The sequence below is a fragment of the Hypomesus nipponensis genome, chromosome 21, assembly GCF_054491055.1.
Source record: "Hypomesus nipponensis isolate SF chromosome 21, ASM5449105v1, whole genome shotgun sequence".
NCBI lineage: Eukaryota > Metazoa > Chordata > Actinopteri > Osmeriformes > Osmeridae > Hypomesus > Hypomesus nipponensis.
Genome location: NC_140381.1, coordinates 14,957,493 through 15,029,581, shown reverse-complemented (window position 1 = coordinate 15,029,581; position 72,089 = coordinate 14,957,493). Strand labels below are relative to the sequence as shown.

Genomic DNA, 72,089 nt, shown 5'->3' with positions numbered 1-72,089 from the left:
TCTCTGACTCCCGGTCCATCAGCACCGGATTTCCTCAGGGCTGCGTCCTTTCTCCTCAGCTCTTCTCCCTGTACACCAACAGCTGCACCTCGAGTCATCCGTCTGTCAAACTCTTGAAGTTTGCGGACGACACCATCCTTATTGGGCTCATTTCTGACGGGGACGAGTCTGATTACAGGTGGGAAGCTGACAACCTGGTGACCTGGTGTAGCCAGAACAACTTAAAGCTCAATGGGCCTCATTCACCAATATCTTCCTAAGTTAATTCTTAAATTTGTTCTCAAGAAAGTTCATAAGAAAAATCTACGTGTGATTCATGAAGTGTTCCTACAGTTTTTTTCAATCGCTAAGAAGCACTTACCCATACTTCGGATACTTTTTCTAAACTCTTAACACAGACTGACACCTACAAAACACAATTGGCCAAATGGATAATTTTCTTCTCAAAAACACATTTTGTTGAATATATACTAACTCTCCATTTCAAGACAGAACACATGTTTCTCTGCACACACTGACTTTACCAAGACACTGGAAATCTGACTAAAAATGAAATTATTCTGTCAAAGAATAATACTTGGTTTTACTTCACAAGGTACATGCAGTCAATCAAAATACACCAGGTTTCAAAATACTGGCTATTGTTGACATTATAAAAAATGCATAGACTTGTGTTTCAAGTATTTGCATGTAAAACATGCAATCCACCTTTTACACGAAATGTCTTGGTTGGGAACTGTATGTCCACATGTACAATAATGTTCACATTCAAACACATTTCAGTAAAAAGCAGTTTTTTTTTCTTACTGTTTACTAAAGGAAGTACAGTAGAAACACAGTATACAGTAATAGAACAGAAAAAGTTTTACAGTAATGCTTACAGTGAACAAAATATTGGTTTGTTGAAAGATGCATACAATGGAGGCAACTGTTGACCACCTCAACTTGGGTTGCACTCTTTCACCAGCCTCTCTTAGTGAAAGGCCATGGTTGATTACACGGTCAATGATATTGGTACAAAGTTCATCACTGACTACTATTCTTGCAGCCCTTAGAATGCCACCACCACGCATTCTTACACCTCTACCTTGCCCTCTCCTTGGGCCTGCTCTTATCCCCAGCCCTGCTCCTCTCACTACACCTGCACCTCCTTCTGCATCTCTCACTGCTTCTGCCCCTCTCCCTCCATCTCTCACTGGGCCTGCTCGAATCTCCCTAAGCCCCTTGCTCTTCCTCGTCCAAACATTACAGTGTTTGTAATTTTCTGTTTCTGTTTCCAAAAACATCACTCCTCAAAGTCATTCTTTTATAGTAATTGAAGGAAATAACCCCTGCCACTGAGTCTAAGCCAGACTGGAATCAGCTGTGGTCGGCCCACTTTCCCTTACAAAAAAGAAGTATATTAAAGTATACTATAAGTATACTAAAATATGGATAGTACACTTTTAGTTCACTTTTGATATACTTTTAAGAAGTATGCTTAGAAAATAGTTCACTTTTAATATACTTTTTAGAAGTATACTTAGAACATAGTTTACTTTTAATATACTTTTAAGAAGTATACTTAGAAAATAGTTTACTTTTAATATACTTTTAAGTATGCATTGAAACTAGTTCACTTTTGAATACTGCAAAGTAGTCTGTGTAGTGCACTTTCAGTTCATCAAGTATACTTCCTCAAGTACTTCAAAGTATACTTTGGAATACTCTAAAGTAGCCTGTGTATTGCACTTTCAGTTCATCAAGTATACTTCCTCAAGTACTTCAAGGTATACTTTGGAATACTCTAAAGTAACCTGTGTAGTGCACTTTGAGTTCATCAAGTATACTTCCTAAAGAACCTCAAAGTATACTTTGCAATACTTTCAAGTGCACTTTCATTTAATGTAGGTACGTCAACAAGTAAACTTCTAAATGTAATTTTACTATTATTTACAAATGTATTAAAATGTTTATGGGCCCCTCAAACGCCTCAGATCTTGAGTCACTTGGCGAGAACGGGGCCGTCATAATAGTTTACTGCAGATTCGTAGCTCTTCACTATGTACAGTATAACGCATTTTTAAGAAGTATGCTTAGAAACAGAAAATTGTATAATTTTTTTCTGGAGTAGGATGTATGTTTTCTATTATTATACAGAAAAAATAGTCAAAATAATTTTAAAGTACATTACAGGTTACATTTTTTAGATCCATCTCATTCTGATTATTCATGTCTATGAAAATCTAATTCATTGCACATTGAATCTGTTTTTGTTACTGAAGCTGTAACCTTAATTACTGCTAAAACAGCAGTAATGACTGACACCCTATACTCTTATACTAATAATCATCAATTGGAGTATTAATGGAAAAAAAAACGAAAAAGCTACTTGAGAATTTGAAGGTTATACTGTCAAACTGACTGAAGAACAAAATAACGACAAATAATGAAGATAGTGTGGCTCATTGGCTAGTCAATTCCCATGATGCAAGGCAGCAAATAGTGTTAAAATTTGCTGATAAGATTGCCGTTTTTTTGAAATACAAATTGTAACTTCATGAATTTCGTTTTTTAAATGTGTCTGCTTAGAATGTAGAGTTTTGTTGCGTGGTAATTTTCATTGTTGTGCTGGTTTACCATTGTAACCATGAGTTAAATGACTGTTACATTTGATAAGAACAGCTGGATTCTTGAGACGTGATTGAATATGCAGTGAAAAGCTACAAATCTGCAGTGAACAACTATGAGAGCCCTGTTCTCTCCAAGTGACTCAAGATCTGAGGCATTTGAGGGGCCTATGAACATTTTAATACGTTTGTAAATAATAGTAAAATTACATTTAGCAGTTTACTTGATGACGCACTTACATTAAATGAAAGTGCACTTAAAAGTATTGCAAAGTATACTTTGAAGTACTTTAGGAAGTATACTTGATGAACTGAAAGTGCACTACACAGGCTACTTTAGAGTATTCCAAAGTAAACCTTGAAATACACTACAAGTGTACTTTAAAGTGTACTAAATGACCTAAAAAGTGGGACAATTCAGTTTACTTAGTACAAAAAAAGTATATAAATAAGTACACTGATAGTATACTTTAAGTAACATGATAATAGTATACTTTTTATACTAAGTATTCTTTCAAAAATAACTTGAAGTATACTTCTTTTTTGTAAGGGTTACCCAACATAAATCAGCTGTGTGTCCATTATTCAATTGTCTTTTTCTTTCTTTCAGCTGAGAAATGTTGTTTTTGAACTAATATCATTGCAGAAGCAGATGTTTTTATACTGTATCTAAGGTTTACATAATTGTTTTTAATATTGTGGGATGTTGTGTGTTAACCCTTACAAAAAAGAAGTATATTAAAGTATACTATAAGTATACTAAAATATGGATAGTACACTTTTAGTTCACTTTTGATATACTTTTAAGAAGTATGCTTAGAAAATAGTTCACTTTTAATATACTTTTAAGAAGTATACTTAGAACTTAGTTTACTTTTAATGTACTTTTAAGTATGCTTTTAAAATTGTTCACTTTTGAATACTGCAAAGTAGCCTGTGTAGTGCACTTTCAGTTCATCAAGTATACATCCTCAAGTACTTCAAAGTATACTTTGGAATACTCTAAAGTAGCCTGTGTAGTGCACTTTCAGTTCATCAAGTATACTTCCTCAAGTACTTCAAAGTATACTTTGGAATACTCTAAAGTAACCTGTGTAGTGCACTTTGAGTTCATCAAGTAAACTTCCTAAAGAACCTCAAAGTATACTTTGCAATACTTTCAAGTGCACTTTCATTTAATGTAAGTACGTCAACAAGTAAACTTCTAAATGTAATTTTACTATTATTTACTAATGTATTAAAATGTTTATGGGCCCCTCAAACGCCTGAGATTTAGAGTCACTTGGCGAGAACGGGGCCCTCATAATAGTTTTCTGCAGATTCGTAGCTCTTCACTACGTACTCAATAACGTACTTTTAAGAAGTATGCTTAGAAAGAGAAAATGGTATACATTTTTTCTGGCATAGGATGTATGTTTTCTATTATTATACAGCAAAAACAGTCAAAATAATTAATTAATAATTAATTAATAAGTACATTACAGGTTACATTTTTTAGATCCATCTCATTCTAATTATTCATGTCTATGAAAATCTAATGCATTGCACATTGAATCTTTTTTTGTTACTGAAGCTGTAACCTTAATTACTGCTAAAACATTCTGAAACCCTATACTCTTATACTAATAATTATCAATTGGAGTATTAATGGAAAAAACGAAAAAGCTACTTGAGAATTTGAAGGTTATACTGTCAAACTGACTGAAGAACGAAATAACGACGTGAAATAATGCAGATAGTGTGGCTCATTGGCTAGTCAATTCCCATGATGCAAGGCGGTAAATAATGTTAAAATTTGCTGATAAGTTTGCAGTTTGTTCGAAATACAAATGTAACTACATGAATTTCGTTGTTTAAATGTGTCTGCTTAGAATGTAGAGTTTTGTTGCGTGGTAATTGTCATTGTTGTGCTGGTTTACCATTGTAACCATGAGTTAATGACTGTTACATTTCATAACAACAGCTGGATTATAGAAACGTTAATGAATATGTAGTGAAGACCTACGAATTTGCTGTAAATTGTTACGAGGGCCCCGTTCTCGCCAAGTGACTGAAGATCTGAGGCGTTTGAGGGGCCCATAAACATTTTAACATTAGTAAATAATAGTAAAATTACATTTAGAAGTTTACTTGTCGACGTACATACATTAAATGAAAGTGCACTTGAAAGTATTGCAAAGTATACTTTGAGGTTCTTTAGGAAGTATACTTGATGAACTGAAAGTGCACTACACAGGCTACTTTAGAGTATTCGAAAGTATACTTTGAAGTACTTTAGTAAGTATACTTGATGAACTGAAAGTGCACTACACAGGCTACTTTGCAGTATTCAAAAGTAAACCTTGAAATACACTACAAGTGTACTTTAAAGTGTACTAAATGACCTAAAAAGTGGGACAATTCAGTTTACTTAGGACAAAAATAGTATATAAATAAGTACACTGCTAGTATACTTTAAGTAACATGATAATAGTATACTTTTTATACTAAGTATACTTACAAAATAAACTTGAAGTATACTTTTTTTTTGTAAGGGAACATTCGTAAATACTACACAAACAATCCATTATTTTGTTGGGAGGTATAGCTTGTCTGTTAAGAAAATGTAAGCGTTGTGGAAATGTGTTCACTGACTGCATATTGTGTGAAAAAGACATGAAATATGTGAATTGCATGGCCAAAAAATACTGATGCTGTGCTAATTGTGTTTAGAGTTTTGAAAATGTGACAATTGTTTGGACAAATGCTTGTTACCGACTTAAAAAAAACTGTAAACAGCAGAATTGTTCGCAGGTGTGTTCTTAGAATGATGAATCCCAAAACTTCGTAAGTTGAAAGCTTGTGCCCCGTTGCTCCTATTTAGCATAGGTAAACGCCCCGTTAATTCCCATAAAAGGGTATGATATGGCCGGGCTGTGTGCACACTCAGAGAACTGTCAATACGACGTGGTAAAGACGGTGGAGGCCTCGACATAAGACAAAGAAACGTAATAATAATTCTGAAGTGGAGGTACAGCTGCAAGAAGCGACAAACGACATCATATTTAATAGCGTTGGCTGTGGATACAAATCAGTAAATACAACCGATACATTGGAATGCAATTACTCATGCAGTGATATCCATGAGGACTGCTCTTGGTAGCCTAAAGCGTTCCAACAGGTAGCCTACTTGTCGCTCTCTGCAAATAAATCGGTATGGTCAAGGAAGATGTGTATACAATAAATACGCCATTGTGTGGGTCCTAGTGTGCGGAATAAGCCTACTATGGGTGTATAAATACAGTGATAAGTCACTTATTATTTGATGGCACAGTTCCCTGTTAACATTATTGATTTGAATTGAAGGCAAAGCAAGGCTAGTTTACAGTTTTTGGAATGACCCATCTTAGAGTAGCTTTATAGAATGTACGGTTACTGTATTGAAAAAAAGAAGACATAACATAATTGCTGCAGTAAAGGCTTCATTTGCAACAGGACAAGAAATATGCAATATAGCTTCCATTTACAGCATTACCCTAGCTCTGGCCCTTCTCTGAGCGCCACCACACTTTCTAACTCCTCTCCCTTGTCCCACTCCTCTCCCTTGGCCTGGTACTTGTCTTCCTCTCCCTTGTCCTGGTACTTGTCTTCCTCTCCCTTGTGCAGGCATTACTGTATTCTTACTTTCTTTTGTTGCTCTATATTGCTCTTTTTCCACACCAGATCAGCCCAAAGAGGTTTTCTTTACTGTCTATACCATATGGTCATGCAATTGAAAGAACCTCAACACCTGAGTGTTTCCTAGTTGAGAATCAGCTGTGATGTACAGTATTTGCATGACTTCAGCTGTTTCTCAGTAGCAATGGAATAAAATACAGGGTATATATTTCTGTTTCAATTCACAATATAAACAGCTGTTCACTTTGACTTTAGCCAATAATTTAGGTATTGAACATGATGTTATCTGTTTTTCTGACAGTGTGAAAGCATTGGTAAATTGGGCAGTAAAAACCGATTGTTTTGGTCTTGGTTGAGCTTGTGTGTAAAAGAAGTTCAAGCATTTAAAATTGTATTTACTCTATGCATTTTTTGTCAAAGCAACAAGAAATGTGTTAATTGTATAGCCTACACAGACGGATGTTGTGCTCACTGTGTTAAGAGTTTAGGAAACTTGTTAAAGGTATTAAAAAACTGTCATAGCGATTGTAAAATAATGTATTTATATAGGCCTAGCACAATTCATACACAATGGAAATTCCAAATTCTTTACAAATGGGCAGAAGTGTAAGTGTAGTGTGTATTTATTAAAACAAACCAAACAAATGTGTCAAATTATGAAAATGATTAGTTGGAAAATTATAAAGGAGAGAAATATTCAATTTGAAATGAGAACGGAAGAAAAAGGTATAACTACTTATTTTGCGCAAACATGTCAGCTCTCAATTGTGCGTAAGAATGCTCTTGGGTGTGCGTAAATTCTGTTCTTACCTAAGAACAAATAAGAAAACATTGGTATGCCAGAATCTTCGCGAAAACTGCGTAAGTGAGGTTTGAGAACAAATTTGTTCGTAAGAACATTTGGTGAATGAGGCCCAATGCTCTTAAGACAGTGGAGATGGTTGTGGACTTCAGGAAGAACACAGCCCCACTCACCCCCATCACCCTGCGTGACTCCCCAGTCAGCGTTGTGGAGTCCTTCCGCTTCCTGTGCACCATCCTCTCCCAGGACCTGAAGTGGGAACTGAACATCAGCTCTGCCAAAGACAATGACGGTGCACTTCTACACAGCAATCATTGAGTCCATCCTCACTTCTTCTATCACCATCTGGTACACTGCTGCCACTGCCAATGACAAGAGCAGACTGCAGCGTATCATCCGCACTGCTGAGAAGGTGATCGGCTGCAATCTGCCTTCCCTCGAGGATCTGCACACCTCGAGGTCCCTGAGGCGAGCAAGGAAGATTGTGGCCGACCCCTCCCTCCCTGGACACTCCCTGTTTCAGCTACCCCCCTCCGGTAGAAGGCTTCGGTCCATCAAGACCAAAACCTCACGCCACAAGAACAGTTTCCCATCTGCTGTTGGCCACTTTAACAAGGCCAAGGACTCACACTGACTTTAAATCACAATCTGCACAATGACACCCTGCACATTGCAATTTGCACTATTGTATCATTCTCTTTGCACTATCAGTTTTTTTTAGGTTAGATTGTAAATTATGGCTTCTCATATCTTATAGTTTATTTTGTATTCCCCTTAGTATTAGCTTGACCCCCTTAGTATTAGCTAGACTTCGCTCCTTTTGTATAGTTAGTCCACATATTTAAGTTTCAATATTCCTATATGTTTAATGTATGCACCTCCCTTCCAAAGTAAATTCCTTGTTTGTGCAAACATTCATGGCAAATAAAATCCCTTCTGATTCTAAATGAGTTGTTTTTTATTCCAACAACTTCAAAAAATTATCCAAGGTACGGCCAGGGATGTAGAGTTGGCTGGTCTTCCTGGCTACCAGTCTCTCTCACCGCTTTGCTAAACCTGTTCTTAAGACAAGTGAAGTAGATTAAACTTAAACTTTATTGTCATTACACAAGTACAGGTACAAGGCAACAAAATTTTGTTTAGGTCTAACCAGAAGTGCAATAGCAGTAAGTGCAGGATATACAGTGTAGTGCGACAAAGTATGGACAGAAGCTATTCTAGAAAAGTGTAAAAGTGCAGTGGAAAGTGATTGCATATTACAGTTAGAAGTACGGTGCAAAATGCAAGTGTAAACAGTTTGTACTGTAAATAACAGCCGGCAGTGCAAATGAGCATAATCCAGTTAAGGTAATGTAGTGCAAGATTCATAAGTAAACAGTTGTTACTGTAACTAGAGAGCATACAATTTCTGGGGAAATTGTGAGGGTGTGCTTTTGGCTGCCCCAGCTGCCTATAGTCTCCTGGTGTTTCTGTATTTCAAAAAGCATTAAAGTGTATGACTACAGTTCTGACCATTATGTTCCCTTGATAATAATTTTGTAAAAATTACATGTATCACTCAGATGAAGGAGTGGTGTTACTAGTTGGTTGGCAGAGAAGGAGGCCAAATGTAGCTAATGAAGATGCAGCGCCATAGGAAACGTAGAAAGTAAATTGTAATCAGATATAAACAACTTGTTGGTTGCCCAACAAGAGGAAAACACAGCATCTGCTTCTTCAAGTCCTTAATCCTCTCGAGGCACTTGTTGCACCTGGTTGTGAGGTTGTAGGCTATGGGATGTCTAATATTGCATTTGTCTAGTTATGTGTAGGACTGTATTTCTCAAGTGGTAGGACATATTGATTCATAAAAGCATCTAAATGTATCAACGTCAATATATTAATTAGGGTTCCTCTGTAAGGAGGAAACCTATTTTTTTTTTTTCGTTTTATTATTATTATTATTATTCCTCTTCTCCTTGCGCCACAAAACTCAGCATGGTTTTGGTAACTAATTTTCTAATTTGGCACAGTGATACTACATCTGAGTGGGTACCCCCACGCCAGCTATGGGCCACATCAGGCCATAGGGGGCGCCACAGGAAACGCCCAAAAGTCTGATTTTCAAAGTGATAGCATTTCCACCCCATTGGTCAAATTCTTCTGAAACTTGGTGTGAATGCCTTATTTCTCATGGCGAACAAAAAAGCCTCAAGGACCCATAAGGTCCGCCTGATCTATTTTCCTGTACAGTGATAATTTGGGAAAACCGTCAAAATACCTCTTCTCTTGAACCAAAGGTCTAATTAACTTGAGATTTTGTACAGATATGTATCACTGACGTATTTAACAACTTTATGTATAGCAATTGAATAAAATACAAAATGGCTGAAAGGGGTGTATTTTAGTGCTGTCAAACGATTAAAATATTCAATCGCGATTAATTGCATTAATGTCATAGTTAACTCGCGATTAATCACAATTAATCGCACATTTGTATCTATTCTAAATGTCCCTGATTTCTTTTTGTCCCAATCTTTTTTTCAAATTGTAATGCTCTTATCAACATAGAAAAGTGGTTCGGATTGCTTTGTGCAAATATTTTTTTTATTGAAAACAACATTGCAATCGCCTGGCTTTGACGAGGGGGCAGAGAATTTGCATCAGCTGTGTGCTTGGCCATCAAGTGGTATTTCAGACTGGACGTGCTTCGATGATAGCTCAGTTTACAACGACAAAACACACAGATCACTGGTCTTGTCAATAGAACCATTTGGCAACTTTTTAAAAGCAAACTTTCCATTCAGAATCTTATTGGCATCCATTTCGGCATCTCGCGCTCGTCATCCACTCAAAACGTAACGTTAGCCTACTACCAGAGAATGTCTAATATCCGTAAACGGGCTCTGCTACTACTCTTTAGCCAGCTCGCAAGCCAAACGAGTGTTTGGCGTGCCTGTTGTTTTGTTTCCGGTCTAGCTAGATCCGGTGTGGTGTTGTAGTTTTTCTAACGTTGGTAGTTGTTGCAACAGCATGTGAAAAAAACTACAAAGTTTGCTAGGCCAAAAAGAGCGTTAATCGCGCGATAAAATAATTGACGCCGTTAATTTGGGTTTGCGTTAACGCCGTTAATAACGCGTTAAACTGACAGCACTAGTGTATTTATATAAATGTCCACATTGCCTCAATATGTTTGTGTCACTAAATCAGATGTCATTTTGAATGATGGGTTTTCAAACCTAATAGACTTTAAGGTGACACGCTCCTGAAGTACCATCACAATTTCACCTTGATATGTCAAAATATGACTGAATTACAGCTGTTTGAACTTGGACCAAATCTGACAATGCTCACCATTGGAGAAACAGCTATTTTTTGTACAGTAACTGAACATGCCAATACTCAACATTGAGAATAGCTCAATGAGCTGTAATGGTGACCTGCAAAGTATAAGGTCGTAGGTTCGAATCCAGCCACATTGAGTCTTAAATTTGAATATATGTTTAGTTAAACAGGATGACATCGTTCTGAAGTACCATGCGCAATTTCACCTTGATATGTCAAAAGATCATTGATTTACAGCTGTTTAAGCTTTGGCCGAATCGAACAAGCCATGCTACAGGATATACAGCTTTTTTCTGTTGACACTGACCAGAATTTCTCAGCCTTGCGGGTAGCTCAATGGGTTGAAGCGTTGTACTGCAAAGCATAAGGCCACAGGTTCGAATCCAGACAGTCTTTTGGCCTGTCATAATTTTGATTACTTGTTTAGTTAAACAGGCAGACATCATTCTGAAATACCATGCACAATTTCATGCAATTTAACCTTGAAGTGTCAACCGTTTCTTAACCTTTGTCCCAAAGCTGACAAAAAACTAATACTCATATCACGCAGTCGGAGCACTGCTAGATAATCAGCGTCAGCACCCTTGGGTACCCAGCATGCAGTGCGGCATGTCCAAAAACGCAAAGACTGGAAAATAGTTTGGTTACAAAAGCCGTGCGAGGGATTTCAGTTGTGTTCATTCACTTAGATGTTTGTAATGTTATTGTTGGTTAGTTAATATTATCTTTTTGGTCACCCTGATTGTGTATGTTGTGTAGTTTAATCGGACCAGAGAGTCGGCTGCTATACCCTCATAGGTTATTCTAGCAAGGAGCTGAATATAAGCTCTGCCCTAGTCTGGTTGCCCACATGACTATTGTTAGTTGTGCATTGACTGAGAGTCTGGAAATAAATCAATTCAAGAAGAGTTTCAATATCCTATGAAAAGTTAATACTCAGCCTTTATTAATTATAACCAACTGCAGAGTTATAACTCTGTAGTTGGTGTGTCGCAGAGAGGCTAGAGAGACTGACTTGTTACCTAATGCTCGTGAGTTCAAATCTCAATTCAGCCTATTGTTGTTGGAGTTGTTCTGCCTTCTTGTTGTCCAAGTCTCGATCTTCTACAGTGTACATGTTTATAATATTTTGCCAATTTGCAGAGGAACCCGCATCGCTGCTTGCAGCTATATTTATTATTATTATTATTATTCTTTTGCCCCATCAAAACGTATAAAAATATATTTAAAAATATCTGGACTACATGGACAACCTAGGTGTCAAACGTTTTGTCTTGGTAGCGATTGAGTTGCTTGTATTGGGATTTACGTTCCGTTGCACGGTTTAAGTACAAATGAAGTTTTTGTGGCGAAAAGTGAAGCTGACGGTGGCTAACTTGCTAGCCACAGTTACTGACGCCACTAACGTCACGAAAACTCGCGTGCAAACTAGCACGTTAACTTCTGGAAGATAACTGCTTTACTGCAAGGCAGCTGCAGAAACGCCACAAGCAAAGAGGCCTGGGTGATAACTATTTGCTCATTTTACTTTGTAATAAGACACACAATTGTAATGTGTAATGTACAATATCACCTTATAGCCTATTAGGTTTGAAAACCCATCATTCAAAATGACATTTGATTTAGTGACACAAACATATTGAGGCAATGTGGACATTTACATAAATACACCCCTTTCAGCCATTTTGTATTTTATTCAATTGCTGTAAGTAACATTTTTAAATACGTCAATGATACATATCTGTACAAAATTCCAAGTTAATTAGACCTTTGATTTAAGAGAAGAGGAATTTTGAAGGTTTTCCCAAATTGTCACTGTACAGGAAACTCCATCAGGCAGACCTTATGGGTCCTTGAGGCTTTTTTGTTTGGCATGAGAAATGAGCAAGTGCATACCAAGTTTCAGAAGAATTTCAGCAATGGGGTGGAAATGCTATCACTTTGAAAATCGGACTTTTGGGCGTTTCCTGTGGCGCCCCCTATGGTCCGATGTGGCCCATAGTTGGTGTGGAGGAACCCACTCAGATGTAGTTTCACTGTGCCAAATTAGAAAATTAGTTACCAATACCATGTTGAGTTATTGTGGCGCAAGGAGAAGAGGAATAATAATAAATATAGCTGCAAGCAGCGATGCGGGTTCCTCCGTAAAATAGCAAAATATTTTAAACATGTACACTGCAGAAGATCGAGACTTTGGACAACAAGAGAGCAAAACGACTTCATGTTTGGCCACAAACAATTCCAGACTCTCAGTCAATGCACGACCAACTGAAATCATGTGGGCAATTAGGCTATTATAGCATTCAAATTTTGCTCATTGCAAGAAGAACCTATAACAGTTAAGCAGCCGACTCTCTGATCTGATTAAACTATACAACATACACAATCAGAGTGAACAACAAGATTATATTAACTAACCAACAATAACATTACAAACATCTAATTGAACAAACACAACAAGTTAAATCCCTCGCAAGGCTGTTGTAACCAAACTATTTTCCACAAGTCTTTGCATTTTTGGAAATGCCGCACTGCATGCTGGGTACCCAAGGGTGCTGACGCTGATTATCTGGCTGTGCTCCGACTGCGTGATGAGTATTAGTTTTTTGTCAGCTTTGGGACAAAGGTTAAGAAAAGTTTGACATTTCAAGGTTAAATTGCATGAAATTGCGCATGGAATTTCAGAATGATGTCTGCCTGTTTAACTAAACAAGTAATCAAAATTATGACAGGCCAAAAGACTGTCTGGATTCGAACCTGTGGCCTTATGCTTTGCAGTACAACGCTTCAACCCATTGAGCTACCCGCAAGGCTGAGAAATTCTGATTAGTTTCTGTCCCCCCCCAAAAAAAATGTATATCCTGTAGCATGGCTTGTTTGAATCGTCCAAATCTTAAACAGCTGTAACTCAATGATTTTTTGACATATCAAGGTGAAATGGTGCATGGTACTTCAGAACGATGTCATCCTGTTTAACTAAACATGTATTCAAATTTAAGACCGACTCAGTGTTGCTGGATTTGAACCTACGACCTTGTAATTTGCAGGTCACCGTTCCAGCTCGTTGAGCTACTCTCAGTGTTGAGTATTGGCATGTTCAGTTACTGTACAAAAAAAAAGCAGTTTCTCCAATGGCAAGCATTGTCAGATTTGGTCCAAGTTCAAACAGCTGTAATTCAGTCATATTTGGACATATCAAGGTGAAATTGTTTATGGTACTTCATGGGCGTGTCACCTTAAAGCCTATTAGGTTTGAAAACCCATCATTCAAAATGAACTTTGATTTAGTGACACAAACATATTGAGGCAATGTGGAAATTTACATAAATACACCCCTTTCAGCTATTTAGTATTTTATTCAATTGCTATAAGTAAAGTTTTTAAATACGTCAATGATACATATCTGTACAAAATCTCAAGTTAATAAGACCTTTGGTTCAAGAGAAATTTTGAAGGTTTTCCCAAATTATCACTGTACAGGAAAATCGATCAGGCAGACCTTATGGGTCCTTGAGGCTTTTTTGTTTGCCATGAGAAATAAGGCATGCACACCAAGTTTCAGAAGAATTTGAGCAATGGGGTGGAAATGCTATCACTTTGAAAATTGGACATTTGGGCGTCGCCTGTGGCGCCCCCTATGGACTGATGTGGGCCAGTCTGTGTTTAGGCTGTAGTTGTGGCATGTTGTATCAATATGCCAAATTTCAAAACGTTTTACCAATGTGTTCATGAGATAAATTAGTAGAATAATAATAATAATACCAACAAACACAACGGAGGAACCCTAAATATAGCTGCAAGCAGCGATGCGGGTTCCTCCGCAAAATGGCAAAATATTATAAAAATGTACATTGTAGAAGGTGAAGAGTTGGACAACAAGAGAGCAAAACTACTTCATGTAGGGCCAACTACAATAGGCTGAATGGGGATTTGAACTCATGAGCATAAGGTTACAAAACAGCCTCTCTACCCTCTATGCTACACACCAACTGTTGAGTATGTTTGAGTAGAAAGGGCAGAGTATAGCTTTGGTCAGCTTTGGGACAAAGGTTAAGAAGCGGTTCACATTTCAAAGTGGAATTGCATGAAATTGCGCATGGTATTTCATAATGATGTCATCCTTTTTAACTAAACAGATATTCAAATTTAAGAAAGGCTAAAAGACTGCGGCTGGATTCAAACAAAAAAAGTAAGCTGTTTCTTCTGTGGTAAGAGTTGTTAGATTCAGCCAAAGTTTAAACTACTCAAATTCAATCATATTTTGACATGCCAACGTGAAATTGTTGATGGTACTTCATGGTGATGTCATTTTGAACCCAATAAGGTATGTAAACCATCACTCAAAATGATATTTGATTTATTGACACAAAGATATTGAGGCAATGAGGACATTTACATAAATACACCCCTTTCAGACATTTCGTATTAAATTTCTCATTCCATTTCACCCTATATAAAAACACACCTGCCCGCACACTATCCCAATCCATGCCGTTTACCTCCCTCCCAGCGCAAGTCACGCCAAAGCAGAAATGCTGTTGCGGACGCATGAGGTTTAGATGACGACCAAAAATTGCCTCTCACAGTCAAAACACAGTGCTCTCAACACTGTTACCAGAGTTTCTCAAAGATGGTAGTGACGCGCTAAGGTCTCCTGAAAAGGAACGCGTCTTTCTGCCTTGAAGCTGCGTGCAGATCATCATCAAGACCCCATGTATATGGCAAGATAACATCCAAGCTAACAATTTCCCCAAATCTGACTGCAGCTTTGTATACCATATGTACCGTGTTATGGTTGTTTGAGTTTAACAACTTGCTTAATGAATTAAATGGCTGTTAAATGTCAAATCCAACTATAAATGTATAAAAGATAGAGTTCCAATCAAATCTGAATTCTTTTTAAACCTAAAGGTTTAAAAGACAACCTTTGCCTAAACTGACATGCACCAACTCAGAGAACTGAGTGTCAACATCCATTTAGTCCACATTTAGTCTCTTTTTTTACTCTACACTTAAGGCATAACTATGTTTAACTTAATGTCTGCACCTCTCTGTCACCAACTGTCTCTGGAGTGGGGGGTGGGGGCTTCACAGAGTGTCTACAGGTGTAAACAAGTTAAATTTAAGACCTTTTAATAACACTTCCAATTGAAATTAAAGACCAAATGTACGATGGGAATACAAATCAAAAGTGGAAATATACAGTACTCTTCCCAAACACTGATGTCTGTTCAATATGAACAGTATGGTAAAATGACAACAATCGGTTGAGTTTAAGAACATTGACTAAATGTGTGTAATGTGAAAGGATAACACAAACACGTAATTGCTGTCCTAAATTATATTTTGTATTACACAATGGTGGAGCAGAAACTAGCAATTCCATGAATCCCATGGAAACAAAGGCAAATGTGTGAGATGAACTGATGTGGAGCACAAATCATCCAAGAAGCAGTACTTCTCTTGAGTGTTTTTTTATTCAGATGACTAATCATTGGATTCAAGTCAAAAGTCTATAACTTGAACTGGTGTCATTACTTAAGACACGAAAAGTCAGCAGCTTGGCATGCTGTGACATGGAAAGGATTAAACATTTAGACTTTCATCTAAGTAAAACATGCTGGTTTGTCCTTTTTCATTAATGTCCTCTAAAAATCAGTCTGCAGAGCTACTATGTCTGTGGGGTGACTGTGTCTCTGGAGGGGCAGGCAGGGGCAAGCAGGGCCTGCAGGCAGGGGCAAGCAGGGCCTGCAGGCAGGGGCAAGCAGGGCCACAGGCAGGGGCAGGCAGGGCCTGCAGGCAGGGGCAGGCAGGGCCTGCAGGCAGGGGCCGGCAGGGCCTGCAGGCAGGGGCAAGCAGGGCCGGCAGTCAGGGCAGGCCAACTGGATGAAGCTGTCCTGGGGTCAGGGCTGAAGAGAAGCTGTCCTGATTCTGATTCTGTCCAGCTAGAGGGGGGTAGTCCAGCAAGGGATCAGTTTTTCTCTCAGCATCCTCTGTTGAACTCTGTTGAGCAGGCCCCTGCATGACCCTCCAGACCTGTAAAAGTGAAGAAAGGATCCATGTCAGTTGTGAAAAATGAAGCTTTTTACATCTACACTTGACATAAACTACAGTTTTGACTGTGAAATGCAGTGGCATTATTTGAGCTTGAATCCAAATGTGTTGAACTGATGGAGACCCGGCCATGCAAAGTCACTCAAAACATTGGGCTCGATTCCAGGCTCTGGCAAGAGTATTTAGCTCTAAACTGGTCACTATACACATCTGACCAAAGACCAGCTCGACCTTTGCCTGTAAACAGTGATTCTGACTGCCAGAGACCTTTAAATAGGCTGACCGAGTGAAACTAGCCTGGCTAATGTAGGTCGCTTTCTCAGGAAAATGACAAATGAAATAGGCTTGTTTTGAAGGATCCTATATACTGGCTATCTTCTGTAGACTCTTGTCTACAAAAAGCAGCCCTCCCTGACGTTTTAGGACTAGAATTTAGTGAATTACGATATCGTTTACACACTGCCAGTGAGTGAGCGAGCCGAGTCTGTCATTGAGGCTAAGTCAAAACAATGTACCCTCGGGACGCAGTCTCACTCCACTTGCAAGTTTTCCACAAATCACAAAAATAATCGGAGCATCTGGCTACAAGCACAATTCCTACATCTCCTAAAAGCTTCCCTCCTCGAGGTTTGGTAACAAACTCATTTTTGGTGTCGACCGAACTGTAAAATGGTGAACTTATGAACATGACGCGACCAAAACATGGCTGCCGCCTAAGCCTATGCGGTCTCCCTGGCGCATAGGCTTATTACAAAGACTTTCACCAGCCAAATCAAAATTCGGAGCCGACAGGTCTGTGGGGAATCGCTTGTTCTCCTAAAAGCTGCCCTCCTCTAGCTTTTTGATAAATTTGCAGGGGCATTGTAATTGTTAGTTTTATTATTATTATTATTATTGTACTTCGGACTAGGAGTCTATGGCAGCCCATAGAACCGATTGGTGCGAAGTTTTGAAATTTGGGACACTGATTTGGAACGGTCTCCTGATTATCGTCACTAAGTTTCATGTTGATCCCTGAAGCACTATAGCGCCACCAAGGCGTGAAAGTTGGAGGTGCGTTTACGGTTTTGACAAAGAGGACGCCAAAGCGGACATGAGGCCTTGACTCTGCGACGGTTTACCGTATGGAGACGAAACTTTGATAATATCATCACGAGCATGTCATGTAATCATCTTCCTACCACAATCACCTTGATATGTCAAAATATGACTGAATTACAGCTGTTTATTCTTGGGTCAAATCTGACAAAGCTCGCCATGGAAGAAACGGCTTCCTTTTTTTAATAAAGTTACCGAACACAGCATTTTCCCATCAGCGAGAATAGCTCACTGGGATGAAACGGGCTGCTTTGGAACGCAAGGTCTTAGGATCGAATTCAGCTACAGTCATCGAGCATGTCGTGACACTGGATAACGGGGCATCCTCCGGTAGGAGGAATCCTATTGTTTTTGTTAGTATTCTTCTTCTTATTATTATTATTATTATTATATTTCTCCGCTAAATGGCCCAATAGCTCAAAAAGTCCTGGACCCGATTTTTTCCAATTTGGCCCAATGATTCAACAGGTCACTCATTACTCCCAGACGGCTAGTGGCCCATGTACGCCCATAGGTGGCGCTATAAAACACGCCCAAAGTCTACGTGATTTCCCCAGCGCCCCATTATTCCACAATGCCTGAAAATTGGTATACATCCCTCCTACCGGAGGAACCCTAATAATAATAATAATATATATGTGAGATCACAATGGTTGTTCCCTTACCGAAGGTAAAGCACACCCAATAAACAGACAGTAGTACAATAACAAAGTGAAGACAGATGTGAGGTAGAGGAGGACAGAGAGAGTTAGCTGTATATGAGGGGAGTGGATCAACGGGGCATCGAGTTCAGTAAAGAAACAGCTCTGGGGAAAACATTTTTCTTTAGTCTGCTGGTCATGATCCGGAGGCACCTGAAACGCCTGCCGGAGGGCAGTCAAGAAAACAGTGTGTGGGCTGGGTGAGAGGAGTCCTGGAGGATGCTGCGAGCTCCATGCAGACAACGTTTCCTCTGGATGTGGTCGATGGCAGGTAGTGGAGTCCCTATAATGCACTGGGCAGTTTTCACCACCCACTGCAGTGCCCTGCGCTCCGCAACAGAGCAGCTCCCATACCACACTGCAACACATTGGGTCAGGATGCTTTCTATTGCGCAGCGATAGAAGTTCACCATGATCGCAGAGGAGAGCTGATTCTTCCTCAGTGTCCTCAGGAAGAAGAGGCGCTGGTGAGCCTTCTTGACCAGGCTGGAGGTGTTGGTCGTCCACGACATGTCCGCCGAGATTTGGTCCCCAGGAACTTGTAACTGGAGACATGCTCAACAGCCATTCCATTGACGTGGATGGTGTCGTGCGTGCCTCCAGACTTTTTCATGAATTCCACGATGAGCTCCTTTGTTTTAGTGGTGTTAATGAGCAGGTCATTAAACCCCTCCTTGAGTCACCACCTTACCGCGGTGGAGGGGATTGCGTGTGATCCTGGAAGCTATGTTGTCGGGGGCTTCATGCCCCTGGTAGGGTCACCCAAGGCAAACAGGTTCCAGGTGAAAGACCAGACAAAGCGTGGCTCAAAAAAACAACCATGAAGAAAAACATAAATGGTTCTCAGTTGCCCCTGCCCGGAAGCGGGTCACCGGGGCCCCCCCCCTGGAGCCAGGCCCGCGGGTGGGGCTCGATGGCGAGCGCCTGGTGGCCGACTCCCACCTCCGGGAGAGCTTCGATCATGTCTCGGGGGGAGCCGGGGACATTGAGTCCAAATGGGCCATGTTCCGGGCCTCCATTGTTGAAGCGGCTGACCGGAGCTGCGGCCACAAGGCGGTCGGTGCATGTCGCGTCTGTAACCCTCGGTCCCGGTGGTGGACTCCGGAGTTGAGGGATGCCGTCAAGCTGAAGAAGGAGGCCTATCGGACTTTATTGGCTGGTAGGACTCCTGAGGCAGCTGATGTGTACCGGCAGGCCAAGCGGTATGCGGCTTTGGCGGTCGCGGAGGCAAAAACCCGGGCATGGGAGGAGTTCGGCGAGGCCATGGAGAATGACTTCCGAACGGCTTCAAAAAGGTTCTGGACCACCATCCGGCGGCTCAGGAGGGGGAAGCAGTGCTCTGTCAACACTGTATACGGTGCGGATGGTGCGCTGCTGACCTCGACAGGGGACGTCCTGGATCGGTGGAAGGAATACTTCGAAGACTTCCTTAATTCCACCAACACGCTTTCCGACGTGGAGGCAGAGTCTGGGGACATCAGGGGGGGCCCTTCTATCTCTGGGGCTGAGGTCGCCGAGGTGGTTGAAAAGCTCCGCGGTGGCAGGGCCCCTGGGGTGGATGAGGTCCGCCCGGAGTTCCTTAAGGCTCTGGATGTTGTAGGGCTGTCTTGGCTGACACGACTCTGCAACATCGCGTGGACATCGGGGACAGTGCCTCTGGACTGGCAGACCGGGGTGGTGGTTCCCCTCTTTAAAAAGGGGGACCGGAGGGTGTGCTCCAACTTTAGGGGGATCACACTCCTCAGCCTCCCTGGGAAAGTCTATTCAGGGGTCCTGGAGGGGAGGGTCCGTCGGATTGTCGAACCTCGGATTCAGGAGGAGCAATGTGGTTTTCGTCCTGGCCGTGGAACAGTGGACCAGCTCTATACCCTCCGCAGAGTCCTGGAGGGTACATGGGAGTTCGCCCAACCAGTCTACACATGTTTTGTGGATTTGGAAAAGGCGTTCGACCGTGTCCCTCGGGGGCTCATGTGGGGGGTGCTCCGAGAGTATGGGGTACCGGATTCCCTGATCGGTGCTGTCCGGTCCCTGTACGACCGGTGCCAGAGTTTGGTCCGCATTGCCGGTAGTAAGTCGAACTTGTTTCCGGTGAGGGTTGGACTCCGCCAGGGCTGCCCTATGTCACCGATTCTGTTCATTACCTATATGGACAGAATTTCTAGGCGTAGCCAGGGTGTTGAGGGGGTCCGGTTTGGTGACCTCAGGATCGGGTCGCTGCTTTTTGCAGATGATGTGGTCCTGTTGGCTTCATCGGGCCGTGACCTTCAGCTCTCACTGGAGCGGTTCGCAACCGAATGTGAAGCAGCTGGGATGCGAATCAGCACCTCCAAATCTGAGGCCATGGTAATCGACCGGAAAAGGGTGGAGTGCCATCTCCGGGTCGGGGAGAAGATCCTGAACCAAGCGGAGGAGTTCAAGTATCTCGGGGTCTTGTTCACGAGTGAGGGAAGAAAGGAGTGCGAGGTCGACAGGCGGATCGGTGCGGCGTCCGCAGTGATGCGGGCTCTGCATCGGTCCGTCATGGTGAAGAAGGAGCTGAGTCGAAAGGCGAAGCTCTCTATTTACCAGTCGATCTACGTTCCTACCCTCACCTATGGTCACGAACTATGGGTAGTGACCGAAAGAACGAGATCGCGAATACAAGCGGCCGAAATGAGCTTTCTCCGCAGGGTGTCCAGGCTCTCCCTTAGAGATAGGGTGAGAAGCTCGGTCATCCGGGAGGGGCTCAGAGTAGAACCGCTGCTCCTACGCATCGAGAGGAGCCAGCTGAAGTGGCTCGGGCATCTGATTAGGATGCCTCCTGGACGCCTCCCTGGTGAGGTGTTCCGGGCACGTCCCACTGGGAAGAGGCCCCGGGGAAGACCCAGGACACGCTGGAGGGGCTATGTCTCTCGGCTGGCCTGGGAACGCCTCGGGGTCCCGCAGGAAGTGGCCGGGGAGAGGGAAGTCTGGGCCTCCCTGCTTAGGTCGCTGCCCCCGCGACCCGATCCCCGGACAAGCGGCAGATGGTGGATGGATGGATGAGGAGCAGGTTATTTTGGGTGCACCATGTGGCCAGGTGCTGGATCTCCTCCCTATAGGCAGTCTCATCATTGTTGCTGATCAGTCCAATCACCGTAGTGTCGTCCGCAAACTTGACGATGGAATTAGATCCATACACAGGCTTGCAGTCGGAGGTGAAGATGGAGTACAGAAATGGGCTTAGCACACAACCCTGAGGTACACCAGTGTTAATTGTGATGGATGTGGAGCAGGTGAGTCCTGATCAAACATTCTGGGGTCTGTCAGTTAGGAAGTCCAAATCCAGTTACACATTGAGGTGTTGATGCCCAGGTCTCCAAGTTTGGCTATTAACTTGGTTGGGATGACAGTGTTGAATGCTGAGCTGAAGTCAACAAACAGCATGTGTGCATAAGAGTTCTTATTATCCAGGTGAGTGAGCACAGAGTGCAGTGCCATGGAAACGGCATCCTCTGTGCTCCTATTGCTACGGTAGGCAAACTGGTGAGAGTCCAATGTGGGTGGTAAAGACTCTTTTAGGTGTTCTAGGACCATACGCTCAAAGCACTTCATAACAATGGGTTTGAGTGCTACAGGGCGGTAGTCATTAGGGCACCTCGGGCTAGAGTGTTTTGGCACTGGCACAATGGAAGTGCGTTTAAAGCATGTTGGTACAGCTGCTTGTGCAAGAGACAAGTTGAAAATGTCTGTAAAAACCCCAGCGAGCTGCTCCACACATGCCCTGAGAACATGTCCAGGGATGTTGTCTGGTCCCGCAGCCTTGTGCGCGCTGATCTGGCTCAGTGCCTTGCTGACATCTGTGGGGGAGAGTGTGATTGGTAGGTGGTCAGCTGAGGGTTTGAGCTTGGTGGCAGTTTCTCTGTTGTTTCTTTCAAAGCGAGCATAAAAGTAACTCAGCTCGTTCAGGAAGTTGACATCAGTGGCTGCGGAGGTGGACTGGGTGGGTTTGTAGTCACTGATGGCCTGAATGCCCCGCGACATGCGTCGAGGGTCAGAGATGGAAAAGTGTCCCTCTATCTTTAGCTTGTAGCAGTGCTTGGCCTTTTTGATGCCCCTCTTCAGGTTTGCCCTGGATGTGCTATAGGCTTGTGCATCTTCTGATCTGAAGGCAGTGTTGCATGACTTCAGCAGGAGTTGCACTTCCCTGTTCATTCTTGGCTTCTGATTTGGGTATGTGGTGATTTGTTTCTGGGTTGTAACACTGTGAATGGTGGTATTGATATGATCCAATACAGAGGAGGTGTAGGAGTCAATGTCCGTGTGAGCGCCACTGGTTGCCTGAGAAGTAAACACACTCCAGTCTGTGTGTAGAAACCTTTCCTGGAATGTGGAATCTGCCCACTAATGCCACACCTTGATGGTCTTCACTGATGGCTGCACAAGGTTGATGAGGGGTGCATGTTTGGGGAACAAAGAAACATGATCTGACTGCCCCAGATGGGGAAGGGGTGTCGCAACGTAAGCTCCAGCCATGTTTGTGTAAACATGGTCTAAGGTTTTGTTTCCTCTGGTGTGACATGAAAAATGCTGGTGAAACTTTGGTAGCGCTGACTTTAAGTTTGAGTGATTAAAGTCACCTGTGACAATAAACACAGCTTCCGGGTGATCAGTACAATATTGCAACGTTGCTGATAGTGCAACCAGTAGCTGAAAGTGACAGTGTGTAAAGTGACTAGTGAGAAGTGTCTCAGTGTCCATATCAATGTATATTCAGAAGCCTTATGGCCCTTGGAAAGAAACTGTCCAGTCTGCGTGTGCGAGACCAAATGCTTTGTTATCGACTGCCAGAAGGCAACAGTCTCTTAGAGTCCTGCCAGCTTTTTTGAGGTATCGTGTGTGGTATATGTCCTGTAGGGCTGGGTGCTTCCTGCCGATGATGAACTCAGCAGAATGGCTTTGTCAACCAACAACAAACCACCTATGTGTGAAGTCGATTTGGAGACATTATTCTACATAATTATTCAGTATTGTTTTACAATAAATGTCCCCCCAAATGATACACATACTTTTTGTTTTAAGTTAGGTGATGTAGTACAAGCAGCAGGGGGGTTTTTATGTGTGGAGTATTTTTGGATACATGACGCTTTGTAATTATGACATATATTAAACGTTTTTGAAAAAATATTCCCCAAAATTAAGATTCTGCCTATTTTTGAAATGTAAGTGCTGTAGTACAACCAGCAGAAGAGTAGTTATGTGTGAGGAAAGTTTAAAGACACAGCTGTATTTATATAGAAAACTATTAAACGTTTTTGGCAAAAAATATTCCCCAAAATTATGATTATGCTTATTTTTGAAAAGTAAGTACTGTAGTACAACCACCATAATACGATGTATGTGTGAGGAAAGTTTAAAGACACAACTGTATTTAATGATAAAACTATTAAACTGTTTTGGCAAAAAATATTCCCCAAATTTGGGTTATGCTTATTATTGAAAAGTAAGTTCTGTAGTACAACCAGCAGGAGACAAGTTGTAATTGAGGTACGTTTGGAAATACTACCTTGTTTAAACATTAAATTAATAAATATACTTGTTGTATCTCTTTTCGCTGTTGTCGTTTGTAGACGGTCCCTAAGCGCTCGTCTCGTTTTGATGAAAATGACTTTGTAGCTCGTTGTTTACCTTACTACAGAACGAAATATGCCTTATTTGTGATTTAATAAAATTTTGCTATAGAGTAGGCTAATTGATCCCGGAAGTTTGAATCTGTGAATGTCATGCCAACTTTACCAAACTAAAAAAGTTACACTGGAGTTTAGGTGTCCCACATTTCCCGGTGTCCCAGATTAGCCTACCCAAATTCACGCTATCGACAAAATCATTCTACAGCTTGCAGTTGTGATGAACGTACCTAAGGTCGAAACTCACCTCTTTTAAGCAACAGCTTAATAGCAAATCCTGCTTTACACTGTCCCAGGTTTTCAAAACCGTCCTTGGTGAAATGGTTTGCGCAAATGTGTCAAAGGTCGAACTGCACAGGGATCTTTTACGCTACGGTATAGACAAACATCAGCCATGACCGTAGTCAATGTTAGCGTAGCACATCTTCTTTTTATTAATGCTGATTTGACAGCTAGGTAGCAAAAACACCTAGACTGTAGGCATGTAAACTAGTTTAGCTTGCTAGTGTTTTTTCCCGGGAACATTTCAGAGGATCTATCACGGGGCATAGAACAGCACCCGGGCCATTTTCAACCCAACCAATGTTACATACCCTATTTGGAGACCTTAGGGAGTAGTGTGAAATAACCCCAAAACCCAGTCAATCGCCCCTTTAACTGAACAAACGTGTGATATGTTTAAGAGCTTCCTCTCATGGCACAAAGCCATAGCAGCAAGGAAAGGCTGGTCGCAAAGAATACCTGAGCAGGAATTTAAAGGTATAGCGAAAAGGCATGTGAAGCCTTTTCACAATGTCCTTTTGCATCCTGTTACATATGCCAGCCAGAATGCTGGCCATTCTGACCCACAATCCTTTGCGCAGTGGGTCAATTCTCTACACATAGCCGACATTTTGAGGGGAGGACCTCCCAACACATGTTTTTTTGAACACACTCTTCGATAACCCAGAAGGTGCTCTATCCTAAGCGAAAGCATTCTTCTTGACCTGAGTTTTTTGCCTGAAAAAACTGTAATAAATAGGAGGGATGGAGTGCAGGGAGAGCTTTCTACAATGTCTCAGCTGGGGATTAATATTAAGTGCACTGGCATATTTTGTCAGGCAGACCAAGACTCACACTCCTTATGGACGCTATGTCGGCTGTGATGGACCTCCAGGAAGAACATGTCCAGCTAAACTTGCCTGGTTCCTTCAGGAGTTACCTTCTTTCCTGGTGCCTGTGCTCCTTGTCCTAACCACCGACTCCCAGCACAGCCTGGGCAGAAACTTGCTTCTCTGGACCTTCTGTCTGCATTACTTTCAAAGGTACAAGAACTTTGTGTCAAGACCATGATTCATAGCTTGAAACAGACATAAATGAGTTCCCCATAAGGGAACTCAGTGGGGTTCAAGAGTTAAGTTTTCCTAACTGAAATCTAATATGAAATTCTAAACACGCAGTTTGCTCAGTTTTTTTGCAGCTGTTTTTAGTTTTGTAACAGTTATCAGAGCATTTTGTGGAACTAAACTAAGCACTGCATTTTACTAACACTACTGTAAATGAGATGCCATTGTAAGAATGTAGTTATGGAATTTATCATTGCACTGTTGCGTGTATTTTTGATCACCATACAATCACATGCTATCAGAGCTTGTGGACCCAATTGTATGACATGGTAGGCAGAAATAACTTAAATAATTCAAATTAATTACTACCTAACTTAAAAAATACCACTCAAATACTTGCCAACTCAGGTACTGTTAACGACCCCAAAAACACAGGCAATAACAACACAGAAGACTTGGGAACATGAACACAAAGGAACAGACTACGTGTTGGAACAGGACAGAAAGATTAACATTCTGACAAGACTAACAAGGGGAGCAAACACTTATACCCAGGGGAAGGTGGTGAAAATAGTGGAAAGATTTACTGACGGTGGGTTTTAATGTGCAATGGTCTGTGAACCCATGTTCTTGTGCCAGCTGTAAATAAAAAGTAAGTAAGTAAAATGTATTTATACAGCGCTTTTCACAGACAGGGTCACAAAGTGTTTTACAATGTACATTGTCAATATAATAAGCATTAACTGAACAAATGTGTGATACGTTTAAGAGCTTGCTCTCGTGGCACAAACCCATAGCAGCGGGGAAAGGCCGGTCGCGAAGAATACCTGAGCAGGGATTTAAAAGGTATAGCAAAAAGGCATGTGAAGCCTTTCCACAATGTCCTATTGCATCCTGTTACATTTTGCAGTATGCCAATTCTCTACACATAGCTGGGCAGGGTAGGGGGGAGTGGCCTGAATAGCAATCTCTTCATGGGGCTCAAAAATTCTTAGCAGTATGTGTATAGTACAGGGGTGGGGAAACTTTTTCAAGGGCCATTTCAGCCTTCATAACAACCTTTAAGGGCCACCCTGATGAGGGGGGGGGGATGTAGGCGCTCAACTAGCAACATTGATAATTATACAGCTTGACTATGCAGAGAACTTGTGTCTACACATCTGCTAAATTGCTACGTGCATGTTGCAATCAACCTGACTGTAACCTGAGAGCTGTTCCATAAAGCAAGTTTACCGAATAATCCAGGCTTATGTCAGTTTGTCTGACTAATTTCGAGTCGATTCAGTTCCATAAAGCCAGTTCAATTGAGTTCAAACTCAGTTACCATGCAAACTTATGTTGTGCAAGTACCTGGTCCTGGGCAGACTAATTGTCAGACTTAGCCTGTGTTGGTGCTTAACCAGACGTTCCTGTAAAACTGACCCAATTCTAATTCTAATTGAAACAAACCTATATAGCCTACGTTAAACTTATGGCTATATGGTACTTTGTGATATCAAATGTTAAGGCTGATGCTACATATATCTCAATCTAAATCATTCCACTAGAATTATCATAGCTACATATTGGTTAATAGTAGCCAACAATTGTGAAACAAACCGAAATCCATACATCTATCTTCCATTTTCCCGACACAAAAACAATGTTAAAAAGTTAGTCTACTGGATAATATATTGGTTAATAGTATTTATTTAAAGACATTTAAAAAAAGTCAATTGAGATGTGTTCAGAGGGTGTATGTTTTTTTGTTAAATGAAGTAAAGTTGTATAAAAAAGGACCTAGACCTACGTATCCTATCGTTCAAGTCAATCACGGTATGTAATTTTATTTTGATGAAGTGGTGGATGAGAAAGCTGTCATAGTATGGGGCTTAAAGAGAATGTTCTTTTGAGAAGAAGTCACGTAGCCTTAAATTGATTTTTGCCGTGGTGGATCAATATAATCCATGACTTGTTAGGTTAATTTAAGTTCAGCTTTTTTGAGTGGTCTTTATGGAACAGGCCTTTGGAAATCTGATTCTACCATTTAGTATTATTAGAGCTGGGGCCTGTACTACGAATCAAGATTTGGCGTTAGCGAGGTAACTTCAGGTTCAACCCAGGATTTTCTGTACTACGACGGTGGATCACTTGTTACCGGGGTAGATCGCCATGGTAACATATGCTGAACGGCTAACCTGGTCGGGAGCAGGTTAAATTGGAGATCAGAGATCAACCGGTATAAAAGCCCCGCCCACTAAGTCATTCTTGACGATAATGTCGCAAATGATATAATATTTATACTTAACTTAATGCTTCATTTGCTGATTTAAACAAAGGCTACATTTACAGGAAACCGGTAATGAAAACAATATTTGACCTACTATTAGTTATCAACTGGGAAGGTTTCACGTTGATATATTATCCCTATTCACTGGGGTGTCTCCCCTTAACCCTTTTGTCCTTGGGTTGCTTTGACCCATTTTCTAATAATTTCCATATCAGAAATTGTGGTTTCTTTCAACCAAAACATTTCAAACCAAAAGAACGTTTATCTGTACAATGCTCAATGTTCACAAGTTAAATAAATGATAATTTCACTACTACTCATTGAATGTTGATGTTTCATTCACTTTTATACCATAAAAAAAAAAAACATAAATAGGACATTGAAAGAGAGAAGTGGTTAAACCCCTACCTACAAAAGACTTAAAAGGCATAACAAAAAAGCCACAAAAAGGTATAAAAATACCAAAATGTAGAAAAATGTAAACAAATACATCCTCATGTCTTCTCCCTTCCCTAGGAACACAGAAAAATAATGTCAGTGTAACTAAGTTTAGTGTCAGTCATGTACTATCTCTTCTCATATTCCAGTTTTTCTATCTCCAGCCTTGTTTTTTTTATTATTAAAAGCCTCTTATACTCTATATCAAGCTCCAGGGTTCTCTTATACAGGGCCCTCACATTGTCTGCTCCAATCTGAAACAAATAAAGAACATTTTTCCTTTGCAAGGCACACTTGGAGAAAGTGGAAGGTGTCCATTTGACTACTGTGTTTAAAGGTTCATTGCTTATACCTTGTGTCTTTGTCTTGGCCTTGAAGTGGAGGTCCTAGGCTCAGGGAGAGGAAGAAGTTCCTCTCCCTGACACAGTTTCCTGATCATCTTGGACCTCCACTTGAGAAAGTAAATGGTATCAATATTCAACAACCACATATGGTATACATACTGGCGTATGACTATTAGTTTCACTGTTACCTCTGTATGGCACAGTGGGACAACAGTGGGTGGTGGCAGCAACACCACTGTATTTCCTGTCACTGCAGAGAACAGTAATACATTTCACTCCTACAATATTCATAAATAATTGTTTAATGAACATTGGGCACATAGATTACTTGAAACAGACATATGCCTGGGCTTCCAACCTACTGCCACCAGGGTCTGAAGAAATGCCCCCTTTCACTCCTTCCATCATGGGGTGACCCTGATAGCTGGAGAGGGCCAGCTCCTCGGCTGGAGTGAAGTCCTGTGGAGGAGCCCCCCCCGCCCCAATTGCCTAATTTTTCTTCCTGTTGGCTGCAAGCAATTTCATTGTTCGATAGACCTTTTGTAGCTACACAATATCCTACAAAAGGGACTAATTCAGGCAATTCAGCCTTGTACTTGTTGGCTTTAAGATATGTACAAGTATTGCCTACTGCTACTTACCGTTTAGAATTATGGTTTTATATTTATTTTTGATTTGCTCCCACGATCGTTTGCCACTGCCAGGGTTGCAACCAAAATAATACAGCAACAAAAGTTTAACGTTATAGAATGCACACTAGTGATGGGAAGTTCAGATCATTTTACTGATTTGGTCCTTTGAATCTCGTTCTGTAAAATAAACAAATCTTTTTTTGATTCATTCGATCATTTCAACGGCGGGGGGGGGGGGGGGGAGGGGATGCACGTCCACTGCAAACACGTATTATATTCTCATGTAGGTTAGTGCATGACATGTGCACCAGTAGATACTATTTCAAAATAAATTCCTGCATTAAAATGACCCTGGTAGCAGCGACTTTGTTGATTTTAGCCTGTATTATGTCCGTATTACTGATATGTTTGTATTACAATATTTCATGCAGGAGGAGTAGACAAAGTTTGTCAGATTATTGTCTGCTCCTCCTGTGTGAAATATGCGGCTCTTGTTTCGTCCATGTTTGCGATTGGATTTATGATGCAAACACCACCCCTTTATGTGAACGTGCATGTCTCTAGATTGGAAAGATCTGGGTTGAGTTAGAGAATTGATAACTGCCGTCGTAGTACCGCTTATCGTGATTTTGATTGTTAGGCTTTGCGTAGCTGGGTAACTGAAAGGAATCCAGAGCATGTTGATCTTGATTCGTAGTACAGGCCCCTGATGTTACTCAAACAGACAACTGTTTACCTGAGCAGTTTATTTTTTTATTTCAACAGACAGGGAGCAGAAGCGTTCATCCTGACTGATTCAGCATGGTTACATGGATTCGAACTACTGGCTTATTTGGACTGAAATAGAATTATCCCTTTCTTGTAAACACCTTTGTTCAAATAATTGCGGTCCGACTACAATCCGATCGTCACCCCGAGATAACTCGATCCGAGTCGGTCGATCATTTGGACATCGCATTCTTGTAAACGGTGAATTGGACTATGAACTGGACTGAAGTCGAAAAAGACGATAAGTTGTCGCTGCCGGCTGCCAGCCCAACTTAGCCCTGCCCACAAAAATATTTGGTCGGGAAGATGGGTCTGGGGTAGCTCGGTTGGGGAAAAGGTATGTCCGAACAGGAGCTGTTCGGACCAATCAAATTGTCAGGGCAGGCTTTATATGATGATGGACAGATGATCAACAGTAACGTAATCAACCACGTCACCAAAGAGCACTTGGGTTTAATTTGTTTTCAACAAAAAACATACTACGTGCACGTGCTATATGCTCTGGTAGGTTGTAGGTAGGTCTGAATGTAGGTATATCCAATTGAGCGAAGAGGCGTTTTTTTAAAGAATTTCTGTTGAAACACACCCCATATTCACAGCCCAACGAAGCGGTTTCAGACTCATATTCTGACTAGAATTATGAGTATGACAACATCATAAGGCTACGGCCCGGCAGAAACAAACAAACAACGCGAGCCAATAGCGCCAATAGCGCAGTTTGCATTCGCAGTACTCTTATTGTCATAATGCTCGAAATGTAGAGGAACGTAGCTTTATCTTGCTCTCCGTTCGCCGTCTTTCTCGAAATGTTGTTGTTGTTGAGGATTACAGTTGTATGAAATTATAATGTTCAAATGCTGAATTTTTTTAAACTACTAGTGTTCCGTAGATTTTTTGTGTAATTTCATTATTATAAAAGCATTAAGCTTTTCTTATAGCTTCAGCCACAATTTGTCCTGCGGTGTGACATGTCACTATGACAAAATATTTTACTATTATTGATTTCAAGTACAACTTAGGTATGTTTAAAGTTTAAGAAGTACTCTTTCAGAATGTTCATCAAAATTCTGCATATGATTATTTTTCACAGCTGTTTTTTTATTTGAGTATTCACTTGTGCCATCTTTTATCACTCACTCTAGTGGAAATATTCTATGAAATGAAAAAGAAAACCCTAATGAAAATGTCAGCTTTCTTTTTGATAGTTAAATTATGCAATATTTTCATATGTACATAATAATAAAAGTTAGTTAAGATTAGGAAAAGTCATTTAATTGTATTTGAAGTGATGTCACACCACAGGACGTGCCGTCACACCACAGGAAGAGATGACATTGTATGAACTTTATTGGTAAAATGTATTAAGTACTTTTGTAACAAACAAATCCCTTTGCATTTTTTACTTAACATTTGTCAACAACAAGACATACTGAATAATCAACATATTAGAGGCATCAGTCATCAAAAAGACGACAAAACATCTTGCTTCTCAGTAGAATGTCATTGAAATCATGTTAGAAAAAGCTGTGTTGAACATGATCCACGGGAGTACGGGAGTAATAGATGCGATCATCTTTGTCAGGCCACTGGAAAGTATTCTTCTGTCCACGCTGAACCATACAATTCACCTCTATGTCCTCTCCCTGAATATCTGAGATTTGGCCCACATATCGCTTCTCATCATATTTGACAATGATGAACTTTCCCACCTCCAACACGTCTTGGTCACCTTCATCTTCATCTTGGGAGGGAGGGACTGTGCTCACCTCTTGACCTGGACTGTCAGTGGTCATTGTGACTTGTTTGACGTTAAAGCAGTCACACACTTTGGGATGGTTGTAGAAGCAGGGGCGGATCTACCGGGGTGGCATGGTGTGGCAACTGCCACCCTAAAAATAGCCTTGCCACCCCAGCTGCCACCTCAGTTGGCAGCTTTGATAACAAAGAAAAGTTGCGACTCATCTGAAATTTGCGCAAATTTAATGAGCTAATTTCTAATATCCAACTGCAAGTGAATGCAGCCGAGTTGGACATTTGCCAGAGCGCATTTCTAATATCCCACTGCAAGTGAATGCAGCACTAGATGGCTCCAACCCCCCTCCCCACTCCGCCAAGTCGGACATTTGCGAGAGCGAATTTCTATTATACAAGCCCAAACAAAATCTGTGGATATTTTCACATTTTCTGCGGTTATTCAGAGTGAAAATCTGCAGAATTCCGAGTGCATTCCTGTTCTTGTGTCAGAGCTACTGAAGATGTTCCACAACAGTTTGACGCCGAATATGGTCGATTGAATGTTGACAGACTTTGCAGAAAAGTATTGATCCATTCTCATAAATATCCCCTGAAAACTCCCTGGCCCTATCTATTCCTGTAATTTTGTTTGATAATTTTTTCTGTGTCAATTCTTCAGGGCTGAATCTGGAAATTTTTACTTAATGTTTACATATTGTATCAGTTTCAGGGTTGACAAACTTCCTTTGATTGCTATCACAGACCTACTACCTACACATGTGGCAATGGGCTCTGTTTAAAGGTTAATTATTTTGAAAGAATAGAGACGTAATATAAGTAGACAAGTTTATTAAATGTTTGCCTCAGACCAATACAATTCCGCAGATTTTTATCTGAATTCTGCTCGGGCGAATTACGTTTGGGCCTGTTAATATCCCACTGCAAGTGAATGCAGCACTAGACAACTCCAATCACCCTCCCCAATGCGCTGAGACCAAGGTGAAATCTATTTTATATTCGAGATTCAACAGACATTCATATTCGTACCTCCGTTCAGGCTCCGTGTCATATTTAGGGACCGGGGTAAAAGAGTAGACAGTCTGAATGCCGAAAAACCTAACAGACATTTAAATACACACAATTTTCATTGTTTCTTCAATCTTTGTAAAAATCGACCATACAAACTTCTAACTTTTTGCACATTCTTCCCTTACGGAAAGAAAATATATTTACCAATATATGATTTGAAATACATTTTAATATATTGTTAATATATTATTTTCCATTACATTTACCAATATATTATATATGGAAATACATGGGACAATATGTTGATGATAAATATATTACTAATATATTATAAACTATAATATATATTCATGTAATATATTGCAATATATTGCAGAATACAGCAATGATTGCCGTTTTCCATATATTGCAATATATGGAACATGAATATATAATATGTGGTTATATATCCCAAAATATATGCAAATATCTATTCATAAATAACCACCATAATCTATGCCGCTTTATATGGAAAAATGTATGGGTAATATATGTAAAGATATAGTGTCATATATTCATATATGATAGAATATATTTTAAATATATGGAAAGATATATTGTACAATGCATGTGTACATATGTGAGAACATGCCCTTACAATGTACAGACATATGGTGATATTTACATTTAGTCATTTAGCAGAAAAGTTACAGTAAGTACAGGGACAAACCCCGAGGCAAGTAGGGTGAATTGCCTTGCCCAAGGACACAGCTTCATTTTAGCGCTTCCGGGTATCGAACCGGCAACCTTCTGATTAATAGCCTGATTCCCTAACCGCTCAGCCATCTACAAGGTATTCTAATAAGGTTTTCAACGGCAGTATTTCAAATGGAATCCCGATTCAAACAGTACCACCTGCTAATTGAAAATTTGCCCACAAAAACGTAAACACCGTGAGATTGACATTTATTTAGGGGGAAATGGCTAATTCAAAAGAGGTTTGCTGGAAGCGATCATTGTTATATATTTCAAATATTTTTCCATATAATTTTACCTATATTTCAAATATATTCCACAATATATTGAACACATATCTGTACATTTATTTCATGTATATCTTTCCATATAATTAGGATTCCCCCGTCAGGAATAGGCTTTAAGGTGACTTCCCCCTGAAGTACCCTGCAAAGTTTCACCTTGATATGTGAAAATATGCCTGAATTAGAGATGTTTGAGCTTGGACCAAATGTGACTTTGATTGCCATAGGAGAAACGTCTTATTTTATTATTCAGTAACTGAACCCTGCAAAGTCTAGATCTTGGAATGGCTCAATTGGATGAGGGGTTGTTCCAGTAAACGAAGGGTTTTAGGTTCAACTCCAGGCATTGGTGTATATTTTTTTTTTTTTACAAAAAAGTTTCTAGTTTTCTGGGTAATCCCGGTGTAACTGTCTATTATGTCAATTTTACAATATTTTGGAGGTATTCGCCATTGCTGCTTGCAGCTATACTTTTTACATATAATATATGTCCATATATGGACATATATTGCCTAATATATGCCATCATATTTTCCAATATACTGCAATATATTTTCCTTCCGTAAGGGTTCTACTACTAGCTGACCAAGTTGTCCAACCTTCGGATTGGTTGAATCAATGAAAACATACATGTTGATTTGTTTCTTCAATATCTTTGATTTAAGGCTTTAATAATGTGCCATAATAATGTAGCCTAATGTTTTTGAGTTAAAACGTCTTAATTTGGGGGCATTCCAAATAAACATTGATTCCAAATAAACCTTGATTAATATGACTGTGATTAAATCAGCATATATTCTTCTGCCATGGGGGTGCCACCCCTCAAAATCTCCTGCCACCCTCTTGCCACCCATGAAATCTTTTTCTAGATCCGCCCCTGTGTAGAAGCAACTGACTTCCCTGTGAAATATTTCCCCCGATGTTGTAGTGAAAATCTGGTGTGTGCCCGGTATACCCTTCACAGCTGGTAGGACAGGAGGGAACAGTGTGTCAAATTCAGCAAATTTCCTCTATCCATTTAATTTGGATTTTCATCTCATCTTTGCTGGACAAGAAGTCAAACAGTGCCTCAGCAGTTTGTAGATCATGTCCCCTTAGCACAACCTGGTCTGCCATCAGCTTCACACAATTCTGACCCCATCAGGAAACCCTTTTCCGTGACTTCTTTCACTGTAATTCCATGTTACACTCTGGAACCCCCAGGTAAATGGCACAGTGCTCATCAGGAAACAGTTGGTCTTATTGCGGTACTGCGTCACAGGACCTTCGCTGATTACATGGAGTGACTCAAACGGAGCCATTGTAGGATGGCCAACTTTGCGGCGGTCACAAAAACTTGGAGGCAGTGCTTCAAGGCCTTAGAGTCAATCCCAGAAGGGTTTATTAATAAAAGGGAAAAAAAACGGGAATTCTAAGCTCCCCTACCTACACAGTTTTCCAAACCTTTCTGCTAACTCAGGGCATTTCGGCATCCCGTATATTGGCCCGCCAGAGGTGTGGTCGGCTGTTCCCCTTAGTCCCCACTGCCTCCATCTGCTCTGCTCTGCCCTTTTATCCGCGCCGCCTCACCCATTCTGCCCATTATCCCCCTTCTAAATCAATTAATCTTACGATACTCCCGACTCCACCTAACAAAAAATACATACATTCCCTATAATACTACAGACAGGAAAATCCACCTTCCATCCTGCTACACAACATTCTAACCCGCTAAATAGCTCCCCAGCGCTCACCTTATACAAACACCCCTGTTTCCCCCACCCAAGTCGTACATTCCGTGCGCTCACGTTTTAAGAAAGACCCCTCCGACTTTCCGTCGGGTCTTCCCTTCGTCCGGACACAGAATATCACCGTTCGCCATGCTGCATGAATGGCTTCCCCGCGACGGTACGTTGCTTGCTAGCGGTAACGGGAAACCGCACCGTTACACCCCTATTAAAGAAACCCAAATTGGATAACAGTCTACTTGCAAATTACAGACCAATATCAAACCTTCCATTTATTAGTAAAGTACTGGAAAAGATAGTTTTAGTCCAATTAAATTATTTTCTTGAAGAAAATAACATCCTGGAAGTCTCACAGTCAGGTTTCAGGAAATATCACAGTACTGAAACTGCTCTCAACAAAATAATTAGCGACCTCAGACTAAACTCTGATGCAAATAAAGTCTCTATCCTTATCCTGCTACATCTCTTTGCAGCATTTGATACCATTGATCGCGACATCCTAATGAATAGACTGGAAAAGCTTATTGGGTTCACGGATAGTGTATTGAACTGGATAAAATCATATCACAGGAAGGTGATATGTTAGTTTAGGAGACCATAGGTCCAAGAAACATGAGAACTGCTATGGGGTTGCTCAAGGAAGCTGCTTGGGTCCATTACTTTTTTCTCTTTATATGTTACCACTCGGCGACATAATCAGAGAACATAACATAGATTTCCATAGCTATGCGGATGACACACAACTATATACAGTGAGGAAAATAAGTATTTGAACACCCTGCTATTTTGCAAGTTCTCCCACTTAGAAATCATGGAGAGGTCTGGAATTGTCATCGTAGGTGCATGTCCACTGTGAGAGACATCCCCAAAAAAATCCAGAAATCACAATGTATGATTTTTTATTACTATTTATTTGTATGATACAGCTGCAATTAAGTATTTGAACACCTGTCTATCAGCTAGAATTCTGACCCTCAAAAGACCTGTTAGTCTGCCTTTAAAATGTCCACCCCCACTACATTTATTATTCTAAATTAGATGCACCAGTTTGAGGTCTTTAGCTGCATAAAGCCACCTGTCCACCCCATACAATCAGTAAGAATCCAACTACTAACATGGCCAAGACCAAAGAGCTGTCCAAATACGCTACAGACAAAATTGTACACCTCCACAAGGCTGGAAAGGGCTACGGGGAAATTGCCAAGCAGCTTGGTGAAAAAAGGTCCACTGTTGGAGCAATCATTAGAAAATGGAAGAAGCTAAACATGACTGTCAATCTCCCTCGGACTGGGGTTCCATGCGAGATCTCACCTCGTGGGGTCTCAATGATCCTAAGGAAGGTGAGAAATCAGCCCAGAACTACACGGTAGGAGCTGGTCAAGGACCTGAAAAGAGCTGGGACCACAGTTTCCAAGGTTACTGTTGGTAATACACTGAGGCGTCATGGTTTGAAATCATGCATGGCACGGAAGGTTCCCCTGCTTAAACCAGCACATGTCCAGGCACGTCTTAAGTTTGCCAATGACCATTTGGATGATCCAGAGGAGTCATGGGAGAAAGTCATGTGGTCAGATGAGAAACAAAATAGAACTTTGGGGTCATAATTCCACTAAACGTGTTTGGAGGAAGAAGAATAAAGAGTACCATCCCAAGAACACCATTCTTACTGTGAAGCATGGGGGTGGTAGCATCATGCTTTGGGGGTGTTTTTCTGCACATGGGACAGGGCGACTGCACTGTATTAAGGAGAGGTTTGCCGGGGCCATGTATTGCGAGATTTTTGGGAACAACCTCGTTCCCTCAGTTAGAGCATTAAAGATGGGTCGAGGCTGGGTCTTCCAACATGACAATGACCCGAAGCACACAGCCAGGATAACCAAGGAGTGGCTCCGTAAAAAGCATATCAAGGTTCTGGCGTGGCCTAGCCAGTCTCCAGACCTAAACCCAATAGAGAATCTTTGGAGGGAACTCAAACTCTGTGTTGTTTCTCAGCGACAGGCCGGAAACCTGACTGATCTAGAGAAGATCTGTGCGGAGGAGTGGGACAAAATCTCTCCTGCAGTGTGTGCAAACCTGGTGAAAAACTACAGGAAACGTTTGACCTCTGTAATTGCAAACAAAGGCTACAGTACCAAATATTAACATTTACTTTCTCAGGTGTTCAAATACTTATTTGCAGCTGTATCATACAAATAAATAGTTTTTAAAAAATCATACTTATTATGTCTCTCACAGTGGACATGCACCTACAATGACAATTTCAGACCTCTCCATGATTTCTAAGTGGGAGAACTTGCAAAATAGCAGGGTGTTCAAATACTTATTTTCCTCACTGTATATCCACTGAACCCAACGATGCAACGGCCATCAATTCCATTACCAACTGCCTGTTGGCAATAAACAAATGGATGAATGATAACTTTCTTAAATTAAATGAAGACAAAACCGAAGTCCTATTATGTGGCCCCAAATCCAAAAGAGAGATGCTGACTAAGAATCTAGGAGGCTTAACCCCTTGTCTTAAACCAGAGGTGACGAGTCTCGGTGTAATCCTGGACTTTTCACTGGTCTTCCCAAGAAAACCACTGAAAGACTACAGCTCATTCAAAATTCTGCTGCTAGATTATTAACCAAAACTAAAAGGAGAGAACACATTAGTCCTGTCCTAGCTACTTTACACTGGCTCCCTGTCACTTTCACTTTAAGGTCCTTTTCCTCACATACAAAGCTCTACACGGACAAGGACCTAGCTACATTGCTAACTCCCTTATAAACTACACACCAGCTCGAACACTGCGATCATCAAATGCAGGCCTATTGGAAGTCACCAGAAGCAGTCATAAGAAGATTGGTCATTCGGCCTTTGCTAATTACGCCCCAAAACTATAAAACAAATTACCCATAAATATTAGGGAAGCAAACACGCTAGACATTTTTAAAAGACAGCTTAAAACCGACCTTTTTACCGAAGCATTTAACCCTTGTGCTGCCTTCGGGTCATATGACCAAAAGGTTCATAATGAACCATTGTTGTGTTTACCCAATTTTACCCAATACAAAAGCAAATAAAAATAATTTTCTTTTCACCTTCGCAATGTGGGGGGTCTGAGACAGCCCAACGGTTAAAAGAAAATGCTTCACCATGTTTTTGTATGCGGTAAAGCTGTCGCAAACGAAGGTGGGTCACAATGACTGATGGGTCAGAATGACCCGAGGAGAACACAAGGGTTAAGTAATTTTATCTCAGAAGGGTGACTGGCTATCTTCATCAGGCCCGTATCTACATTAGGCAGTCCTCCCTGACGTTTCTGGTGTAGTATGGAGTGAAATACAACATTGTGCACACTGCCAGTGAGCGAGTCTGACTGAGGCTAACGTCAAAACAGTGTAACGGGATGCAGTCTCACTTAGATTGCCAGTTTAAACAAATCAGGAAAATAATCGAATCAGCTGGCTAAAAGCAGAATTCCCATATCTCTTGAAAGCTGCCCTGCTCGACTTTTTAGATGTAGAATTGACTGTAAAACTGTAAAATTATTAACTTTGTGACATATGTCACATGACGTGAAGACATGGTTGCCGCTCGACTATGCGGTCTGTACCGGGCGACATTCTCACTAAAATTTCAAGACTTTCATGACCCGAATCAAAATTCGGATGCAACAGATCAATGGGTAATCGCTTTCTCTCATAAAGGCTGTCCTCCTCGACCTTTTTGGTCTTTTTAAATCTAACTATTTGTATTATCCGTGTGGTCCTTTTGCCATTTAAAATGCTATCCTTTCCCGGTTTTCTGCAGCCACATTGCGCGCGCATCCCGAATGTTTACAAACAAATAATTGGTCTATTGCTTGGTGGATGGGCTAAGGGATGTTTATGGCTGATTGTTGACAGAATACAAGGACTTGGAATGGGAGATAGAGAAGGAGAACCATGCACAGGAGAACCATGGACAAGTCCTTCAGGTGATGGGGGAGTCATGTCCAAAATAGCTGCCAGATCCTTCTTCTTCTTCCTGTTCTTTGCCTTTGTCTGCCTCCATTCTTTACGACGCTTTTCTTTTTTTGTTTTGGGAAGCAACTTATTTCTTGGTGGAATTTCTCCCTTAGCTTTCTTTTCTTGATATCTGTCGATAAAGCAGAGACAGTTGTTGCACAGTTTCTACACAAAGTGTAAATTTTTAAGAAAGCCTCAACTCCCTTTCCCTATTATCAGCTTATTTACTTTCTTCTTCTCTCCCTAAGGATCTCCTCACGCCTGGCTTCATCCTGGTTTAGCCTTTTCGGTACTGCTTAGTCCTTTCTTTGCTCATTCTTTGCCCATGCTATAAAAATCGACAAAAAGACCTTTAATTTGACATTCCACATACAATAAATGATTATGTCACATTGACTCAAATACCTAATATATATAACATTTAAAGAATAACAGATAAATACCAAACAAGACATCAAACTTATGTCACACCACAGGACAGAGTAGTCACACCACAGGACAGGGCCGTCACACCACAGGACATTTTCATCGTTGCGGCCATTTTGAGTCATTGCTATGCAAGACTGACCTTAGCTATTATGCTAACTGAATAAGTACACCGTTTTGAGCTTAATATGTTTAATCAAAAATATATTTTTTTAACAAATTTTGAACTACAGCTGTCACACTACAGGACTCTCAAAAAATGACACATTCATTGTCTGACAGAAACAGTGAAATTTATGAAATTAATCAGAGGTACGCTCTCAACGCTCACCTTTTAACCTTCACTGTACATTCCAACATCTGGGGGGCTTCCTGGAAGGGGGGGTTAACTAAGGACCCCTATAGTTGTCCATGTAACTGCTGTTGCAAAAATCTGATTTTCCATGTCACGCCACAGGACAGCATTTGTGTTACGAAAGTTATTTTGCTGCAAATACTAATTTACTAGTTTTGCGCATATTAAAACTTAATATTAAGAATGTCAATATATACAATATAATGCCAAGGCAGTTAGTAGCTGCTCCAGATATTTATGGTTTATTTTGTTCATAAGTAAGTTTAATGCTTCACCTATGTTACGGTCACACCGCAGGACATTTTGCATATTCACCTTAAAATATAATCAAAACATAACCATATTTCACACAAAATCACAAGTTTAAATCAAGAACCATAATATGCTTCACTACCATGTGTTGTTTAAGTGGTAAAATGCATGTAAATAAACATTCACACTTAATTACAGAAAAATCATGTGTCATGTCATCTACCCATATATATTGGGATAATAGCAGTTGCCCCAAAAATTAGCATTATCCAAATAAAGCTAGATTCAAATTGATACCATCATGTAAACGTAGTGATTGTTATAATCTGTACTAAGGTCAGGCATACTCATGCCCTCACTATTTTCCCTCTGTTCCTCCTCTGCCTCGCTCTAGTGAGCGAGTTTTACTTTCATCGACAACGATGTGTACAAAATCCCCAATGATCGTCTTCGTCTTTTAAGCCAGGAGGGTTAGTTAAAATTGTTATTTGGAGCAATCCCCTGATAAACGGCCCGATACTAGCTATGAACCGTTGACATTCGCTGGTACCGTACCACTTACAGACGACTTGAAAACGCAGGTTCCCACATGTGGTCCTTGGTTGGAAAATGCTGCTGTCGACTCATTCAAAGATGAATAGTATGGGCATGGAGTGACACTCATTAACTTTTTCTTCATTCTGAAAATTGTATTCCTCTCTTTTCAAGGACATTTATCTACTCCTTGCTTAACAAAGGTCGTCCTTCCCCTCTCTACATTGTTGTCTCTGCAATGGTCTTTTGCACAGTCAACGGTTTTCTCCAGGCCCACTACTTGCTCCACTGTGCCACCTACAATGGTGCCTGGTTGACAGACATTCGACTGGGTTTTGGTGAGTGAGGGAGGAATTAGTAGATACAAGAGTATCAGTATTTGTCTAATCAATTTACTGTGACACGGTAACTTACAGTTTCTGTGTTTTTTTCAGTGTGAAGTTAACAACATCAATTTTTTGAAGCATGCTCTTCATTGTTGCATTATGGTTTTGACAGAACTAGAGTTGAGCTCTGTACTACTGCATTGTTTGGTTTTGAACAACCACTTATTTATATTCTCCCTTTTTCTTTAGGTTTACTTCTGTTTTTCGTAGGTATGGCTATAAACATTCACAGTGACCACATTCTGCGAAATTTGAGAAAGCCAGGAGAAGTTGTTTACAAGATTCCTAAAGGTACCATGAGACTTCTGGAGAAAGAAACTGTTTGCTGGCAGCTGCACACATTACAGGCATTCCGGGTTGCTGGCCAGTCTTAAGAGTTATGGACAAGGGGTCACTATTGGGCCCAAGGGAGGGGGGGGGGGAAGTTAAGTTATGAAAGGGGGAAGGGGGTGAGGGCGTGTAGCAACTGATAACGTTATATAAGCCTATAATGTAATAACGGCCAATAACGTAATAAATTGCCAATAATGTAATAAAGTTCCTGAGCCAATAACGTAATAACTTTTTGCCAATAATGTAATAACGTATTACGTTATTGGCTGGTTATTACGTTATTGGCCTTGCATTAACAAAAACCTTTGAAAATGTAATAACTGAGCCAATAATGTAATAACTGAGGTATCACTTTATTTTATCTTCAATTTCTGGAGAGAAAGTGTCACTCTTAGCCTTAATATTGCATCTTGCAACTGATGCGTAAATATCCGACCTTATAGATACCCCTCCACCCTTAAACCCCCCTCCACAGGAAGCCTTAAAGGAGCAATAAAGAGTCAATTCAGATTTATATTTCACTCTTGGGGTTCTGTTCTGTTATAGTACTACGACCTACTTTCTCCAGTATATACCCTTAATTTTAAACTGCCCTAGGTAGGGATGAGCATTGATAAGATTTTAGCAATTCCGATTCCTTATCAATTCCTGCTCATCTATTCAATTAATCATCGATTCTCTTATCGATTCTTCCCTCTACAGCCAACTAGGTCTGTGCATCCTGCACCCCTCCCACACACACTCGTTGTAATCAAATTTTCTCAAACTGGCTTTGAAATGAGCTAATACCTACCACCTCTAGGCCTCTTCAGGCCTCTGTTTTCAAAACAAAATCTAGTCGAAGATAGAAACTTTCAGTTTTCTTGTGTTCAAACTTATATTACTCAACACAAATAGGACTTACAGGGGTCCTAACAATAGGGGTGTCAAAAGAGACTATTTACATGCATGTACTCCAAATGGTTCAACAACAGCTTTCAATGTACTTTGGGTATGTTGTTTAGGCGTTTTCACGCACATGTAAAAGGACTATTAAAAGGGTAAAGAATTAATATTCAAAGTTTAATAATGGATAAAAAATGTATATGCTCATTTTAATAATGGGAACGCAACGTTTGCTGATAACACATACCCCCCGATAACGTGAAGTGATCGATAAGATAAATACTAATGGGAGACAAATGCCGGAGCTCAAATATATGCTTCTAACGACGGGACAGAAGATAACTTGATCGACTACACACAATAAAGGCAAATTGCTTCACATAGTAACAAGTGGTTGTGATCACTTTTGAGCAGTTCAGCTCTACCTTAGAGTTACAGATGAAGCGCAAATGTTAGCTGCGCTGCTGCATGCATCGAGCCCATGACGTTCCAGTAACTTCATTCCATGCTGTGTGTTCAAATGCTTCTTCATATTTTTAGTATTTCCTCCCTTCGACGAAATAGACTTTTGACACGCGTTACAAGTGGCGTTGTTTCCATTTTGTCGTGTGAAATACAACCAAACTTAAGAACGCTTCTTTATAGTTATAGCCATGTTTGCTGCAGTCTGAATAAACTATAAAAGTTTGCGCATGTGCAACGGCACAGAGAATCGTTAACAGAATCGTTAAGGAACGACTCCAATTCACTGGGAACCGGTTCTAAACAAGAACCGGTTCTCGATACCCATCCCGAGCCCTAAGGCGACATGACTGAGAAGAATGCATGCACTCATCCAGCAGCTGTCCTTACTAAATAAGTGTTTTAAACACATGCTAAGACCACTGTGGTGTCCAGCGGCCTTGTAGAGCTTCATCACACTAATTGAAAAGTCATTTTCTTTATCCAGTTCTATTAGAAAGTTCTATTCTATTAGTTCTATTGGAAAATTCCAATAGTGGCCAATTGATAAGAAATAGCAGCAAATTGGCAGCTGCCATCAGGGGTCGGGTCAAAGCAAATGTTCAGGTTTATTGATTCAAAATCCTCCAATCTGTCCTATGTGAGTAAGGCATTCCCAGGTCCATTTGTACAACTCTTTTGGACTTTTGGCGCTGCTTTTCTTCTTGTCTTGTCACACTGGTCACATCAGAAACGGAGAACCATTTTTTTGTGTTGGAGTAGGGCTATTTGGCATTTGAAACTTTATCTCGTATTTGTGCATTTTTTTTTTCTTTTTTTCACAACAACACCTGGTATCACAATATGCTTTTGTGAGACTCTGTGTTGGCTTCTCCTCACCCTGACCAACACTTTATCGTATACTCGTATTGTATAGACGGTTTCAAACTTCCAGTCTGTCTGTGTGGGGCCCTAACACTGTTTTGCCCGATTCGAGAATCCCAGCTGCGTGTGGGATAAGCTAATCAGTAAAGCTTAGCTTATGGTAGCCCGAAGTGTGCCTCCAAACAATGTTTCCAGTCGAGGCGACTGAGACCAATGGAGACTGTGGGGCTGTCATTGGTGAGATAATAACTCATTCCTGCAGGCGGTGATTTGCAAAACCATACTGAAAACTGCAACGCAGAACTTTGAAAGACTCATGACTCCGTCAAAGCGTCTGCATGGTCACAGAGTTGGATACTCGGAGTAATATAACGGAACCCTAAGAGGGAGATATAAATACAAATTTACTCTTAATTGCTCCTTTAACGCTTTACTGCCTGAGACAACATTCCGAATATTCCATATGCTGTTGAAATATGATATTCATATTTATATTAATATTTTATGAATGTTCATATTAAATCATACACCTTAACTGTTTATACCATATTGAAAAGGAGAACTAAGGGATTTTTATGATGTGAATAAATATATGATTACTTAAGGCAAATCATATTTTATCAAGTTGATTTCACGTTTTTTACAAAAACTTCTCCATGCACCATACTTCATCAGACAACTTAATTTTAAACCACTTTAATTACAAGATGGAGGTGGAATATCCACAAATCTGTGGGCAATGTATAACAGAAGACAGATTAGAAATATCATATTTTGATTAAAGGTTATGACCATTCTAGTGACTAGTGGAAACATGGGGGAAACCGGAATTCTTCTCCCCCAAAAGTAGCTAGCACTATGGCTGGATAGTCCTCTCGAAACCTAAAAAACGTTTGACTTTCTTCCACAATCGACCAAATTGGCCAAACAAGGCATGTACATTTCGCTTAAAGTGTACATAGTCTAGCCAGTTAATGTTGTTTTTCCAAGTTTCACAAAAATCTGCTAAAATTGAGGCTAAACAATGCTACTACCGTCATAGCTGCCTGTGTCACAAACGGCCAAACTGGTCACGTAATTCTTTCCTGAAAAACTCACGTCACTCCAACAAACAGATTCTTTGTAAGTAAAAAGTTTAGACTTTTAATTGACAATATTGACAACACATATAAAGAAACTTGTCTTTACTTACAATATCGTCTCTGATTTCAAGGCGATCTCCCATGGTCTCCGCTCTGGCTACGCCTCGGAAAACAATGGCTGCCGTTGCTGACGATACAATTATTTTCCCCTCTTAAGTTGTCATGAGTGTCTGACAGTTTTCAGAAATAAAATAGGTGATTGGACGGCAAAGATATTAAGGCGGGAACCATGGGCATTTTAATGCCCATATTTGAATGGTCCAACTGGAAAGGGATAAGGCTTCCTGTGGAGGGGGGTTTGAGGGTGGAGGGGTATCTGTAAGGTCGGATATTTAAGCATCTGTTGCAAGATGCAATATTAAGGCTAAGAGTGACACTTTCTCTTGAAATTGAAGATACAATAAAGTGATACCTCAGTTATTACATTATTGGCTCAGTTATGACATTTTCAAAGATTTTTTTTAATGCAAGGCCAATAACGTAATAACCAGCCAATAACGTAATAAGTTATTACATAATTGGCCAAAAGTTATTACATTATTGGCAATTAATGACGTTATTGGTTTTATTACATTTAAATTATTACGTTATTGGCTGTTATTACATTATTGGCTGTTATTACATTATCGGTTGCTACAGGGCGAGTTACTTATTACCGGGGAGGAAACGTACATCTTGCTTGCAGGCAAAGAGCTGTAGGTTTTTTCAGGGACATATGTTTCATTATGCATGAACACTTTTTTTAACTGACAAATCAGTCCCCGCCACTTTTCATTTCAGTTTTCTCAATTGCTTTGGTACAATTCTTAAATGATAATGAATATTTTCAGAATAACATGTGCAAACTTCCAAACCCATGGGCACTTGTTCACAAAATATTTGAATATCTCATTATTTTAAACAATTGCTAATGTATTATCACATCTATCCTAATGAGTAAGTACAATTGTTTACAAATAGCAAAATTACCAATTAAATATATCTTGCTGATTAAAACTGATTGTCGTTTCTCAGTTGAATAGTTGTACTCTCCAAAACATGTGTTTAGTCATCACATGCACAAAATTATGCAATAGTCCAGTCTGTTGGCTAAATCTGTGAGGCATGAACATCATTACAGTCATTTAGATTTTTGGGGGATATTCGCAGAAATTGGTAAATCACCTGTCAGATGAAACTTGAACAAATAGGAAAGAAAAATATCAGACGTGATGTCGATGAAAATCTGTGGTCAGACAGACAGGAGCCACGAGTCATCCAGTGAGGTGAAGTATTTAGTGTATTTTGCTTTACTGTGTTACAGTGTGTTACTGGACATACAGTTCAGTATTTTCCTTGTTTATTGATGCTTTGCATTGCGTTTTGTCCATTGTTACTGTAACTGGTGTAAAAGTTAATTTACGTAAATAAAAATACAGTAACAATTTCCGTGGTATGACGAGACGAGACCGTAAACATTCAGTGTCAATGAAACATTACTAGGACAAAACAGAAATATGGATATAAGGAACATTATCATGGTCTACTACCATACTGATAAAACATATAAACATTATAGCCACCATTGTTTACACAATACCAAAGGAACCTTTCATTTTCAGGGCTTTCACTTTTTATCAGACACTTTTTATGAGTTATTGAGTTTGTTTTGAAGCATGAGTCAAATGTTTTGGGTGAGTTATGACCTTTTGCAGGTGAGCTTTCGTGTTGAGCTGTACCATTGAAGCTATTATAACAATAACCTAGAGCTTTGAGAATCTTATTACTGTTTCAAGAAATGAACCAAAGCAATTGAGAAAACCGTATGCTGACATGATTTCCTATTTCATATATGTTCATGTATAGGGTTCATGTATTGCAAAGACTGGTCAGGAAACTTTGTTTAATTCTGTAACAATTAGTTATTAGTTTAAATAAAGTATTAAACCAAATCATTAATCAATGGTAAAAGATGCAAGGATATCAATCATCACTTTCAGCACCTTTTCACTCTAATTATCATTTTTTTCTCCTAGGTGGAATGTTTGAGTATGTATCTGGTGCAAACTTTTTTGGAGAGATAGTGGAGTGGGTTGGGTACGCCATTGCGACATGGTCCATATCTACATTCTCATTTGCCCTTTTCACTCTATGTGCCATTGGACCACGAGCTTATCATCATCACAGGTAGTTCTCTCAGAAACCAGAGATATCTGTGAAGGTCTTATAATTAATTTTTACATTGTATATATGTAAATAACTAGTAGTTTGGGTGCATGTTTGCTGATGTTAGTGGTATTCTTTACTCCATTGCAGGTATTACAAAGAAAAGTTTGATGAGTATCCCAAGACAAGGAGAGCAGTGATACCTTTCTTACTATGAAGAGGAACTGCCTTCAAAAGCAAAGCTGAGAGAGCACTGATGCAGCCTCGTGTTTTTGCAAAAAAAAATGTTTCCCTTATGTTGTTATTATAGGAAATTGAAACATGTTGCATGTGACCTGCTTTTGTTTGGTTATTATAGTAAATATGAAATTCTATACCACAATCCACTTCACCATCATACGGTTTCATGGTTGTTTAATGAAAGAGTGAATAAAATATATATAAAATAATAAAAGGGGTATATAATATATAGGGTGTCAAATATATTACACATAAAACATGGTTTGAGCTGCAGTTCCATTTGACATTGGACTAATTGTACCCCACTTGTCTCTAAGTTAGTATAGTTTATTATAACATGTATTACAGGTGTAGTATACTGTACTGTATTTATTTTGTATATTTAGGAGGTTTGTTATATTTTAGCTTAACATAGATAAGATAATCCTTTATTTGTCCTGCAGTGGGGAAATTGCAGTCTGCAACAGCAGCAGGGTACAGTACAGAGTAACAATTTAAAATATAGAAAATACAAAATATAGCTGCAAACAGCAATGGCGGATTCCTCCTTCAAAATGGCAAAATGTTGTAAAATTCACATAATAGATAGTTACACTTGGATTAACCAGAATACTTGAAACTGTAATTTCTGTCATAATAAATGTTACACCTCTGACTGGATTAGAACTAGTGTTGGGCCGTTATTGGCGTTAACGTGCTGGGTTAACGCAAGACTCTTATCACGGGATAACATTTTTTCGCCGTTAATCTATACTCAAAATTAGCTTGGGAGCTGTGTTTATACTATGCAAGCTATGATGACTTTCACCTTGATATTTTAGCGTGAATGTATACCTAGCCAAATTGCACTGTAGGGGACGAGAACGAGTCTTCGAACCTATGTGTGTGCCTTGAGTATGAAATTATCACATCAAATGTGACGTGCTAACATGGACGCAGCTATGAAGCCGCCTGGTTTGCCTCGGAAAATGTATTTTTAAGAAGCTTCCCAATGGAAACCTCGACAAGACGAAGGTTGTTTGCACCTTGTGATATGCGGAATTAGTTTACTGTAGGAGTTATTCCAGTCTCAAGTACCACCTAAACGCCAAGCATCCCTTAGCTAATGCGGAAGATGCCGGGCCAAGCACTGTTGTAGCGCAGGGGAAGAGTCGTCGTCAAACTACGATGTTTGAGTGAAACCGAGGCAAGCCCGTCAGCACAGCTCTATCAGACAAGCTAACTAATCTAATAAATAGTTAATAAACCCAAGTAGGCTACATGTTATTGAACATAATTTATTTTCATCACCAATTATCATAGTAGAACAGCTTTCTCAAGCAGTTTGTGATGCATTTTGGAAACAGGAGGTGAGCCCCTGGTCTAATGCGCCACCTGGCTTGAGAAACCCGTTCTCAAAGATTTACGTTACGGAATTCAAATGAGCCATTTTAATCTAGATTAGGGCCAAGATTACAGTGAGATTAATTTAGATTTTTTTAAATTATCTATGCCCACCACTTATTAGAACACACCCCCTTCGCACATCAGATCATCCTACTAAGCCATACACAGACTTATACATTTGATCATTCAGTTTTTTTTTCAAAAAATAAGACATTTCTCCAATGGCAAGCATTGTCAGATTTGTTCAAACAGCTGTAATTTAGTCCTATTTATATATGGGACATAAAAAGAGGACAACGGGATGACTGGGTTGCTGCTGTAAATAATTATTATAGCTTACTCATAGTGCTTTAAAAAGGTTGTTTGGGGTGCCATAACTTGTAAGGGATCCACCTGAACAATCAATATACTTCATTAAAGCTAACTCGGTTGTGAATCTGACACTACCATTCGTAGACTCCAAGTAGCTAGCTACTGCGATAAACCTGGCTTGTTTTGCAGTGGTTTACACAGTCTCACTAAACAGATGATCAGAGTGTTGTTATGGCCTCAAATTAACACTCATTGCTACGTTTTACAACCAGAGGATTGACCGTTACAACCAGAGGATTTACCGTTCTGTCAACACAACCTACAACCCTTCGTTAACCAGTGTAGGGCTGTTTTGGCAGCCCCTTTGTCACTGGTCACCCAGACACTCGTCTGGGACAGTCGTTGATTTACATGAATGCTAAAATGACAATCACACCTTAATGACCCACCTCTGGAGAGGTGGTCTCAACAGTTGAAGAGGAAGGTGGACAGAGGAAGACTCTGAAATTATCATTAAAAGTTGTGTTCTTGTAAATATTGTTCTAAACAGCTTTTAATGTCATGTTTGATACGCTTCTTATTTTATGTATTACATTCTGTAATAATTTTAACACTGTAGCATGTACATGTACAGAGTTTACAGAGTTTGTGCCTGCAGCAGACCAACATGTGTTTAACATATTCCCTTGTCTTGCAAGGGCACCACTTGGTCTACTGCAGCCTTGATTAATGATCCCATTATGCATTAGACAACTTTTCAGTCACATGACCGGTGTCCCCATTTTAGTCAGGTTGGGCGTATATAGGAAGAAGTTTTTACCACTTTGAGTTCTATTTACGATACAGCTCCGGTGCGTTAGGCGCCTAGTCTTCATTGTGAATACCTTTGTTGACCATTGCTCTGAAGGTATGTTTTGATGATATTTCATTATCATTGTATTGATTATCTTACTATTTAGATAATAAACTATTACTGTGTGCATTTTAAAGTTACTTGTTCTCCTGGAAATGTATCTATCAAGCTACGGCGGTGAAAACTTAGATCTAGTCTGGTTGATGCGGCTAACTGATTATAAATATAGACTTTTGGAGTAGGTTTTAACTTAAGGCCTCTGAGTCACTTACAGTGGATCTCCAAGCTCCAAAGGAATTTACCGGAGCCTATGTGTGATCGATTACATATCCTACTAGGTCTACTATGGTTAAATCCATATTATAGTATAGATAAACTACTGATTGGTGAACACGCATACTTTAGGGTTGGTGCTATGATCCAGCAGACAATTTTTGCCTACGTCAGAGTTTCATGTCATTAACTGTTTAGCGCTCAAGGTTACAGGTAACGCACTTGTGCACATTGTCAAAAAATTGGAGTCAGATATTAACGAGTCAATTATCTCCCTGAGATTTCTAACCAAAAGTGAATTGTGGTTCCCAAGCCAGGGACAAACACCAAGCGTCTCTGGCCTTTCGATTCACCGCCTACACCAGCAAAACATTTCATCCAAGTGAGCCATTCCCAGATGTGGACTTTGCCATGTTTAGTAACTGGATAATAAAATAAGACGTTTCTCCTATGGCAAGCATTGTCAGATTTGGTCCAAGCTCAAACAGCTGTAATTCAGTCATATTTTCACATATCAAGGTGAAAATTTGCGGAGTACTTCAGGGGGGTGTCACCTTAACCCTCACGCTCTCCTCATTGTCTATGCAGTTTGAACTTATCCTTCGCACTGTCTCTGGGTCGTTGTGACCCACAGTGTTGTCTAATACGCCACCTTTGCGCTGTCTTGGGGTCGTTGTGACCCACAGCGTGGGAATAAAAGGTTTCACTTTATTTATTTTTGTATTATGAAAAGTTGTCAGAAGACGGCTGTCGGTCACAAGGAACCGGAGACGGTTCGACGGTGGCGTGATAGAGAACGCAGACGATGCAGTGTCTAAGAATAAGGTCGAGCCAGCATGACAAAGGAGTCTCTCCCTGCGGTCTAGTGGCTAAAACGCGGGGCTCTCATTGCCGTGGCCAGGTTCGCCTCCCGGGGCCCATTCTCCGTACGTCGCTTATTACATCTAAGATCAAATGACACATCAAAGATTAAATTATCTTGCTAATCATGATCTGGCTAATTCGGTTCTTCAAACACCCATGTTGTTTATAATTAGTATAGCTGGATTGAGTTATGTGTTGGTCTAAAAGGGGGTATGTATCCATAGTAGAAACCTTGATCAGCAACGCTGCTATTGGCTGCTCACATAAGTCTATGGCTGCTCACCATGGCCAAAACTAGGGTGACTAGACGTCCTCTTTTACCCGGACATGTCCTCTTTTCGAGACCTAAAAAATGCGTCCGACAGGGATTCCAAAATCGTCCGGGATTTTGCCTCGTTGGATATTCGTGTTTCTCTGGGTCTTTCACCAACTATTACGCCCTTACAAGTTCAGGAAAGGGTATCTCCCTTACGTTCCACCTTCTTTTGCAAACTCTGACTGTAGAGAGAACTGTCATTTTGATCAGATAGTGCAGCATGCAATACACGACCAGTCGTCCCCCCCCCCCTACCGCCGCCGATGCATCGAAGTGTCCTCTTTTTCACAAACTCAAATCTGGTCACCCTACCAAAAAGAGCGCACCATTTTTTCCGCAACAGAATAACAGCTTGCTCGAAGGTTACTCCGAATTTGAAGATTTAATCAGAATGCCAGGGAACACCTCAAAGTCTGCAAAATCAAAGAAAGAGGGCTGGCAAAATGTAGCAGACCAAATTAAATGTATAGTAGTGACCATGTTAGATGTTTAATCGATTATTACAGTAGGCTATGCCTATGTTTTTGTATTTTCATACTTTGTTTATCAACTTGAATGTCATAATGTGGTTTCAACAACATAAATGACACCCTCGCGAAAAAATGATAGGCTAGGCTATCTCTCAAAAAGTATAGGCGAGCATATTGCATATTGTGCTGTGCTTAAAAATCTATCACGCAATGAGCAATTAATTTGGTTTCATGTTAAATTCTGCTAATAATTCTTGCACCTTCCGCAACAAGGTTGTCTTAAAAACAGACAAGACATTCCTGTATCACCCCTGCTTATAAAGTCGCAATCAAATCTTGTTAACATAAAATAAGCCTGCTCCCGAGCAGGTTTAAGCTAAAGGACTTGTTGCTATGACAGCAAGTCCAGAATGAGTTTTGAAGAACTGAACAATCCAAGATAATGACAAATTGTCAACAATCTAATCCAGCTAACTGAGTTAGCGACGTACGGAGAACGGGACCCCGGTCGGGGCATTCTGTGTTCATTTTTTAGACAGACAATGCTTCACTTTATTTGTGTATTACCAAAGGTTGACCCCAAAACGGCATGAGAGTGGCGTAACAGACTAGGTATGGTGAGTCACAGAGCAGACTAGGATGCAGCGCTAGAGTGGCCTAATAGGCTAGGCAGACAAGGCTAGAAATAAAAGGTTTCACTTTATTTATTTTTTATTATGAAAAAGTTGTCACAACGTCAGTTTGACTCACCACAACCCCGAAACAGCACGAGAGCGTCATAGACTAGGCAGACAAAGCGAGGAATAAAATCAAATGTTTCACCTTATTTTTGTATCATGAAAAGTTGTCACACCATGCATGACACCGACCCACAGACAGCGCTAGGGATAGACCTCCAGCCCACCGTCCTGATACATCCTCTATACATCTTATGCATGTGGTGGTGGTGGTAGCACTGTCCAGCACTGTGCTGTGACTTGAGCAAAACCCTCTTCTGCACTCGACTGAGTTGTTCAGTCTTCTGCACACACTCCCGCAGGTCATACAGGGTCAACGGGAACCTCTCTTTGGCCAAAGCCCAACTTGTTGGGGCATGTGGGGCAGTGTACATGCAAACAGGATTTGCAGAAATGCCTCTTACACCAGCGACAAACGGTGAACGTTTTACGGTCCTTCTTCACCGGGCAGACTTGACATCTCTTTCTTTTACTGGCAGGGACCGGCGAGGTCGGTCCTGCCAATGAGGAGGCTGCAGGAGGCTTTCAAAACCGCAGCAGCAGCTTCCATGCGGGGCAGACATCATCTTCTTTCGATCAGCGGAGTCACAATGGCCCTTCCGAGCTGCTTGAGGAAAAACCTCCTCTTGTTGCACTTGTTGCATTGCATCCAGTTGGCGTTGACTTCTCTCTATATCACAAAGGCGTTGTAGGAGATGTCAACGATGTTTTTGAAGAAGACAAGGGGCCAGCGGGCCATCTTCCTTTTACAGCTGTAGGCCGTGATGACCTTGTCCAGATTGTCAACACCTCCTTTGTTGCGGTTATAGTCTAGGACGATGGTCGGTTTGCCGTCATTTATGTCACTGATTTCAGCATTTTGTTTTTCTTGGCGAGGTAGGAAACCAGAGTAGTGGTGGGAGGGAAGACAAACCCGTCGCCTCTTCGTCGTCAGCAGCTCGGACGGGAGCTCAGTCCTGGGGCCCGTTCTCTGTATGTCGCTAACTCACTTAACTGGATTTGATTGTTGACAATTTGCGATTATCTTGGATTGTTCAGTTCTTCGAAGCTCATCCCGGACTTGCTGTCATAGCAACATGTCTGTAAGCTTAAACCTGCTCGGGAGCAGGTTTATTTTATGTAAACACAATTAGATTGAGGCTTTACAAGCAGAGGTGATGCAGAAAGTCTGTCACAGACATGTCTTGTTTACTACAGGAACCTGTTGCAGAAGGTGCAAGAATAATCAGCAGAATTTAACATGAAACCGAATTAATTGCTCATTGCGTGATAGATAGGCTCCTTAAGCACAGCGCAATATGCTACCCTATACTTTTGGAGCGGATAGCATATCGTTTTTTGTGAGGGTGTCATTTACATCATACATTTGTTGAAACCACATTATATAAGATGATAAATGAAAATATGAAAAAAAACATAGGCCTAGCTTACCGTAATACATTTACATTACATTTAGTCATTTGGCAGGGACATTTCCCCGAGGCAAGTAGGGTGATGTGCCTTGCCCAAGGACACAACGTCATTTGGCACAGCCGAGAATCGAACTGGCAACCTTCAGATTACTAGCCCGATTCCCTAACCGCTCAGCCACCTGACTCCCGGAGTAATAACTGCTAAATCGCCACTATACATTTAATTTTTTCTGCTACTGTTTGCCAGCCTGATCTTTCTTGGATTTTGCTGACTTTGAGGTGTTCCCTGGCGTTCTGATTAAATCTTCAAATTTGGAGTAACCTTCAATCAAGCTGTTGCTTTGTTGGCTCTGTTGCGGAAAAACAGGGCGCTCTCTTTGGCCACGGTGAGCAGCCATAGGCTTATGTGGGCAGCCAATAGCAGCGTTGCTGATCAAGGTTTCTACTATGGATACATACCCCCTTTTAGACCAACGCAGAACTCAATCCAGCTATACTAATTATAAACAACATCGGTGTTCAAAGAACAGAATTAGCCAGATCAGGATTAGTAAAATGAAGTTGTCTTGGATGTGTCATTTGATCTTGGATGTAATAAGCGACGTACGGAGAACGGGCCCCTGCTTGGGCGTGCTGTACGTGCCAGAGTGACAAACGCAAACATGTTGGCTGACTTAAGACAAATCCTTGTTGAGGAATGGAATCCCACAGCAGTGTGTGACCAGACTGGTGACCAGCAAGAGGAGGAGGTGCCAAGCTGTTGTGGCTGCGTATGGATCTTCCACACGCTTCTGAGGTCCCTGACAGTGTAAAATGAATCAAGTGTAAAAATGGCCGATATGTGTTGTTTTTTCCTTATTACTGTGGTAGAGTGCAATCATCCAATCCATCAAACAACTCAAAACGAGAGTGAATACCAATAGAAGAATATTGCAGGGGATTTTGCCAAAACAAATTGGGCCGCTACCCACACGGTTAGCTGTGTTGCCCATTCCACAAATGCACAATCCTTACAAGTTGTACCTTGTTGTAATTCAATTCAATATTTAACGAAAAAAAAAAACAACGAAATTATGTTTAGAGCAGTGCCGATCCTAGCACATTGGGCGCCCCGGGCGAGTTTATCAATTGCAGATCAATTGCAGATTGCTGATCGTCGAATCGTAAAGGCGTCATTAGACTCAGGGGAGATGTGTATCAGAGATGTTGGAGGCGTGGATCCAACCTCGTCAAGTTGAAAGAGCCCAATGATGCCTTCCTAATTCAACCGCCGTAATTGGCGGGTTCATAATTGACAACACAGACACTGCGCTTGGTCAAAACGACCCAGAGACAGCTCTACCTGGTGTTAACTAGTGATATAACGTGATATATACACTTAGGGGGCGGGGGGCTGGTTCTTAATTGACAACACAGACACTGCGGTGGGTCACAACAACCCGAAGGTAGCACAAGGGTTAAAAGAAAATGCTTCACTTTAGTTTCGCATTAGGTAGAGTTGTCGCAACACAACGGTGGGTCACGACAACCCGAGGACTGCGCAAGGGTTCCTCCTAGTTTTAACTTGATATTACGTTATATACCCCACCCCTACGTATCGACGTTTTTGTATTAGGAAGAGTTGCACCGACACGGCGGTGGCAGGGTTAATAAAAAAATAATACTTTTAGGTAAAGGTATCACAATATGACGGTGGGTCACAATGACCCAAAGGTAGAACAAGGTTTAAAGCGTATTAGGTTTGCAAAAACCATAATTCAAAATGACATTTGTATTTGATTCAACTGTCTTAAGTAACATTTTTACATACGTCAATGAACATATCTGTACAAATTTTCAAGTCAATTTGATCGTTTTTTGTAAGAGGATATCGATTTTAAAGGTGTTCCCTAACTATCACTGTACAGGAAAATCCATCATGGTGGAGCTTATGGGTCCTTGAGGCTTTTTTGTTCCTTATGAAAAATGAGGCATGTACACCAAGTTTCAGAAGAATTTAAGTTATAAGGTGGAAATACCATCACTTTGAATATCGGACTTTAGGGCGTGGCCTGTGGCGCCCCCTACAGTCCAAGGTGTCCCATATTTGGTGTGGGGATATCGACTTCGATGTAGTATGAATTGGATGCTGGTGAAATTAAGGAAACAACAGCACCGTCCTCCACTTCCTAGTATCCTACTTGCTAACGTCCAGTCACTTGACAACAAACTGGATGAATTAAGAGCCAGGTTGGCATTTCAACGGGATATTAAGGACTGCAATGCATTTGTATTTACGAAGACATGGCTGGACCCCTCAATTTCAGACTCTGCCATCCTTCCCGGTGGCCTCTCCATTCATAGGCAGGACAGAACAGTTGATTCGGGCAAGAATAGAGGAGGTGGTGTGTGTATCCTGATTAACATCCAGTGGTGTGTGGATGCACAAAAAACATTGTCGGGCTGCTCACCTGACCTCGAACATCTAATGGTCAAGTGCAGACCATTTTATCTGCCCAGGGAATTCTCTGCAGTTGTTTTGGTCGCTGTTTACGTTCCACCCCAAGCTGACACCAAACGGGCTATGGATGAACTGTATGAAATCATCGATCGGCAGGAAACTCTACACCCAGAGGCTGCATTCATTGTGGCAGGCGACTTCAACAAAGCCATCCTCAAGAAAGTTTTACCGAAGTATCACCAACACGTTAATTTTCCAACTCGAGGTGAAAACATCCTGGATCACGCCTACTCGCCGTACAGTCATGCGTACAAAGCCCGCCCCCGCCCTGCCTTCGGCAAATCGGATCATTCCTCTGTTCTCCTACTACCATGCTATAGGCAGAAGCTGAAACGTGAAAAGCCTGTGATTCGCTCAATACAGCGCTGGACAGAGCAGTCAGATGAGGCACTATGTGACTGTTTTCAAACAACAGACTGGGGAATTTTTCGGGATGCCGCTGTTAACATCCATGAATACACTGAATTTGTATTAGGATATATATGTAAGTGCATTGATGACGTTGTACAGCGAATGAACGTCAGAACTTTTCCAAACCAGAAGCCATGGGTGAATGGAGAAGTGTCTTCAGCACTCAAAGCCCGTACAGCAGCCTATCATTCTGGAGACCCATGTGAGTACAAAATAGCCCGATATAAACTCAGAAAAAACATCAAGCTGGCAAAGAGACTGTACAGAGAGAAAGTGGAGTCTTATTACACAGGATCCAACACCAGAGACATGTGGAGTGGGTTGAAGACTATCACTGATTATAAAGGAAAGAGCCATCAAGCAGAGGTCTCTGTTTCTCTTGCAGAAGAGCTGAACACCTTTTATGCTCGATTTGAGTCCCTCACCAGGTCAGAGGTACTGCTGGAGCAAGACAGCTGCCCTCTCCAGGTATCTGTGACTGATGTGTGCAAGTCATTCAGGAGAGTGAATGTGCATAAAGCTCCAGGACCTGACAACATCCCTGGCCGTGTTCTCAAGGCCTGTGCTCCTGAACTGGCAGAGGTGTTCAGTGACATCTTTAACCTCTCCCTGTCCCAGTCTGTCGTCCCCAATAGCTTCAAGAGGGCCACCATCATCCCAGTCCCTAAGAAACCATCAGTGAGCTGTCTCAATGATTACCGCCCTGTCGCACTCACCTCTGTTGTGATGAAATGCTTTGAGAGGTTAGTCAAAGACCACATTACATCCTGCCTGTCACCTGCATTAGACCCACTCCAGTTTGCATATAGGCCGAACAGGTCTACAGAGGATGCTGTAGCTTTGGCCTTGAACACTGCTCTCTCTCACCTGGATCAGAACAACACGTACGTGCGGATGCTCTTCATCGACTTCAGCTCCGCCTTTAACACCATAGTACCATCCAGGCTCACCATGAAACTACAGGACCTGAACATCAGTCCCTCCATGTGTAGCTGGATATTGAACTTCCTGACAGACAGGCCACAGGCAGTACCGCTAGGTAACATCACCTTAACCAGTCTAACACTCAGCACTGGTGCCCCACAGGGTTGTGTGTTAAGCCCACTGTTGTACTCCCTGTTCACCTATGATTGTGCAACCACTAACAGCTCCAATACCATCATTAAGTTTGCTGATGACACCACCATTATCAGCTGCATCAAGAATAGTGATGAGTCTGCCTACAGAGCAGAGGTGGCAACAATGACATCTTGGTGTCAGGATAACAGCCTGCTGCTTAATGTAGCAAAAACCGAGGAGTTGATAGTGGACTACAGGCGGCTGCAGGGAGAACATGCACCCATTCACATCGGGGGCACGGCTGTGGAGAGAGTAAAAAGTTTCAGATTTCTTGGTATCAATATCAGCGAGGATCTGAGCTGGACACACCATATTGGTGTGGTTACAAGGACAGCGAAACAGAGGCTCTTTTTTCTGCGGCGACTGCGGAAATTTGGCATGGACTGCACTGTACTGACCAATTTTTACCGCTGCACCATTTAGAGCATACTGACTGGTGGAATTACAACATGGTTTGGCAACAGCACTGCCCAGGACAGGAAGACACTACAAAGAGTGGTCAAATCTGCACAGCGTATTACAAGGACTGCATTGCCATCCATTCAGGACCTTTACAGCCAGTGCTGCAGGAGGAAGGCCAAGCGGATCATTTCTGACCCTAGTCATCCCTGCCACAGTCTTTTCTCCCTCCTGCCTTCTGGAAGGCGATACAAAAGTATAAGATCCCGTACCAGCAGATACAGGGATAGTTATTACCCACATGCCATCAGGATGCTGAACTGTCCTTGAAAAATCTTTTTGCACTTCAATTTTTTTCTCTTTTTCCTACCCTTTTTCTCCATTCTCCAGTATTTAATTTATTTATTTTTTAAATTGAACGGACATTGAGCACAAAGAATTTCATTACTGATAAATGCTGTTTATGAGTAAATGATAATAAACTTGAACTTGTATCAATGCAGTTTCCCACAGATTAGAAAGCTATTTGTGGCGGGGGAGGGGGGGAAGCATCAAAATAAATCCTTTGTTAATCAATCATTACACAGAACTTTATTATATTAAATATGAATCCAAAATGATTCACACCTTCACAAAATCAACAAACAAATAATTTCTGCATATGCAGGTTGCAACGCTAGTGCTGAATAACTATTTAACCCTTGTGCTACCTTCGGGTCATTTTGACCCACCGTTGTGTTGCGATAACTTTACCTAACCCTTGTGCTACCTTCGGGTCATTGTGACCCACCGCAGTGTCTGCGTTGTCAATAACGAACCCGCCCCCCAAGTGTATATAGGTGCGTTCGACATGGACTGACTTCATGCAGTGATGCAGTGCTGCAGCCGGCTGACTTGAAACAGGGAATTCTGGGGCCTGTTCCATAAAGACCGCTCAAATAAATTGGACTTAAAGTCCCAAACCAGACTTGAATTAGCTTAACAAGTCAACTGGGGCTAAAGCGGTTCGATAAAGGACAATTTCAGCTCACACAGTCTTACAAATTCAAGTCAGATAGTCAAGGTAATTGTGCGTGCGCCCTATTCTTAAACAGCTCGAGAGGTAAAACATGGATCATACACCAAGGCAAAAGTAATGCACACGGCCACGTGACTTCTTCCAGAAAGGACGTTCCCTTTAAGCCTTGTACTTTGACAGCTCCCTCATCCACCGCTTCATAAAAATGAAACAACACGCCATGATTGACGTGAACGAGGTTGAGGTCCTCTTTTAGACCTTTAGTTACTTTGTTGATTAAAAAACAGACACCCTCTAAACACGTGTAAATTTACTTTTTTGACATTTTTTTTAATAAATAGCCTACTATTAATCAATACATTACCCAGTAGCCTAACTTTTTTAAATGGTTGTGTAGGGAAAATGGAGGATATACATGTAGCCTATACATTTACGTTTGTTTTGCAATAGTAGACTACTGTATATAGCTATGATAATTATACTCGGATAATTTAGATTGAGATAGGCCTATGTCTGATGCCTAAACATTTGAAATCACAAACCACCCTTACGGAAGGAAAATATATTGCAGTATACTGGAAAATATAATGTGATACATCAGGCAATATATGTCCATATATGGGATTTAATATTTATGTTGTATGGAAATACATGGGATAATATATTGATGATAAATATCTTACTAATATAAACCCCTCAAAAAAAGTTTGGAAACGTTATTTCGGTTGATTATTCCTCCCCTTCAATAATACCAATTGGTATTGTATTGTATATCGTTGGAAAGCCTGATTAGTCACCTTTACAACGAGGTACAACTTGTAAGGATCGTGCATTCGTGGAATGAGCAACACAACTAACCGTGTGGGTAGCAGTCCCAAAAAATGTGCAAAAATCCCCTGCAATATTCTTCTGTTGGTGTTCACTCTCGTTTTGAGTTGCTTGGTGGATTGGATAAGTGCACTCTCCCACAGTAATAAAGGATTTTACGCTTTTTCATTTTTCACTGTCAAGGACCTCAGTAGCGTGTGGAAGATCCATACACAGCCACAACAGCTTGGCACCTCCTCATGCTGGTCACCAGCCTGGTCACACACTGCTGTGGGATGGTATCCCATTCCTCAACCAGGATTTGTCACAAGTCGGCCAACATGTTTGGGTTGGTCACTCTGGCACACACAGCATGCCCAAGCTGATCCCACTTGAAGCTCAAAACGAGAGTGAATACCAACAGAAAAATATTGTACCCACACGGTTAGCTGTGTTGCTCATGCATGAATGCACAATCCTTACAATTTGTACCTCGTTGTACAGGTGTCTAATCAGGCTTTCCAACAATATAAAATACAATACCAATTGGTATTATTGAAGGGGAGGAATAATCGACCGAAATAACGTTTCCAAACTTTTTTTGAGGAGTTTAACATAAACTATTATATATATTCATGTAATATATTGCAATATATTGCAGAATACAGCAATGATTGCCGTTTTCCATATATTGCAACATGAATATATAATATATGTGTTTATATATCCCAAAATATATGCAATTTTATATCTATAAATACCACCATAATGTATTCCAATTTATATGGGAAAATGTGTTGGTAATATATGTAAAGATATAGTATCACATGTATGTTTAATATATGGTAGAATATATTTGAATTATATGTAAAAAAAAATATAGCTGCAAGCAGCAATGGCGAATTCCTCCTTCAAAATGTCAAAATATTGTAAAATTGACATAATAGATAGTTACACTGGGATTACCCAGAAAACTAGAAACTGTTTTGTTTCTAAAAATAAAAAAAGCCTATGTCTGGAGTTGAACCTGGAACCCTTCATTTACCAGCACAAACTCTCATCCAATTGAGCCATTTCAAGATCTAGACTTTGCATTTTTCAGTTACTGAATAATAAAATAAGACATTTCTCCTATGGCAATCATAGTCACATTTGGTCCAAGCTCAAACAGCTCTAATTCAGTCATAATTTCACATACTAAGGTGAAACTTTGCAGGGTACTTCAGGGGGAAGTCACCTTAAATCCTATTCCTGACGGGGGAATCCTAATTATATGGAAAGATATACATTAAATAAATGTACAGATATGTGTTCAATATTTTGTGGAATATATTTTAAATATAGGTAAAATTATATGGAAAAATATTTGAAATATATACTGACAATGATCGCTTCCAGCAAACTTCTTTTGAATTAGCCATTTCCCCCTAAATAAATGTTCATCTTACGGTATTTACGTTTTTGGGGGCACATTTTCAGTTAGCAGGTGGTACTGTTTGAATCGGGATTCCATTTGAAATACTGCCTTTGACAACCTTAGTAGAATACCTTCTAGATGGCTGAGCGGTTAGGGAATCAGGCTATTAATCAGAAGGTTGCCGGTTTGATTCCCGGAAGCGCAAAAAATGAAACTGTCTCCTTGGGCAAGGCAATTCACCTTACTTGCCTCGGGGTGTGTCCCTGTACTTACTGTAAGTCACTCTGGATAAGATCGTCTGCTAAATGTAAATATCACCATATATGTCGGTACATTGTATGGGCATGTTCTCATATATGTAAACAAGCATTGTACAATATATCTTGCCTTATAATTTTAAATATATTTAGAATATATTCTACCATATATGAAGCATACATGTGACACTATATCTTTACATATATTACCCATACATTTTCCCATATAAAGTGGTATACATTACGGTTGTTATTTATGAATACATAATTGCATATATTTTGGGATATATAACCACATGTATTATATATTCATGTTCCATATATTGCAATATATGCCATCCATCCATCATCTGCCGCTTGTCCGGGGATCGGGTCGCGGGGGCAGCGACCTAAGCAGGGAGGCCCAGATTTCCCTCTCCCCGGCCACTTCCACCAGCTCTTCCTGGGGGATCCCGAGGCGTTCCCATGCCAGCCGAGAGACATAGTCCCTCCAGCGTGTCCTGGGTCTTCCCCGGGGCCTCTTCCCAGTGGGACGTGCCCAGAACACCTCACCAGGGAGGCGTCCAGGAGGCATCCTAATCAGATGCCCGAGCCACCTCAGCTGGCTCCTCTTGACGCGGAGGAGCAGCGGTTCTACTCTGAGCCCCTCCCGGATGACCGAGCTTCTCACCCTCTCTAAGGGAAAGCCCGGACACCCTGCGGAGAAAGCTCATTTTTGCCGCTTGTATTCGCAATCTCGTTCTTTCGGTCACAACCCATAGTTCGTCTATCAACTGTTGAGTTTATGAATAGGCATATTGTCTAAAAAATTTCAGATTTGAAATAATATACCAGGATGAACGATGTAATCATCACCGGATTGCGAGTCAAGCCCCGTTCTTTTGCCGGCGCGGTGGCAGGGCTCTGTCCGACTGGTGAGCCATCGCCTGGCGTGATTAACTCCACGGAGGAACAGGTGGCCTCTTTCCTCTTGTCCAAGGGAATAAGGCTGGACTGTGACACCATGGAAGCGTGCCACCCGCTCCCGAGAAGAAGTAACAACGACAAACCAGTCATTTTTATGCGATTTAGTAACCGGTGACACAAATCTGCTATCCTAAAACAGGGCAGGTTGCTAAAAGGGTCAGATGTCTTCATTAACGAGCACCTGACCAAGAAGAACGCTGACATTGCGAGGAAGGCCCGGTTCCTGAGGAAGCAGAAGAAGATCCAGTCTACGTGGACCACGAATTTTAAGGTCTTCATTGAGTTGAACGGAACACCGGAGGAGGCGAAAGTTCTGGTTGTTCGGGACATCATGGAGCTGGACAAATACGATTGAACTCTTTGAGGAACATTTGGATCACAGGTGATATCACGCACGACTAATTGTCACCATGTCACAAGTTACAGGTACTGTTTCTTCATCATTCATGGACATAACACTAACACCTACGACTGTTGGTGCCGATAACCTGGCACTGAAAACATTCAGCTATACGGACTATAAATGTCAGGGCATGGAAGAGGATACAGACCCAGAAAATAACTTCTTCAAATACATTGTTGATAACTGCTGCTACTATAAAACGGATCAATACAACAGGGCAGTTAAAGTAGACAATAAGCTCTCATACACTTCAACAGCAGAAGTTTATATGCAAACTTTAATAGCATCAAACACTGTCTGAGCCCGTTTAAACAACTATTTAGCATTATTACCATCTCTGAAACCTGGATCAGCTCTGAGAAGGGGGTTGACTTTGACCTGGAGGGTTATGAGTTCAATTATATAAACAGAGAGGGGAAACCGGTGGAGGAGTAGCTGTGTATGTGGACAGAAACCTTAAGTATAAAACATGACCATGACTAAAGATGTATTTGAGTGTATATCAGTTGAAATATACATGGAAAAAACTAAAAACATTGTTAGTTGTATATACAGAGCTCCTGGTTCTAATATTGACATATTTAGAGAATGGTTTGGGCAAACATACAGTTACATCTCAGAAGGTCTTTTTCATCTGTGGTGACTTTAATATAGATCTACTTGACTTAAACAATCATAAACTTACTGGAGAGTTCATTAATACCATGTACAGTTTGAGCCTTTTACCAGAATCACTAGACCCAGCGGGATCACACTTAATAGTGCCACACTAATAAATAATATATTTACTATTATATTAGATAACAATAAAATAAGTGGATAAATAATTTTGCATAATAGTGATCATCTACCAGTCTTTGCAGTTTGTGACAATGTCTATATGAAAAATAAGGAGAAAATTAAGCAGCAGTTTAAAAGAACAGAAGAATCAATAAAATCATTCAAAGACAAATTATTGAAACTATTGGATTGCAAGAAGAGGATGAAAATGTTCTGAATATCTTTTAATTATTATATGACCAAAAATTAAAAATGTTCTCTCATAAAAACAAATACTCAGAAGCTCCATGGATTGCAAAAAGCCTGTAAAAAAAAAGAACAAATTATATAGATTTCATTAAGTATAGATCATTGGAGGTAGAGAATATGAAAAATATACAAATAAATTAACTAATATTTTACAAATAGCTAAACAGAATTACTACAGTAAATTATTAGATAGAAATAAGACAAATATGAAAGGGATTTGGAATGTATTAAATAATATTATCAAGAAAAACTCCGGGAGGAACTACCGGAGGAACCCTAATAATAATAATACCAACAATTACAATAGGGTTCCTACTGATGGAGGAATCCTAAATATACAAGATACAGGGAGTCCTATAAAATATAAAGATATGGATCTAAGGGTATAAATAGTAAAATAATATATAAAGTGAGAATACATGTAACATAGATGTAATCTATGTTAAACTGAATACTTACAGGTTGCTTTGTGTTGTCTTGTCCAATAAATTTTGTGTCCAGTCTCTGACCTTGTGTTGTTCTGTGTATCTGACAGTAAAAGACTTGAACTTGGAGGTTGGATATCCTGACTTGAGTGTCAAATGGAATGCACCAATATGCACGTTGAGCAACTGAAACACACCACTAGAGGGCACTAATGCCTATCTTTTACACTGCAAACTTGTAGAAGTGCAACTCTTACATCTTTACAATACTGTACATTGGGCCTCATTCACTATCACAACTGTAAAAGTGTTCTTTGCACACAAAATGAATACAAATGCTAAATTACCCTTGGCATAATGATACATGGGCACAGACCAATTGTATTAATTACCCAGAATTATTCTAAATTGACAGGTGCGTGCATGCATGTTATTTTTATATTGTCATCCTGCCACGCCTCCATTTCTCCATATGGAAATACATTTGCCTAAAGTTGTATCATGGAGAAAGCGGTGAAATGGTTGGAACAGTGAAAAATTGCAACAAAATCAAAATAATTGAAAGAAATTATGGGCCAAGTCATTAAAAACAAAACTGTCAACTTGCATGTTGACATTCTCATAAACTTGGTCAGTTTTATAGATTAAAATATTAATCAAGACAAATTAATAATTCATGAGGATAAAAGGGTGTCAATTCCAAGTTTATGTAATACTTTTGGGAAATGCATTAGTAAATTAACAGTTTAAAATATTGTCCATTAAAGCCGTTTTACTTTTTTTGCAGTTTTAATATGCTATGCATTTAGTTAAAAGGTGTTCATATTTAAGACAACTGGGCCTTCATTATTTCTGTGTTTGAGTGGTCTGAGTTCTACATTTGTTTGCAGACTACAAACATTCTCAGATAAGAAAAGAATTGATAGAACATGGATTTGTGCATAAAACATTTGTATGCATGGTTTACGCACAAATGTACTTACGGACTGTTTGTGAATGAGGCCCATTATCAATGAATGCATCTTAACAATGGCTGTGGCTTCTGTTAATTATTTATCTGGCCGTAAATAGAACAGTGAATAGCTAAATTATGACTGAACGACATTAACGAAATTATGACTATCACTTATCAGATTCATATATTGCAAACGTTTTCATACAAAATAAAACAAATGGAGTAAGAATGAGGATGCACCTGACCACAATTTGTCGTGCCAGAGCAAAGGCTCTGAATACTCATGTACATGAGACATTTTAATCTTAGATTGTATTTATTTTTTTAAGAACATATTTTCACTTTGTCATTACAGGTAATTGAGTGTAGGTTTAGCTACACAATAAAATGTGCTAAAAGTGAAGGGGTCTGATTACATTATGAAGCCACTTTATACACATACACACAGCTTATGTTAAGAGCACACCGTTATGTAAATAAACCCGATAATTGACTTAAAGTACCATCCCTTTAATTGAAGCTGAGGAACACAAGCAACACAACAAAAAAGTCCACTTAATTAGTTTCTCCTATTTCCCAAAATAATCCCTGATATAAATACCCCTAGTATTAACACATGAAACAGATGTCCACTGACACAACAGGTTCCCTTCACAGTCACTCATTATCAGCCTTATCTTTCACTGCCATTTCAGAGCGAACGGCACTTCTCATAGCCCTCTGCATGAGCCACGTTCCTAGATGGATGCTTAGAAACGCCCCTCCTGCCACCCACAGCCAGTTCTTCCTCAACCAGGTCTGAGTCTTCATTGTTTCGTCAACTAAATTGTTTTGATGTTGAACTTCCTTGAGGAGGAAACAGAAATCAGAAACACCAAATTACTATTAAGTACTATTAAGTAGGGTTGCAAAATTCCGGGAATATTCAAAGTTGGAAACTTTCCACGGGAATATATAGGAATAAACGGGAATTAACTGGAAATGTTGGGGTAATTTAACTGTATTTACCTTGTCATAAGCAGACATGCATGCAAACATTCATAATACAACTTTTAAAAATGACATTTTTGACTTTGACATTTTGTGAGTAGTAGTTGCCCAACTCGCGCTTGTTGATGGACCCTGAAGGCCGCGAATAATCGAGGTGATGGTGTACTTATGTGTGGACATACAGACATCCTCTCACTGCTGAAAAACTTTAGTCTACTGTATACAAATAAACTTGGTATTAAAATGATCATAGCTTTCCGCCCCTTTGCAAACCTACTATTAAGAGATTGCTATGTCTGCTTCGATTAAATTTTGCAGAAATTATGTAGGCAACACCATCAACATGTCTTAACAGGACAACCAACCACAATGAAAAAAGTACACTAAATTGCAAAATCTTAAACCCTATTAGTTAAACGTGAAGGAACATACATACCTCTTTCGTCCACAAACTACTTTGTCTTTGAAGGAATTGGTAGTGGGGAAACAAAAGCCACTATGCCTGGCTCAGGAGTATAATTGTCTTTGTCCTTTCGAAGCAAAGGGTTAGACTTGACAGTGTACCAACCCCAGTGTATGAGTCCAAGGCTTGTGCCCATTACAATCAGGACTTTGTAACTGTTCCAGATTTCTCGTACACCCATGACTAAAACATTTGGCTGGAAAGGAAGAATAAGTATCAGTAACAGATTCAAGCATTAGATATAACTCCATCAAAACAAGCAAATCCTAAACTAGGTTACACAGGTTTTTTGTGTAACAAGTTACACATTAGCCTGAAGAAAAAGCCATTCAGAAATGGAGCTTAAGTTTGTCATAGGTAAGAATAGGCAGCTCATTCCTACATGTTATAATGTTAGATAGCATAGCAGTAGCTGACCATACTATCACTATTGCCATTCTACAGCACATGTGAGAAGTCGGATTTACTACTTACACGTCCAAATAACCCACGAGATTGAATAATGTTAACTAAGCAAAGTCTCAACGTATTGACTACTGACTACAATCATTCATGGCTGTCCTTGTCTAACTAAGTACAGTTGCATAAAAGTTGTTTGCTATCAAGTAGCTAGCTGCATCGCTCGCCAGTTTGCTGCATAGCTACTTACTAAGTAGTAAGTAACTTAGCTTTTAATGTAGCTAGATATTGCTTCGGACAACATTCGTGGACGTTCAATTAGGTATGTGAATAGAATGACAGTTAGTATAGACTCATAACAACCTCACCTTCAAAAATATGAAGATACTCGTGCATCTACCAGAGAATGTCTAATATAGGGAGAACCATAGATTTATATAAATACTAGATGTCTTACGGCGTCGAGAACGTCCGCACATGGCGGCCATCTTTATACAGTCAACTCGGCAACAACGACTTACCCTGTAAGAAATCGAAAATACATAAGTACTCGTTCATTCAACTTCCGACCTATAATCTATGTTGAACATGCAGAAACTGCAATCAAATCTGATATTTCTCAACGACAATCAGGCGAAAGAGACACATTTAGCCATTGAGCTCCATAGACTGTCAATCATTTTGCACTCGATCGAGATTACTCCCAGTGGAACTCTGGTGGAACTGCAACAAAATTCGTTACAATGGGGCTGAATAGGGAGTGGCAAGGCTCTCCTTAAACAGGCTCTGCATCTACCATGTTAGGGACCTTTAGTTGAGTTGAACGCGCCTGTACATTAACTAGTCTGTAATATTTAGATTGATAGGATGGTATGACAGGGCTTTAGCGGATTCTATCTTCAGGTGTTTACACTATAAATGTATTAGTGATATATGAAGCAACGTGAATGTAACCATTCGAATATTTTATAGGCAATATGTTAGACGCCTAAAGGAAGAACATTAGTCATTTTTGCGTGCATAAAGTTACAGAAAGAATAAGTAAAAATTGTGTGTTTTGGGAAGTACGGACTTAATAATAAACCCTATCATCACGCATATTGATGTACCAAAATGTTTTTATTCAACCTGTTTTTAATCTTTTAGTGCTTTTGACCAATAGGGGGCGGTATTAGAATGTACCTTAGACTGGGCCATGCGTGTATGAGAGAGAGAGAGAGAGAGAGAGAGAGAGAGAGAGAGAGAGAGAGAATGAGAGAACTTGCATGTGCACGTTATCCAAAATGCATAATTTGCTCAAAATATACGCAGCAGACGTGCTTCACATTTCAAATACGTGTGAAACTTTGGAATCTTGATCATCATCTTAGAAAAGCAAAGTTAGGGATGAGAATTTGTATGGACTGTCGGCACACTTGACAGTTGAAGAGTAACACTCTTGTGACAGCGTTAAAGATAAGGCTTGGTGCGGCTCGAACCGCTTCTGACATAGACCAGATCCGAGCTGGGGATTAGTTAGGAATTAATGAGACTTCTGCCTGCCTACACTTGGCCGAGAGTGAGTGAAGAGAAGCAGTCACTGAGTGGAAGCCATCCCACTCTCGGGTTTAATTCAAGATTACTCTCTTTTTTTTTCTGGTTGACTCAATTCAAGAACAGTTCAATTTGTGGGCTTAACTTTCATGCAAGAACATTTCAATAGCCAATGAAAAAGGTGAAAATAACATCTGATGTCTGATAAGAAATCTAGGAGTTTGATGAGAAACATTGGCTTTAGGGCATTTTTTTTTGGCATGGTGGCACAAAAGACACCTAATAAAAGAAAGGAACTGGACCTATATTGGAAATGACCTCTAGGAAACCCTTTCCGATAGTATATATATATATACTATACTATATACTTTCTATGAAAACCAGCAACATTAACTCCTTGCCACATTTACAACACAGTTTATTTTCCTTGATAAGACATTTAACTAAATCCATCTTCCTCAATGTGTAATGTGTTTTTTGTGTGTGTGTGTGTGTGTGTGCATGTGTGTGTGAACGCTAGAGAAAGCAGACGTGTGTGTGTTTGTGCATTTGGATGCGTGAAACCAACACAAGTTTTTGAGACATCTAAACGGATACATCTTTAAGGTATGAGACAGATTGGATGGATGACAACGTCTGAGTAGGTTTATTGTGCATAATTGTGAACCAGTTCTGTAACAGTATCTTAATTTACAACCACAGTGGAAAAGTTTCCTGTGGAGCAAAGCAGTTTTAGGCTGCTATTGTCAATATTCAACCCGATTTATTCAGATACAAATCCCGGACACCCTTTTTGAAATGCCATTTCTCACACTGTGCGGCTGTGGTCACGCAAGACTACCTGGAGGGAGTTAAAGGGTGGGCAGACCATTTCTTGACTGGACTGTCCTCATATTGGTCTGGCCAATGTCAACGTGCAAGTTTTCAGCAGGGTTTGTGTGTGGGTGTAAGAGGTACTGTATCTGTTGTCATAGATAAATATCACGATGACTGTCAATATCAACGCATCCTGTGTTACGAATTGTAAAGCTTAGAGTAAAGCCTGTTCAGCAAAATTCCCAGTGTGTTCCAGTTTCTAATATTAGTATTAATCCAAATAACTCATGGCATGATTGTGAGGTAGGAGCATGCTGTCAGTGTTGTTGGGTGCTTATAAGGTTGGAATTATAAACATAGTAATGGTTAGGAATTTTGCATCAGTATGTCAGTTATAAATGAATAAAGATCTTCATAAACTTCCTCACATTGATTTGAGAAATATAACAATACACAAACATTTTAAGACGATTCTCATATTGCCCAAAAATTAAGCTAAAAGAAATGTCATGAGACACAGGTGTTTTTCCTCAGTCAGCTTGTTGATTTACTTCTTTCGTACGGCCAAAATATCTTATATCCATGACCCACCCATGAAATTCTATGGCTAACAAGGTTTGCTACACATCAAATTACTTGAAGCACAGCAAAACGTTGCTGATGCAATTCTACTCGTATTTGTGGAAACCACTTACTGTGCTGGACTGACACTTAATTGCCACTCAATAGAAACTAATCTCATAATTGTACTTGATTACTCAGAGACAGAACAAGTGGAACACAGTAGAAAGTAGGGACATTGGGAGCAAGCAAAATAGAGATGTGTTGAAGACTTTGTTGTTTGAGAGAGATGTGAGTACTGCTGCTAAACTGTGGCAGTCACTGTCTGAGAAAATGTTTGAGGCTGCATCTTCCCTCGAAGGAAGCCAAAAGAGACGAGCTATCTGAGCCAAAAACACAAGAACACACCACTACAGACATGGGGTTAAACTAGCTCTTCTGAGTTATTTCATCATGTCAAGGCATCATGAGGTCAATACAGATAAAACATATGCTGGTGGTGTATAATTGTAGTACAACAACATACATTCAGGTGAAATTACAACCAATACAAGAGCAATTTGCTAGGAAAGAAAGTGTCTAGAATTGGAGTGATCTAATGTTTATATGGTGAGTGTTACTAAGGTTTGCTCATGCAAGCTAGACATATTCAGTGGCAAATAGTGTCTGTGCAGGTAGTAACATGATGGCACAGATCTACGTGATGGCACAGTCCCCCCTTGTCCACAGTCTGGTCTACTGACTCTTCTTTATGTAATGCTGGGGACACACCACAGGATAATCGGGCCAATTTCGGCCCTTCCGACAATCCTAGGTAACATATGTCCCGATTATCTTGATGGTTCCGCAGATTTTATCAGATGTTCCCTTGGTGTGAGGTGTGTTAAGAGTGACCACACTGTAGGAGCAAAACGTCTAAATCAAGGATTAATTTGTCCTCATGTTTGTGGTCTCTCACAGTTTGAAAATCTTATAAGATAAAAAAAATCATATAGGTTGTCCCCAGCATAAGATGTGACAAGGGGGCTTCAGCCGTGGGCCTGGCAGCCCGTTGGCCTCGTTACTGAAGCAAAGCCTCAACGAGGCACACCTGTTCCTCATTTACCCCACTCCCGGGGTCTCATTTATAAAGCTTGCGTAGCGTACGCACAAAACGGGGCTGAAAATGTGCGTACGCCACTTTCCATGCAAAGGTTGTGATTTATAAAAAACAAACATGACGGGAGAATGTGCGGTCCTCCACGCAAACTCTGACCCTCCCGAAGGCCTACACACATTTTGAAAACAGTTGGAATTGGCGTCGCAGATGACCGTACTGTAGTCAGACTGCAGAAATTGAATGTGGGAAGAACATTACTCGTAATATTTATATATTTTGTTTTCCTCAAAGACGTTTTTTTAATTCAATTTCATGATTATCATGAAGATTACATCCAGCAATGTTATTTGCGCTTGTACTGAGTGATTCTTGTTCCATAAACACCTTTTAAAATCCAACTCAAATTTTCAAAAAAATTCCTTCCTCACCATCAGATTGTCCACTACGGGAGTTCAGGAGGGGGAGATTCCCCGACTGCATGGAATACAAGATAACATCACATAGCCTACCTTTAGATAACTGCAGAACACAGCGTATAACTAAATATATTTCTTTAATACTGTGCAAATAACCTCATATGTCAAAAACTGGAAGTACAGTCCTTAAGCTCCTGTTCAATCGCTACACTATGTCCTCGTTATCAGTCCAGACTTTAATAGATTACTGTTCACAACAAAACGCTTTTGTTTTCAAATTGTATCTCG

General features: G+C 40.5%; 3 protein-coding genes across 6 annotated transcripts; 1 reads left to right on the top strand and 2 right to left on the bottom strand.

Moving 5' to 3' along the window:
* Positions 1 to 24,788: 24,788 nt before the first annotated feature.
* srd5a2a (steroid-5-alpha-reductase, alpha polypeptide 2a) lies at positions 24,789 to 47,861 on the top strand. Its single transcript, XM_084686128.1, has 5 exons — positions 24,789 to 25,194; positions 40,913 to 41,076; positions 41,314 to 41,415; positions 46,826 to 46,976; positions 47,106 to 47,861. The coding sequence occupies exons 1-5, from the start codon at positions 24,917 to 24,919 to the stop codon at positions 47,170 to 47,172; spliced, it is 762 nt and encodes a 253-aa protein (XP_084542254.1). The 5' UTR covers positions 24,789 to 24,916; the 3' UTR covers positions 47,173 to 47,861.
* Positions 47,862 to 65,821: 17,960 nt separating this feature from the next.
* On the bottom strand, positions 65,822 to 66,334 carry LOC146238131 (uncharacterized). Its single transcript, XM_084685411.1, has one exon. The coding sequence runs from the start codon at positions 66,332 to 66,334 to the stop codon at positions 66,182 to 66,184; it is 153 nt and encodes a 50-aa protein (XP_084541537.1). The 3' UTR covers positions 65,822 to 66,181.
* LOC146238130 (uncharacterized) lies at positions 66,174 to 68,102 on the bottom strand. Of its 4 annotated transcripts, XM_084685408.1 has the most exons (4): positions 67,898 to 68,102; positions 67,745 to 67,786; positions 66,951 to 67,173; positions 66,174 to 66,370 (listed from the first exon to the last, which is right to left on the bottom strand). In XM_084685408.1, exon 3 carries the CDS (start codon positions 67,156 to 67,158, stop codon positions 66,967 to 66,969), a length of 192 nt encoding a protein of 63 aa, XP_084541534.1. In that variant the 5' UTR covers positions 67,159 to 67,173; positions 67,745 to 67,786; positions 67,898 to 68,102; the 3' UTR covers positions 66,174 to 66,370; positions 66,951 to 66,966. The 4 variants fall into 4 exon arrangements, with proteins under 4 accessions (XP_084541534.1, XP_084541535.1, XP_084541533.1 ...); XM_084685409.1 differs by lacking the exon at positions 67,745 to 67,786; XM_084685407.1 differs by lacking the exon at positions 67,898 to 68,102 and having other exon boundaries at positions 67,745 to 67,891.
* Between the last annotated feature and the right edge of the window lie 3,987 nt (positions 68,103 to 72,089).

What these genes read in the sequence shown, in the direction of transcription:
- srd5a2a (XM_084686128.1), top strand. Translation starts at nt 24,917, where the DNA reads ATGGAGTGCAGGGAGAGCTTTCTACAATGTCTCAGCTGGGGATTAATA. An exon ending in AGACATTCGACTGGGTTTTG is followed by an intron (nt 41,077 to 41,313) that starts GTGAGTGAGGGA and finishes CTTTTTCTTTAG; the next exon opens with GTTTACTTCTGTTTTTCGTA. An exon ending in CGAGCTTATCATCATCACAG is followed by an intron (nt 46,977 to 47,105) that starts GTAGTTCTCTCA and finishes ACTCCATTGCAG; the next exon opens with GTATTACAAAGAAAAGTTTG.
- LOC146238131 (XM_084685411.1), bottom strand. Translation starts at nt 66,334, where the DNA reads ATGAAGACTCAGACCTGGTTGAGGAAGAACTGGCTGTGGGTGGCAGGA.
- LOC146238130 (XM_084685408.1), bottom strand. Translation starts at nt 67,158, where the DNA reads ATGGGTGTACGAGAAATCTGGAACAGTTACAAAGTCCTGATTGTAATG.